The 72,089-nt window shown below is 45.1% G+C and overlaps 2 protein-coding genes across 5 annotated transcripts in view; one reads left to right on the forward strand and one right to left on the reverse strand.

Moving 5' to 3' along the window:
* Positions 1 to 22,764: 22,764 nt before the first annotated feature.
* KMT5C (lysine methyltransferase 5C) lies at positions 22,765 to 38,702 on the reverse strand. 2 transcript variants are annotated; one of them, XM_073656338.1, is made up of 9 exons: positions 38,586 to 38,702; positions 34,951 to 35,094; positions 32,791 to 32,950; positions 32,524 to 32,633; positions 31,662 to 31,825; positions 30,603 to 30,622; positions 29,939 to 30,075; positions 27,261 to 27,424; positions 22,765 to 24,750 (listed from the first exon to the last, which is right to left on the reverse strand). In XM_073656338.1, exons 2-9 carry the CDS (start codon positions 35,058 to 35,060, stop codon positions 23,195 to 23,197), a joined length of 2,421 nt encoding a protein of 806 aa, XP_073512439.1. In that variant the 5' UTR covers positions 35,061 to 35,094; positions 38,586 to 38,702; the 3' UTR covers positions 22,765 to 23,194. The 2 variants fall into 2 exon arrangements, with proteins under 2 accessions (XP_073512439.1, XP_073512440.1); XM_073656339.1 differs by lacking the exon at positions 38,586 to 38,702 and adding an exon at positions 37,381 to 37,528.
* Positions 38,703 to 44,633: 5,931 nt separating this feature from the next.
* Positions 44,634 to 72,089, forward strand: part of TMEM150B (transmembrane protein 150B) — a 139,012-nt gene continuing 111,556 nt past the window's right edge. Inside the window, exon 1 of one of the 3 annotated variants that reach the window (XM_073656342.1) lies at positions 44,634 to 44,700. The gene's annotated coding sequence lies outside the window, so the exon portion shown is untranslated. Of the gene's footprint in view, positions 44,701 to 49,695; positions 49,823 to 72,089 lie in introns of those variants that run through there. The other 2 variants (XM_073656340.1, XM_073656343.1) reach the window with 2 other exon arrangements.

Raw genomic sequence — 72,089 nt, forward strand, 5'->3', positions numbered from 1 at the left:
GTGCTTCTTGCTGTGCCCCTGCCTATAATAGTGGTTCTTGCCGTGCCCCTGCCAATAACAGTGCTTCTCGCCGTGCCCCTGCCAATAATAGTGCTTCTCGCCGTTCCCCTATCTATAATACTGCTTCTCGCCGTGCCCCTGCCTATAATACTGCTTCTCACCATGCCCCTGCCTATAATACTGCTTCTCACTGTGCCCCTGCCTTAATACTGCTTCTCCCCGTGCCCCTGCCTAGAATACTGCTTCTCATCGTGCCCCTGCCTATAATACTGCTTCTCACCATGCCCCTGCCTATAATACTGCTTCTCACTGTGCCCCTGCCTTAATACTGCTTCTCCCCGTGCCCCTGCCTAGAATACTGCTTCTCATCGTGCCCCTGCCTATAATACTGCTTCTCACTGTGCCCCTGCTTATAATAGTGCTTCTCACCGGGCCCCAACCTATAATAGTGCTTCTCACTGTGCCCCTGCCTATAATACTGCTTCTCACAGTGCCCCTGCCTATATTAGTGCTTCTCACATGCCCCTGCCTATATTAGTGCTTCTCACCGTGCCCCTGACTATAATAGTGCTTTTCACCGGGCCCCTGCCTATAATACTGCTTCTCACTGTGCCCCTGCCTATAATAGCGCTTTTTACCGTGCCCTTGCCTATAATACTGCTTCTCACCATGCCCTTGCCTATAATAGTGCTTCTCACTGTGTCCCTGCCTATAATAGTGCTTCTCACCGTCCACCTGCCTATAATATTGCTTCTCACTGTGTCCTGCCTATAATAGTGCTTCTCACTGTGTTACTGAGTATAATAAGGCTTCTCACCGTGCCCCTGCCTATAATACTGCTTCTCACTGTGCCCTGCCTATAATAGTGCTTCTCACCATGCCCCTCCCTATAATAGCGCTTCTCACCGTGCCCCTCCCTATAATAGCGCTTCTCACCGTGCCAGAGTATAATAGTGCTTCTCACCATGCCCCTGCCTATAATACTGCTTCTCACCGTGCCCCTGCCTATATTAGTGCTTCTCATGTGCCCCTGCATATAATACTGCTTCTCACCATGCCCCTGCCTATAATAGTGCTTCTCACCATACCCCTGCCTATAATAGTGCTTCTCACCGTGCACCTACCTATAATAGTGCTTCTCACCGTGCACCTGTCTATAATAGTGCTTCTCATCGTACCCCTGCCTCTAATAGTGATTCTCACCGTGCTCCTGCCTATAATAGTGCTTCTCACCGTGCCCCTGCCTATAATAGTGCTTCTCACTGTGCCCTACCTATAATAGCGCTTCTCACCGTGCCCCTCCCTATAATAGCGCTTCTCACCGTGCCCCTCCCTATAATAGAGCTTCTCACTGTGCCCGAGTATAATTGTGCTTCTCACCGTGCCCCTGCCTATAATACTGCTTCTCACCGTGCTCCTGCCTATAATACTGCTTCTCACCGTGCCCCTGCCTATAATAGTGCTTCTCACCGTGCCCCTGCCTATAACAGCAATTCTCACCGTGCCCCTGCTTATAATAGTGCTTCTCACCGTGCCCCTGCCTATAACAGCAATTCTCACCGTGCCCCTCCCTATAATAGCGCTTCTCACCGTGCCCCTCCCTATAATGGTGCTTCTCACTGTGCCCGAGTATAATTGTGCTTCTCACCGTGCCCCTGCCTATAATAGTGCTTCTCACCGTGCCCCTGCCTATAATAGTGCTTCTCACCGTTCACCTGCCTATAATAGTGCGTCTCACTGTGCCCCTGCCTATAATAGTGCTTCTCACCGTGCCCCTGCCTATAATAGTGCTTCTCACCGTGCCCCTGCCTACAATAGTGCTTCTCACCGTGTCCCTGCCAATAGTGCTTCTCACCGTGCCCCTGCCTATAATACTGCTTCTCACTGTGCCCCTGCCTTAATACTGCTTCTCCCCGTGCCCCTGCCTAGAATACTGCTTCTCATCGTGCCCCTGCCTATAATACTGCTTCTCACTGTGCCCCTGCTTATAGTAGTGCTTCTCACCGGGCCCCAACCTATAATAGTGCTTCTCACTGTGCCCCTGCCTATAATAGTGCTTCTCACCGTGCCCCTGCCTATAATAGTGCTTCTCACCGTGCCCCTGCCTATAATAGTGCTTCTCACTGTGCCCCTGCCTATAATAGTGCTTCTCGCCGTACCCCTGCCTATAATAGTGCTTCTCTCCGTGCCCCTGCCTATAATACTGCTTCTCGCTGTGCCCCTGCCTATAATACTGCTTATCACTGTGCCACTGAGTATAATAGTGCTTCTCACCATGCCCCTGCCTATAATAGTGCTTCTCACTGTGCCCCTGAGTATAATAGTGCTTCTCACCGTGACCCCTGCCTATAATACCACTTCTCACCATGCCCCTGCCTATAACAGTGCTTCTCACCGTGCCCGTCAATAATAGTGCTTCTCTCTGTGCCCCTGCATATAATAGTGCTTCTTGCTGTGCCCCTGCCTATAATAGTGGTTCTTGCCGTGCCCCTGCCAATAACAGTGCTTCTCGCCGTGCCTCTGCCAATAATAGTGCTTCTCGCCGTTCCCCTATCTATAATACTGCTTCTCGCCGTGCCCCTGCCTATAATACTGCTTCTCACCATGCCCCTGCCTATAATACTGCTTCTCACTGTGCCCCTGCCTTAATACTGCTTCTCCCCGTGCCCCTGCCTAGAATACTGCTTCTCATCGTGCCCCTGCCTATAATACTGCTTCTCACCATGCCCCTGCCTATAATACTGCTTCTCACTGTGCCCCTGCCTTAATACTGCTTCTCCCCGTGCCCCTGCCTAGAATACTGCTTCTCATCGTGCCCCTGCCTATAATACTGCTTCTCACTGTGCCCCTGCTTATAATAGTGCTTCTCACCGGGCCCCAACCTATAATAGTGCTTCTCACTGTGCCCCTGCCTATAATACTGCTTCTCACAGTGCCCCTGCCTATATTAGTGCTTCTCACATGCCCCTGCCTATATTAGTGCTTCTCACCGTGCCCCTGACTATAATAGTGCTTTTCACCGGGCCCCTGCCTATAATACTGCTTCTCACTGTGCCCCTGCCTATAATAGCGCTTTTTACCGTGCCCCTGCCTATAATACTGCTTCTCACCATGCCCTTGCCTATAATAGTGCTTCTCACTGTGTCCCTGCCTATAATAGTGCTTCTCACCGTCCACCTGCCTATAATATTGCTTCTCACTGTGCCCTGCCTATAATAGTGCTTCTCACTGTGTTACTGAGTATAATAAGGCTTCTCACCGTGCCCCTGCCTATAATACTGCTTCTCACTGTGCCCTGCCTATAATAGTGCTTCTCACCATGCCCCTCCCTATAATAGCGCTTCTCACCGTGCCCCTCCCTATAATAGCACTTCTCACCGTGCCAGAGTATAATAGTGCTTCTCACCATGCCCCTGCCTATAATACTGCTTCTCACCGTGCCCCTGCCTATATTAGTGCTTCTCATGTGCCCCTGCATATAATACTGCTTCTCACCATGCCCCTGCCTATAATAGTGCTTCTCACCATACCCCTGCCTATAATAGTGCTTCTCACCGTGCACCTACCTATAATAGTGCTTCTCACCGTGCACCTGTCTATAAAAGTGCTTCTCATCGTACCCCTGCCTCTAATAGTGATTCTCACCGTGCTCCTGCCTATAATAGTGCTTCTCACCGTGCCCCTGCCTATAATAGTGCTTCTCACTGTGCCCTACCTATAATAGCGCTTCTCACCGTGCCCCTCCCTATAATAGCGCTTCTCACCGTGCCCCTCCCTATAATAGAGCTTCTCACTGTGCCCGAGTATAATTGTGCTTCTCACCGTGCCCCTGCCTATAATACTGCTTCTCACCGTGCTCCTGCCTATAATACTGCTTCTCACCGTGCCCCTGCCTATAATAGTGCTTCTCACCGTGCCCCTGCCTATAACAGCAATTCTCACCGTGCCCCTGCTTATAATAGTGCTTCTCACCGTGCCCCTGCCTATAACAGCAATTCTCACCGTGCCCCTCCCTATAATAGCGCTTCTCACCGTGCCCCTCCCTATAATGGTGCTTCTCACTGTGCCCGAGTATAATTGTGCTTCTCACCGTGCCCCTGCCTATAATAGTGCTTCTCACCGTTCACCTGCCTATAATAGTGCGTCTCACTGTGCCCCTGCCTATAATAGTGCTTCTCACCGTGCCCCTGCCTATAATAGTGCTTCTCACCGTGCCCCTGCCTACAATAGTGCTTCTCACCGTGTCCCTGCCAATAGTGCTTCTCACCGTGCCCCTGCCTATAATACTGCTTCTCACTGTGCCCCTGCCTTAATACTGCTTCTCCCCGTGCCCCTGCCTAGAATACTGCTTCTCACCGTGCCCCTGCCTATAATACTGCTTCTCACCATGCCCCTGCCTATAATACTGCTTCTCACTGTGCCCCTGCCTTAATACTGCTTCTCCCCGTGCCCCTGCCTAGAATACTGCTTCTCATCGTGCCCCTGCCTATAATACTGCTTCTCACTGTGCCCCTGCTTATAGTAGTGCTTCTCACCGGGCCCCAACCTATAATAGTGCTTCTCACTGTGCCCCTGCCTATAATACTGCTTCTCACTGTGCCCCTGCCTATATTAGTGCTTCTCACATGCCCCTGCCTATATTAGTGCTTCTCACCGTGCCCCTGACTATAATAGTGCTTTTCACCGGGCCCCTGCCTATAATACTGCTTCTCACTGTGCCCCTGCCTATAATAGCGCTTCTCACCGTGCCCCTGCCTATAATACTGCTTCTCACCATGCCCTTGCCTATAATAGTGCTTCTCACTGTGTCCCTGCCTATAATAGTGCTTCTCACCGTCCACCTGCCTATAATATTGCTTCTCACTGTGCCCTGCCTATAATAGTGCTTCTCACTGTGTTACTGAGTATAATAAGGCTTCTCACCGTGCCCCTGCCTATAATACTGCTTCTCACTGTGCCCTGCCTATAATAGTGCTTCTCACCATGCCCCTCCCTATAATAGCGCTTCTCACCGTGCCCCTCCCTATAATAGCGCTTCTCACCGTGCCAGAGTATAATAGTGCTTCTCACCATGCCCCTGCCTATAATACTGCTTCTCACCGTGCCCCTGCCTATATTAGTGCTTCTCATGTGCCCCTGCATATAATACTGCTTCTCGCCATGCCCCTGCCTATAATAGTGCTTCTCACCATACCCCTGCCTATAATAGTGCTTTTCACCGTGCACCTACCTATAATAGTGCTTCTCACCGTGCACCTGTCTATAATAGTGCTTCTCATCGTACCCCTTCCTCTAATAGTGATTCTCACCGTGCTCCTGCCTATAATAGTGCTTCTCACCGTGCCCCTGCCTATAATAGTGCTTCTCACTGTGCCCTACCTATAATAGCGCTTCTCACCGTGCCCCTCCCTATAATAGCGCTTCTCACCGTGCCCCTCCCTATAATAGAGCTTCTCACTGTGCCCGAGTATAATTGTGCTTCTCACCGTGCCCCTGCCTATAATACTGCTTCTCACCGTGCTCCTGCCTATAATACTGCTTCTCACCGTGCCCCTGCCTATAATAGTGCTTCTCACCGTGCCCCTGCCTATAACAGCAATTCTCACCGTGCCCCTGCTTGTAATAGTGCTTCTCACCGTGCCCCTGCCTATAACAGCAATTCTCACCGTGCCCCTCCCTATAATAGTGCTTCTCACCGTGCCCCTCCCTATAATGGTGCTTCTCACTGTGCCCGAGTATAATTGTGCTTCTCACCGTGCCCCTGCCTATAATAGTGCTTCTCACCGTGCCCCTGCCTATAATAGTGCTTCTCACCGTTCACCTGCCTATAATAGTGCGTCTCACTGTGCCCCTGCCTATAATAGTGCTTCTCACCGTTCCCCTGCCTATAATAGTGCTTCTCACCGTGCCCCTGCCTATAATAGTGCTTCTCACCGTGTCCCTGCCAATAGTGCTTCTCACCGTGCCCCTGCCTATAATACTGCTTCTCACCGTGTTCCTGCCTATAATACTGCTTCTCACCGTGCCCCTGCCTATAATAGTGCTTCTCACCGTGCCCCTGCCTATAACAGCAATTCTCACCGTGCCCCTGCCTATAATAGTGCTTCTCACCGTGCCCCTGCCTATAACAGCAATTCTCACCGTGCCCCTCCCTATAATAGCGCTTCTCACCGTGCCCCTCCCTATAATAGTGCTTCTCACTGTGCCCTTGTATAATTGTGCTTCTCACCGTGCCCCTGCCTATAATAGTGCTTCTCACCGTGCCCCTGCCTATAAGAGTGCTTCTCACCGTGCCCCTGCCTATAATAGTGCTTCTCACCGTGCCCCTGCCTATAATAGTGCCTCTCAAAGTGCCCCTGCCTATAATAGTGCTTCTCACCGTGCCACTGCCTATAATACTGCTTCTCACCATGCCCTTGCCTATAATAGTGCTTCTCACTGTGCCCCTGCCTATAATAGTGCTTCTCACCATCCACCTGCCTATAATATTGCTTCTCACTGTGCCCTGCCTATAATAGTGCTTCTCACCGTGCCCCTGCCTATAATAGCGCTTCTCACCGTGCCCCTGCCTATAATACTGCTTCTCACCATGCCCTTGCCTATAATAGTGCTTCTCACCGTGCCCCTGCCTATAATACTGCTTCTCACTGTGCCCTGCCTATAATAGTGCTTCTCACTGTGGTACTGAGTATAAATCTTCTCACCGTGCCCCTGCCTATAATACTGCTTCTCACTGTGCCCCTGCCTATAATAGTGCTTCTCACTGTGCCCCTGCCTATAATAGTGCTTCTCACCGTGTCCCTGCCTATAATAGTGCTCCTCACTGTGCCCCTGCCTCTAATAGTGCTTCTCCCCGTGCCCCTGCCTATAATAGTGCTTCTCACCGTGCCCGAGTATAATAGTGCTTCTCAGTATCCGTGCCTATAATAGTGGTTCTTGCCGTGCCCCTGCCAATAATAGTGCTTCTCGCCGTGCCCCTGCCAATAATAGTGCTTCTCGCCGTTCCCCTATCTATAATACTGCTTCTCGCCTTGCCCCTGCCTATAATACTGCTTCTCACCATGCCCCTGCCTATAATACTGCTTCTCACTGTGCCCCTGCTTTAATACTGCTTCTCCCCGTGCCCCTGCCTAGAATACTGCTTCTCATCGTGCTCCTGCCTATAATACTGCTTCTCACTGTGCCCCTGCTTATAATAGTGCTTCTCACCGGGCCCCTGCCTATAATAGTGCTTCTCACTGTGCCCCTGCCTATAATACTGTTTCTCACTGTGCCCCTGCCTATATTAGTGCTTCTCACATGCCCCTGCCTATAATAGTGCTTTTCACCGGGCCCCTGCCAATAATATTGCTTCTCACTGTGCCCCTGTCTATAATAGCGCTTCTCACCGTGCCCCTGCCTATAATACTGCTTCTCACCATGCCCTTGCCTATAATAGTGCTTCTCACTGTGCCCCTGCCTATAATAGTGCTTCTCACCGTCCACCTGCCTATAATATTGCTTCTCACTGTGCCCTGCCTATAATAGTGCTTCTCACTGTGCTACTGAGTATAATAAGGCTTCTCACCGTGCCCCTGCCTATAATACTGCTTCTCACTGTGCCCTGCCTATAATAGTGCTTCTCACCGTGCCCCTCCCTATAATAGCGCTTCACACCGTGCCCCTCCCTATAATAGCGCTTCTCACCGTGCCAGAGTATAATAGTGCTTCTCACCATGCCCCTGCCTATAATACTGCTTCTCACCGTGCCCCTGCCTATATTAGTGCTTCTCATGTGCCCCTGCATATAATACTGCTTCTCACCATGCCCCTGCCTATAATAGTGCTTCTCACCATACCCCTGCCTATAATAGTGCTTCTCACCGTGCACCTACCTATAATAGTGCTTCTCACCGTGCACCTGTCTATAATAGTGCTTCTCATCGTACCCCTGCCTCTAATAGTGATTCTCACCGTGCTCCTGCCTATAATAGTGCTTCACACCGTGCCCCTGCCTATAATAGTGCTTCTCACTGTGCCCTACCTATAATAGCGCTTCTCACCGTGCCCCTCCCTATAATAGCGCTTCTCACCGTGCCCCTCCCTATAATAGAGCTTCTCACTGTGCCCGAGTATAATTGTGCTTCTCACCGTGCCCCTGCCTATAATACTGCTTCTCACCGTGCTCCTGCCTATAATACTGCTTCTCACCGTGCCCCTGCCTATAACAGCAATTCTCACCGTGCCCCTGCTTATAATAGTGCTTCTCACCGTGCCCCTGCCTATAACAGCAATTCTCACCGTGCCCCTCCCTATAATAGCGCTTCTCACCGTGCCCCTCCCTATAATGGTGCTTCTCACTGTGCCCGAGTATAATTGTGCTTCTCACCGTGCCCCTGCCTATAATAGTGCTTCTCACCGTGCCCCTGCCTATAATAGTGCTTCTCACCGTGCACCTGCCTATAATAGTGCGTCTCACTGTGCCCCTGCCTATAATAGTGCTTCTCACCGTGCCCCTGCCTATAATAGTGCTTCTCACCGTGCCCCTGCCTATAATAGTGCTTCTCACCGTGTCCCTGCCAATAGTGCTTCTCACCGTGCCCCTGCCTATAATACTGCTTCTCACCGTGTTCCTGCCTATAATACTGCTTCTCACCGTGCCCCTGCCTATAATAGTGCTTCTCACCGTGCCCCTGCCTATAACAGCAATTCTCACCGTGCCCCTGCCTATAATAGTGCTTCTCACCGTGCCCCTGCCTATAACAGCAATTCTCACCGTGCCCCTCCCTATAATAGCGCTTCTCACCGTGCCCCTCCCTATAATAGTGCTTCTCACTGTGCCCTTGTATAATTGTGCTTCTCACCGTGCCCCTGCCTATAATAGTGCTTCTCACCGTGCCCCTGTCTATAATAGTCCTTCTCACCGTGCCCCTGCCTATAATAGTGCTTCTCACCGTGCCCCTGCCTATAATAGTGCCTCTCAAAGTGCCACTGCCTATAATAGTGCTTCTCACCGTGCCACTGCCTATAATACTGCTTCTCACCATGCCCTTGCCTATAATAGTGCTTCTCACTGTGCCCCTGCCTATAATAGTGCTTCTCACCGTCCACCTGCCTATATTGCTTCTCACTGTGCCCTGCCTATAATAGTGCTTCTCACTGTGCCCCTGCCTATAATAGCGCTTCTCACCGTGCCCCTGCCTATAATACTGCTTCTCACCATGCCCTTGCCTATAATAGTGCTTCTCACCGTGCCCCTGCCTATAATACTGCTTCTCACTGTGCCCTGCCTATAATAGTGCTTCTCACTGTGGTACTGAGTATAAATCTTCTCACCGTGCCCCTGCCTATAATACTGCTTCTCACTGTGCCCCTGCCTATAATAGTGCTTCTCACCGTGCCCCTGCCTATAATAGTGCTTCTCACCGTGCCCCTGCCTATAATAGTGCTCCTCACTGTGCCCCTGCCTCTAATAGTGCTAATCCCCGTGCCCCTGCCTATAATAGTGCTTCTCACCGTGCCCGAGTATAATAGTGCTTCTCAGTACCCGTGCCTATAATAGTGGTTCTTGCCGTGCCCCTGCCAATAATAGTGCTTCTCGCCGTGCTCCTGCCAATAATAGTGCTTCTCGCCGTTCCCCTATCTATAATACTGCTTCTCGCCGTGCCCCTGCCTATAATACTGCTTCTCACCATGCCCCTGCCTATAATACTGCTTCTCACTGTGCCCCTGCTTTAATACTGCTTCTCCCCGTGCCCCTGCCTAGAATACTGCTTCTCATCGTGCTCCTGCCTATAATACTGCTTCTCACTGTGCCCCTGCTTATAATAGTGCTTCTCACCGGGCCCCTGCCTATAATAGTGCTTCTCACTGTGCCCCTGCCTATAATACTGCTTCTCACTGTGCCCCTGCCTATATTAGTGCTTCTCACATGCCCCTGCCTATAATAGTGCTTTTCACCGGGCCCCTGACTATAATATTGCTTCTCACTGTGCCCCTGTCTATAATAGCGCTTCTCACCGTGCCCCTGCCTATAATACTGCTTCTCACCATGCCCTTGCCTATAATAGTGCTTCTCACTGTGCCCCTGCCTATAATAGTGCTTCTCACCGTCCACCTGCCTATAATATTGCTTCTCACTGTGCCCTGCCTATAATAGTGCTTCTCACTGTGTTACTGAGTATAATAAGGCTTCTCACCGTGCCCCTGCCTATAATACTGCTTCTCACTGTGCCCTGCCTATAATAGTGCTTCTCACCGTGCACCTGCCTATAATAGTGCTTGTCACTATGCCCTGCTTATAATAGTGCTTCTCACTGTGCCCTGCCTATAATAGTGCTTCTCACCGTGCCCCTGCCTATAATACTGCTTCTCACTGTGCCCTGCCTATAATAGTGCTTCTCACTGTGGTACTGACTATAAATCTTCTCACCGTGCCCCTGCCTATAATACTGCTTCTCACTGTGCCCCTGCCTATAATAGTGCTTCTCACCGTGCCCCTGCCTATAATAGTGCTTCTCACCGTGCCCCTGCCTATAGTAGTGCTCCTCACTGTGCCCCTGCCTCTAATAGTGCTACTCCCCGTGCCCCTGCCTATAATAGTGCTTCTCACCGTGCCCGAGTATAATAGTGCTTCTCAGTACCCGTGCCTATAATAGTGGTTCTTGCCGTGCCCCTGCCAATAATAGTGCTTCTCGCCGTGCTCCTGCCAATAATAGTGCTTCTCGCCGTTCCCCTATCTATAATACTGCTTCTCGCCGTGCCCCTGCCTATAATACTGCTTCTCACCATGCCCCTGCCTATAATACTGCTTCTCACTGTGCCCCTGCTTTAATACTGCTTCTCCCCGTGCCCCTGCCTAGAATACTGCTTCTCATCGTGCTCCTGCCTATAATACTGCTTCTCACTGTGCCCCTGCTTATAATAGTGCTTCTCACCGGGCCCCTGCCTATAATAGTGCTTCTCACTGTGCCCCTGCCTATAATACTGCTTCTCACTGTGCCCCTGCCTATATTAGTGCTTCTCACATGCCCCTGCCTATAATAGTGCTTTTCACCGGGCCCCTGCCTATAATATTGCTTCTCACTGTGCCCCTGTCTATAATAGCGCTTCTCACCGTGCCCCTGCCTATAATACTGCTTCTCACCATGCCCTTGCCTATAATAGTGCTTCTCACTGTGCCCCTGCCTATAATAGTGCTTCTCACCGTCCACCTGCCTATAATATTGCTTCTCACTGTGCCCTGCCTATAATAGTGCTTCTCACTGTGTTACTGAGTATAATAAGGCTTCTCACCGTGCCCCTGCCTATAATACTGCTTCTCACTGTGCCCTGCCTATAATAGTGCTTCTCACCGTGCACCTGCCTATAATAGTGCTTGTCACTATGCCCTGCTTATAATAGTGCTTCTCACTGTGCCCTGCCTATAATAGCGCTTCTCACTGTGCTACTGAGTATATATCTTCTCACTGTGCCCCTGCCTATAATAGTGCTTCTCACCGTGCTCCTGCCTATAATAGTGCTTCTCACCGTGCCCCTGCCTATAATAGTGCTTCTCACCGTGCCCCTGCCTATAATATTGCTCCTCACTGTGCCCCTGCCTATAATACTGCTTCTCACCATGCCCCTGCCTATAATACTGCTTCTCACTGTGCCCCTGCTTTAATACTGCTTCTCCCCGTGCCCCTGCCTAGAATACTGCTTCTCATCGTGCTCCTGCCTATAATAGTGCTTCTCACTGTGCCCCTGCTTATAATAGTGCTTCTCACTGGGCCCCTGCCTATAATAGTGCTTCTCACTGTGCCCCTGCCTATAATACTGCTTCTCACTGTGCCCCTGCCTATATTAGTGCTTCTCACATGCCCCTGCCTATAATAGTGCTTTTCACCGGGCCCCTGCCTATAATATTGCTTCTCACTGTGCCCCTGTCTATAATAGCTTCTTCTCACCGTGCCCCTGCCTATAATACTGCTTCTCACCATGCCCTTGCCTATAATAGTGCTTCTCACTGTGCCCCTGCCTATAATAGTGCTTCTCACCGTCCACCTGCCTATAATATTGCTTCTCACTGTGCCCTGCCTATAATAGTGCTTCTCACTGTGTTACTGAGTATAATAAGGCTTCTCACCGTGCCCCTGCCTATAATACTGCTTCTGACTGTGCCCTGCTTATGATAGTGCTTCTCACCGTGCACCTGCCTATAATAGTGCGTCACTATGCCCTGCCTATAATACTGCTTCTCACTGTGCTCCAGCCTATAATATTGCTTCTCACTGTGCCCCTGCCTATAATACTGCTTCTCCCTGTGCCCCTGCCTATAATAGTGCTTCTCACGTGTCCCTGCCTATAATAGTGCTTCTCGCCGTGCCCCTGCCTATAATAGTGCTTCTTGCCGTGCCCCTGCCTATAATACTGCTTCTCACTGTGCCACTGAGTATAATAGTGCTTCTCACCATGCCCCTGCCTATAATAGTGCTTCTCACTGTGCCCCTGAGTATAATAGTGCTTCTCACCGTGCCCCTGCCTATATTACCACTTCTCACCATGCCCCTGCCTATAATACTGCTTCTCACTAGGCCCTTGCCTATAATAGTGCTTCTCACTGTGCCCCTGCCTATAATACTGCTTCTCCCCATGCCCCTGCCTAGAATACTGCTTCTCACCGTGCCCCTGCCTAGAATACTGCTTCTCACTGTGCCCCTGCTTATAATAGTGCTTCTCACCGGGCCCCTGCCTATAATAGTGCTTCTCACCGTGCCCCTGCCTATAATACTGCTTCTCACTGTGCCCCTGCCTATCTTAGTGCTTCTCACGTGCCCTTGCCTATAATACTGCTTCTCACCGTGCCCCTGACTATAATAGTGCTTCTCACCGGGCCCCTGCCTATAATAGTGCTTCTCACTGTGTCCCTGCCTATAATACTGCTTCTCACTGTGCCCCTGCCTATAATAGTGCTTCTCGCCGTGTCCCTGCCTATAATAGTGCTTCTCACTGTGCCCCTGAGTATAATAGTGCTTCTCACCGTGCCCCTGCCTTTAATACTGCTTCTCACCGTGCCGCTGCCCATAATAGTGCTTCTCACCGTGCCCCTGCCTATAATAGTGCTTCTCACCATGCCCCTGCCTATAATAGTGCTTCTCACCATGCCCCTGCCTATAATATTGCTTCTCAGTGCCCCTGCCTATAATAGTGCTTCTCACTGTGCCCCTGCCTATAATAGTGCTTCTCACTGTGCCCCAGCCTATAATAGTGTTCTCACCGTGCCCCTGCCTATAATAGTGCTTCTCACCGTGGCCCTGCCTATAATAGTGCTTCTCACCGTGCCCCTGCCTATAATAGTGCTTCTCACCGTGCCCCTGCCTATATTAGTGCTTCTCACCGTGCCGCTGCCTATAATGGTGCTTCTCACCGTGCCCCTGCCTATAATAGTGCTTCTCACTGTGCCCCTGCCTATAATAGTGCTTCTCACCGTGCCCCTGAGTATAATAGTGCTTCTCACCGTGCCCCTGAGTATAATAGTGCTTCTCCCCGTGCCCCTGCCTAGAATACTGCTTCTCACCGTGCCCCTGAGTATAATAGTGCTTCTCCCCGTGCCCCTGCCTAGAATACTGCTTCTCACCGCGTCCCTGCCTATAATACTTCTTCTCACCGTGCCCCTGCCTATATTAGTGCTTCTCATGTGCCCCTGCATATAATACTGCTTCTCACCATGCCCCTGCCTATAATAGTGCTTCTCACCGTACCCCTGCCTATAATAGTGCTTCTCACCGTGCCCCTCCCTATAATAGCGCTTCTCACCGTGCCCCTCCCTATAATAGCGCTTCTCACCGTGCCAGAGTATAATAGTGCTTCTCACCATGCCCCTGCCTATAATACTGCTTCTCACCGTGCCCCTGCCTATATTAGTGCTTCTCATGTGCCCCTGCATATAATACAGCTTCTCACCATGCCCCTGCCTATAATAGTGCTTCTCACCGTACCCCTGCCTATAATAGTGCTTCTCACCGTGCACCTGCCTATAATAGTGCTTCTCACCGTGCACCTGCCTATAATAGTGCTTCTCACCGTGCCCCTGCCTCTAATAGTGATTCTCACCGTGCTCCTGCCTATAATAGTGCTTCTCACCGTGCCCCTGCCTATAATAGTGCTTCTCACTGTGCCCTACCTATAATAGCGCTTCTCACCGTGCCCCACCCTATAATAGCGCTTCTCACCGTGCCCCTCCCTATAATAGAGCTTCTCACTGTGCCCGAGTATAATTGTGCTTCTCACCGTGCCCCTGCCTATAATACTGCTTCTCACCGTGCTCCTGCCTATAATACTGCTTCTCACCGTGCTCCTGCCTATAATACTGCTTCTCACCGTGCCCCTGCCTATAATAGTGCTTCTCACCGTGCCCCTGCCTATAATAGTGCTTCTCACGGTGCCCGTCAATAATACTGCTTCTCTCCGTGCCCCTGCCTATAATAGTGCTTCTTGCTTTGCCCCTGCCTATAATAGTGCTTTTTGCCGTGCCCCTGCCAATAATAGTGCTTCTCGCCGTGCCCCTACCTATAATACTGCTTCTCGCCATGCCCCTGCCTATAATACTGCTTCTCGCCGTGCCCCTGCCTATAATACTGCTTCTCGCCCTGCCCCTGCCTATAATACTGCTTCTCGCTGTGCCCCTGCCTATAATACTGCTTCTCACTGTGCCCCTGAGTATAATAGTGCTTTTCACCATGCCCCTGCCTATAATACTGCTTCTCACCATGCCCCTGCCTAATACTGCTTCTCACCATGCCCCTGCCTATAATAGTGCTTCTCACTGTGCCCCTGCCTATAATAGTGCTTCTCACCGTGCCCCTGAGTATAATAGTGCTTCTCACCGGGCCCCTGCCTATAATATTGCTTCTCACTGTGCCCCTGCCTATAATACTGCTTCTCACCGTGCCCCTGCCTATAATAGTGCTTCTCACCGTGCCCCTGACTATATTAGTGCTTCTCACTTGCCCCTGCCTATAATACTGCTTCTCACCGTGCCCCTGACTATAATAGTGCTTCTCACCAGGCCCTTGCCTATAATAGTGCTTCTCACTGTGCCCCTGCTTATAATAGTGCTTCTCACCGGGCCCCTGCCTATAATAGTGCTTCTCACTGTGCCCCTGCCTATAATACTGCTTCTCGCTGTGCCCCTGCCTATAATACTGCTTCTCGCTGTGCCCCTGCCTATAATACTGCTTCTCACTGTGCCCCTGCCTATCTTAGTGCTTCTCACGTGCCCCTGCCTATAATACTGCTTCTCACCGTGCCCCTGACTATAATATTGCTTCTCACCGGGCCCCTGCCTATAATAGTGCTTCTCAATGTGTCCCTGCCTATAATACTGCTTCTCACTGTGCCCTTGCCTATAATAGTGCTTCTCGCCGTGCCCCTGCCTATAATAGTGCTTCTCACTGTGCCCCTGAGTATAATAGTGCTTCTCACCGTGCCGCTGCCTATAATACTGCTTCTCACCGTGCCTCTGCCTATAATAGTGCTTCTCACCGTGCCCCTGCCTATAATAGTGCTTCTCACCGTGCCCCTGCCTATAATAGTGCTTCTCACCGTGCCCCTGCCTATAATAGTGCTTCTCACCGTGCCCCTGCCTATAATAGTGCTTCTCACCGTGCCCCTGCCTATATTAGTGCTTCTCACCGTGCCGTTGCCTATAATAGTGCTTCTCACCGTGCCCCTGCCTATAATAGTGCTTCTCACCGTGCCCCTGAGTATAATAGTGCTTCTCAGTGCCCATGCCTATAATAGTGCTTCTCCCCGTGCCCCTGCCTAGAATACTGCTTCTCATCGCGTCCCTGCCTATAATACTGCTTCTCACCGTGCCCCTGCCTATATTAGTGCTACTCATGTGCCCCTGCATATAATACTGCTTCTCACCATGCCCCTGCCTATAATAGTGCTTCTCACCGTTCCCCTGCCTATAATAGTGCTTCTCACCGTGCACCTGCCTATAATAGTGCTTCTCACCGTGCACCTGCCTATAATAGTGCTTCTCACCGTGCCCCTGCCTATAATAGTGCTTCTCACCGTGCCCCTGCCTATAATAGTGCTTCTAACCGTGCCCCTGCCTCTAATAGTGATTCTCACCGTGCTCCTGCCTATAACAGTGCTTCTCACTGTGCCCTACCTATAATAGCGCTTCTCCCCGTGCCCCTCCCTATAATAGCGCTTCTCACCGTGCCAGAGTATTATACTGCTTCTCACCGTGCCCCTGCCTATATTAGTGCTTCTCATGTGCCCCTGCATATAATACTGCTTCTCACCATGCCCCTGCCTATAATAGTGCTTCTCACTGTACCCCTGCCTATAATAGTGCTTCTCACCGTGCACCTGCCTATAATAGTGCTTCTCACCATGCACCTGCCTATAATAGTGTTTCTCACCGTACCCCTGCCTCTAATAGTGATTCTCACCGTGCTCTTGCCTATAATAGTGCTTCTCACCGTGCCCCTGCCTATAATAGTGCTTCTCACCGTGCCCCTGCCTATAATAGTGCTTCTCACCGTGCCCCTGCCTATATTAGTGCTTCTCACCGTGCCGCTGCCTATAATATTGCTTCTCACCGTGCCCCTGCCTATAATAGTGCTTCTCACTGTGCCCCTGCCTATAATAGTGCTTCTCACCGTGCCCGAGTATAATAGTGCTTCTCAGTGCCCATGCCTATAATAGTGCTTCTCCCCGTGCCCCTGCCTAGAATACTGCTTCTCACCGCGTCCCTGCCTATAATACTGCTTCTCACCGTGCCCCTGCCTATATTAGTGCTTCTCATGTGCCCCTGCATATAATACTGCTTCTCACCATGACCCTGCCTATAATAGTGCTTCTCACCGTACCCCTGCCTATAATAGTGCTTCTCACCGTGCCCCTCCCTATAATAGCGCTTCTCACCGTGCCAGAGTATAATAGTGCTTCTCACCATGCCCCTGCCTATAATACTGCTTCTCACCTTGCCCCGGCCTATATTAGTGCTTCTCATGTGCCCCTGCATATAATACTGCTTCTCACCATGCCCCTGCCTATAATAGTGCTTCTCACCGTACCCCTGCCTATAATAGTGCTTCTCACCGTGCACCTGCCTATAATAGTGCTTCTCACCGTGCACCTGCCTATAATAGTGCTTCTCACCGTGCCCCTGCCTCTAATAGTGATTCTCACCGTGCTCCTGCCTATAATAGTGCTTCTCACCGTGCCCCTGCCTATAATAGTGCTTCTCACTGTGCCCTACCTATAATAGCGCTTCTCACCGTGCCCCTCCCTATAATAGCGCTTCTCACCGTGCCCCTCCCTATAATAGAGCTTCTCACTGTGCCCGAGTATAATTGTGCTTCTCACCGTGCCCCTGCCTATAATACTGCTTCTCACCGTGCTCCTGCCTATAATACTGCTTCTCACCGTGCCCCTGCCTATAATAGTGCTTCTCACCGTGCCCCTGCCTATATTACCACTTCTCACCATGCCCCTGCCTATAATAGTGCTTCTCACCGTGCCCGTCAATAGTGCTTCTCTCCGTGCCCCTGCCTATAATAGTGCTTCTTGCTTTGCCCCTGCCTATAATAGTGCTTTTTGCCGTGCCCCTGCCAATAATAGTGCTTCTCGCCGTGCCCCTGCCTATAATACTGCTTCTCGCCGTGCCCCTGCCTATAATACTGCTTCTCGCCGTGCCCCTGCCTATAATACTGCTTCTCGCCATGCCCCTGCCTATAATACTGCTTCTCGCCGTGCCCCTGCCTATAATACTGCTTCTCGCTGTGCCCCTGTCTATAATACTGCTTCTCACTGTGCCCGAGTATAATAGTGCTTTTCACCATGCCCCTGCCTATAATACTGCTTCTCACCATGCCCCTGCCTATAATACTGCTTCTCACTGTGCCCCTGCCTATAATAGTGCTTCTCACCGTGCCCCTGCCTATAATACTGCTCCTCACTGTGCCCCTGCCTATAATAGTGCTTCTCACCAGGCCCTTGCCTATAATAGTGCTTCTCACTGTGCCCCTGCTTATAATAGTGCTTCTCACCGGGCCCCTGCCTATAATAGTGCTTCTCACTGTGCCCCTGCCTATAATACTGCTTCTCACTGTGCCCCTGCCTATCTTAGTGCTTCTCACGTGCCCCTGCCTATAATACTGCTTCTCACCGTGCCCCTGCCTATAATACTGCTTCTCACCGTGCCCCTGCCTATAATACTGCTTCTCACCGTGCCCCTGCCTATAATAGTGCTTCTCACTGTGTCCATGCCTATAATACTGCTTCTCACTGTGCCCCTGCCTATAATAGTGCTTCTCGCCGTGCCCCTGCCTATAATAGTGCTTCTCACTGTGCCCGAGTATAATAGTGCTTCTCACCATGCCCTTGCCTATAATACTGCTTCTCACCGTGCCGCTGCCTATAATAGTGCTTCTCACCGTGCCCCTGCCTATAATAGTGCTTCTCACCGTGCCCCTGCCTATAATAGTGCTTCTAACCGTGCCCCTGCCTCTAATAGTGATTCTCACCGTGCTCCTGCCTATAATAGTGCTTCTCACTGTGCCCTACCTATAATAGCGCTTCTCCCCGTGCCCCTCCCTATAATAGCGCTTCTCACCGTGCGAGAGTATAATACTGCTTCTCACCGTGCCCCTGCCTATATTAGTGCTTCTCATGTGCCCCTGCATATAATACTGCTTCTCACCATGCCCCTGCCTATAATAGTGCTTCTCACCGTACCCCTGCCTATAATAGTGCTTCTCACCGTGCTCCTGCCTATAATAGTGCTTCTCACTGTGCCCTACCTATAATAGCGCTTCTCCCCGTGCCCCTCCCTATAATAGCGCTTCTCACCGTGCGAGAGTATAATACTGCTTCTCACCGTGCCCCTGCCTATATTATTGCTTCTCATGTGCCCCTGCATATAATACTGCTTCTCACCATGCCCCTGCCTATAATAGTGCTTCTCACTGTGCACCTGCCTATAATAGTGCTTCTCACCGTGCACCTGCCTATAATAGTGCTTCTCACCGTACCCCTGCGTCTAATAGTGATTCTCACCGTGCTCCTGCCTATAATAGTGCTTCTCACCGTGCCCCTGCCCATAATAGTGCTTCTCACCGTGCTCTACCTATAATAGCGCTTCTCACCGTGCCCCTCCCTATAATAGCGCTTCTCACCGTGCCCCTCCCTATAATAGAGCTTCTCACTGTGCCCGAGTATAATTGTGCTTCTCACCGTGCCCCTGCCTATAATACTGCTTCTCACCGTGCCCCTGCCTATAATACTGCTTCTCACCGTGCCCCTGCCTATAATAGTGCTTCTCACCGTGCCCCTGCCTATAATAGTGCTTCTCACCGTGCCCCTGCCTATAATAGTGCTTCTCACCGTGCCCCTGCCTATAATGGTGCTTCTCACCCTGCCCCTGCCTATAACAGCAATTCTCACCGTGCCCCTCCCTATAATAGCGCTTCTCACCGTGCCCCTCCCTATAATGGTGCTTCTCACTGTGCCCGAGTATAATTGTGCTTCTCACCGTGCCCCTGCCTATAATAGTGCTTCTCACCGTGCCCCTGCCTATATTAGTGCTTCTCACCGTGCACCTGCCTATAATAGTGCTTCTCACCGTGCCCCTGCCTATAATAGTGCTTCTCACCGTGCCCCTGCCAATAGTGCTTCTCACCGTGCCCCTGCCTATAATACTGCTTCTCACCGTGCCCCTGCCTATAATAGTGCTTCTCACCGTGCCCCTGCCTATAACAGCAATTCTCACCGTGCCCCTGCCTATAATAGTGCTTCTCACCGTGCCCCTGCCTATAACAGCAATTCTCACCGTGCCCCTCCCTATAATAGTGCTTCTCACTGTGCCCTTGTATAATTGTGCTTCTCACCGTGCCCCTGCCTATAATAGTGCTTCTCACCGTGCCCCTGCCTATAATAGTGCCTCTCAAAGTGCCCCTGCCTATAATAGTGCCTCTCAAAGTGCCCCTGCCTATAATAGTGCCTCTCAAAGTGCCCCTGCCTATAATATTGCCTCTCACTGAGCCCTGAATATTCACCCTATATGTATTAAACCTCTTAGATCACCAATCACAATGCTGGGCCTTGGCTGGAGTGGTGTAAAGCCACGATCACTGGACTCCGGAGCAGTAGGGTTGTGTTCTGAACCGCGATGAATCACACTTCTATATCCAGCATCTGATGGACGAGTCTTGGTATGGGGAATGTCAGGAGAACATTATCTGCCTGCCTACGTTGTGCCATATGATAAATTTTGTGGAGGAGGGATAATGTTCTGGGCTTGGTTTAGGACTTTTAGGTTCAGCACATTAGACATTTTGGACAATTGTAGTTTCCTACTTGCTGGGAACAGTTTGGTGAAGGCTCTTTTCTGTTCCAGTATGACTGGCCCCTAGTGCACAAAGCACAGTCCATAAAAGCATGGTTGGGGGAGTTTGGGATGGAAGAACATGTCAACCTGCAAAGCTCAGACCTCAATCTCAACACCTGAAAGTAGATATTCTATAGTTAAACACATATTTATGTAACACAAAGAAATGTATGGTTAATGGGAGGTGTTCTCTAGCTGTCTGGGTCAGAGGTCCTGCTAACCAATATATCTCCTCCCCAAGTGGTGCTTTCCATGCACTTTTAATCTGCTTTCAAAGGAAAAAGTAGGAATGCATTAAGATGGAAAAAACATATATATATATATATATATTTGGTTTGGCTTGTATCCTGAGTCATATGGCAAGGCTCATTTAAGGGTCGATATTGCCTTTTTGGATTGCTACTTCCAATAGGTGACAATTCCTCTCTGAAGAGACAATTTGCATTTTTAAATTTCCCAGAGGAGCATTGCATGGACTATATGTCTCCCCACACTGGCAAACTATTCTTTTTGCAGCAGTGCTGTGAAGTCTGAATAAAATGGACCGATTCCAACCGTATATAATAAATTGGGTACACTAGGTCAATGCAGTATGTACTGAATATTTTTTCTTAAGAGTTGGGGAAAGTTATGAAATGCCCTATAAATATGTGATCTAGGCTTTTAGTGGAGATGAACCTGTACTGCACCTCATACCCTGAAATTGTTAGAGAAGTTGCCCGTGGTGTTACCTCTTTGTCACCAACCCAAGTTACTGTAGAGAGATTGTTCCCTAGCCGTAAAACAATTCGATCAGATTTGGGGTCATCTATGAAGGAGGATTTGATGGAGGCGATACTATTTCTCAGAACAAATTCATAGACTGCACAAATGTTATTCCGTATGTCTTTGTTGGAAACTGTTTATTCCCCCCACTTTCTGCAGTGTATTGCATATTTTCAATTAAAGTTTTTAAAAGTGTTCTAAAGTTGTATTCCAGTAAAAATAAAATAAAATATATCTAAATAGCTTGATTACTGTATCATAATGGTGATGAAAAGACTGATGTTACCATTTTACTACAGTAAATTTATCACTTAAACATGAGTCATGTATGGGAGAGTCAAGAAAATTGAGGAGTTGGAGGTTTGCAGTACGTTCTTGGGTAAAGGGAAAAAAAAAATGACATTCCAAGTCAGGAGACATTGTGAGGTGGATTTTTTTTGATTTTACTGCCTTCTGTCCAGTAAATATGACCTGGCAATATGATTCTCCGAGCCGGTACGCTTTTGGCAACACCAAAATTCAGTTTTTTTTTTAAATATATATTTTAATGGCTATAAAAATTTAGAACTTTGTAGAAACCTGGTTTAAATAAGCCATTTTTTCATGATTGCTCTCTTTAAAGAGAACCTATAATTTACTCTAACTTGTTGCCTGGTGTATACACTGCTGTTCTCCTGCATCTGGTGTTTTTGTTAATGCGCCTCTCCACTCTCAATATAAAAATTGGAGTTGAGAACCACCCCCACACGGGAGGCGTTGAGAACCACCCCCACACGGATAATAAGACTATATTTATATACACAGAAGAGAGGACCATAATTCATGAATGGCGAGGAGCATGAACAAACTAAAAATACCATATTCTGCACTTACACCAGGTAAAACATTTTTTTGAATAGTATTTCTCACCTCCTATTTCAAAATGCTCCTTGCTGCCCTTCAATATAACATGGTCTGGTGAGCAATGACATCTTGTCTGCAGTGAGGTCAATCCTACAGTCTGCCGTTACCTAATATAATGGAATACTACATCGCTTCCCACAGAAAGTGAGAAAGACCCTAGGCTTAAGATTTCAGCCAGGGATATTTTACAAACGGCACGTTTAGTGATATGTTAAGAGTTTGTAAAACTTTATTACTGTAAAATAAAGTCTGGAGCTTAAAAAGACTGGTGGTGGAGGTCTGAGTATGGATAACTGAGGCAGAGCATGAGAGCAACAGCTTTAGGCTACGTTCAGACGAAGCGATGATGTTGCAGCTTTATACCGCACATGAAGCATATGTCCAGTGCACTTTCTATCAACCGAATAATAGAACGTGGATTAATTTTTTACTAAATCTCACTTTTATACTCCAAAAGAAAAATCACCAGCATAAATTGAGTAGTTTTGCAGATCTAAAATCCACAATAGGTAAGTTTTTGCTGCACGTTTTTACCCAAATTTTGACATCTGTGGCAAGTTCGCACTATTCGCTGCAGAGAACTGTCCCATATGGACGTACCCTCGTAGTAGCGATAAACCTTTGTCTCTCCTTGTTGAGGCTATACGATGCACCGGCCAATAAGCTGCATCGGCGTTCTGTGTATTCTGCTCAATGATGCTTTATACAGTACAGAAATGGCTCAGTAATGACTTACAAAATCTTTTAGTGGTATAAAAAAAAAAAAATTTAAATTCAAGAAGAAAAAAAAATACTTTTGCGATAATGACATAGCACCTTAAATATTAATAACACAAGGTAAAACAAATACAGTAACTGATGGGGGGGGGGGGTGCATAATGCATTACTAGTTAAAAGTAACTGGAAGGAGACACTTTCTGTTATCATAAAAACCCTATCTTAGAAGTGGGGTAAAGCCAGATCTCACATAATTGTAGCTTCCCACCTGCTTTGGAGACTAAGGCAAACTGGTGTGTAAATAATCCTAAATAGTAACTACTAGAAAAAAAAAAAAAAAAGGAAGAGGAGCCCGTGGTACCCTAAAACTTCTATTCCACCCTCTACACTATGCTTTGGAATCATTAACATAACAAGGGAATGATGTAGATGGGAGCACGCTCAGTTGGATTCGTCACTAGATGTGGACGCAACATCCAGATCGATAGATCCATTGGTGACCACAAGCCGGAGTCTCTTGGAGGGTGTGAAGGGATTAAAAGCCACTTTTCTCTTCTTGCCCTCTGCAGTCAAAAATTCGGATTCCTGTGAGGTGTATAGGGTATTCACCGCCCCCTCTCGCATGGGTACCAGGCACTCGTGTGCTCCTGTAACAGAATGCCTCTTTTTGAGATCATTATTAAACCCCAGTTCCACATATGGCTTTAAAGACAACTTGGGATCCAAATGCATTTCAGTGAACGGCTTGGGTGGCGCAGAATGACATTTTTGAGCTTGAGCACTTGCAGCTCCTCCTCCGATGGATCTTACGTGACCATTAAAGTGACCCTCTGATGGTTTGGGAGGACTTTCCTTTTGTACCAATGCTTTCATACCCTTGAACGGCACTGATCTTGGTTTTCTTGGGCGCTCCTTACTTGAATATGAGCTAGTATGGGGTTTTGATGTGCCACTTTTACTAGCTTGCTCGATGGGAGCATCTTGTGCAGCAGTAACCAACATGGACGCCTTAGTCTTTAGCTCATCGTGTGCAGCAGTAACCAATGTAGACGCCTTAGTTTTTGGCTCATCGTGTGCTTGTCCAGGACCCATGGCCTGGTGTGGACTTTGAGCGCTTGTGTTGATGGGTAACTCAACTCTAGATTTGCTTAGATTTACAGTGAGATAACGAGTCAGTCCAAGCTTTTTGGGTGAAAAAGGGTCAGACTGGATGATGAAGGTGTTGGCGTCATCAACACTCGCTGTGTTTTCAGGTACAGAAGCAGCTGGCGATTGGTCCTCAGCCTCCTGAATTTGTAACAGTATTGCTGAATGTGATCTACTAGAGTCTACAGGGGACACCGGAGCATTTGGTTGTGGATGATCCATAGAGAGATCAACATCAAGGTTTTGCCAATCAGACTCCACTATGGGACTAGGTTCAAGGGTTTCCACCATTTCAGTGTCCACAGAATTGGTGATCTGACCGCTCAATTGTGGAGCACTGCAGTCCGAGATACTCTCACGCTGTTCCACTAGAAGTTTCTCGTGTGAACTTTCTTCATTACAAGAAGGAAGGTTTATTAAACAGGGATTTTTGGCATTTTCAACCAAAGCCGCCGCTCTAGGTGGCTGAGATGATCCACGTGATGGAGGTTCTGGGTGCTGGGCTGTGTCAAAGCCAAAACCTAGTCTCAGTTGGCCCGGATTGATACTTTGCCTTCGGAGTCTTACCACAACTTCCTTCCCAAGTTTACAACACCAGTTGTGACTTGGTGTCCGGGAAACGGGAAAACCTCGACGACAATTTCTAAAGTTATGCACGACAATACGCACTTCCTTTAGAATGGTCCCAGGGGGCAACGAAGACTTCACCAACTTCATTGTTTTATGAAGTTTTAATTTACTACAACTCGAGCAGGAATATGGAGATGAAAAAGGAGACCTGAGATGTGAGGAAAAAGTGATATTTTTGCCAAATTTCAGGCTATTTTTGAGGCCGTTTGATCTCTTGGACCCTGAAAAATAAAAAAGTTAAATATTTAAAAATGAGCTTAGAAATGTGACACTAAGAGTTCATCCACCCGTCAGTTTTTCACAGATCGGACTCATGCCTGTGACAGTTTATGGACTTGTTCACATGTAAGTGCAAAATCGGACATGTCAGATCAAAATCAGCAATGCAAGTTTAAGTTTTGGGGGAGAACACGGACAGCACTTTTGGTTGTTGACTGAGATTTTTGTTCCTGCCAGAGAAAAACAGATTAAAGATCGGATCAAATTTAGATAAACTCAGAGCAAAAACAGTGGTGAATAGCTGTGATGCGTTCCTGAGCTCTTATACTGAGCAGCAACAAACCAGTATAGAAGTTAAGCTTGACCTGAACGGACCCCAAAGTCAGCTCCTTGTTGTAAACTTCATCCCAATGAGAGCCAAAGTGTAAATTCTTCAATGTCAGGAGCAGGCAGTCAAGTGCTCACAAGTATGCCATTTGCATGCAGCCACATTCCATCTAGACGTGTTTGGACTCCCTAGATTCACATACCGTATTTTTCGGACTATAAGAAGCACTTTTTTCCTCAAATTTTGGAGGAAAGTGGGGGGGGGGGGGTCTTATAGTCCGAATACTACGTTATTGTATGGCCGTGCATGGTGGTAGGTGTGGGGGAGCAGCAGCGGGGCACAGGAGGCAGCAGCCGCCAGCTGCAACCCATGTTGTGCCTGCTACTAAAGAAAATGAATATTCCCTGCTCCCCACGCCCGTGGGCGTGGAAAGCAACAAATATTCATTTTCCTTAATAGCTGGCACACTGTACCGCAGCGCAGCTCCTGCTGCCGCTCTGCAGTCAGTGTAACTGCTATTAAAGCTCCTGAATATTCCCTACAACCCATGGGAGTGGGTTGTAGTGAATATTCATGGTCTTTAATAGCGGGCACATGACCGCAAAACGGCAGCAGGAGCAGCGCTGCGGTACAGTGGGCCGGCTATTGAAAAGACTGAATGTGGGGGAGCAGTGACTATTCCGGCACAGCACTTCACTTTGTGAGGGCGCATGGCAGGGATGCCATACCCGCCCTGCCATGCACGGCTCATAGTTAGTGGTGGTAGCAGAGCGGGACAGCGCTGGAGGAGAGAGGAGGGGAGTATGATTGTTTATTTTTATTTTTTTTTTGGGCAGCGTGATGGGGGAAATCAGAGGGTGCCATGCATACCAGGATGGGGGAAGTCAAAGGGTGTCATGCATACCAGGATGGGATGGAGGCCACATATACCAGAATTGGGGAACATTACCCCAATACCAGTGTCAGCAGCAGACACCCTCCCCCATAACAGGGCATCGTGACCACATTTTTTTGCCCCATTTTCCTCCTCTAAAACCTAGGTGCGTCTTCTAGTCTAAAAATACAGTATATTGAGAGAGTTAGAGCACGTCTAGTTATCCCGTGCTTCATGTATGCCAATCGCATATTTGGGTCACGCAGCTGCCGCTCCTGGCATTGGTACAGGAGAATCCTGGCAGCGAGCAGTGTGAGGATTCACAAGTCAGTAGCCACATAGGAAGAGGTTAAAGGGGTTGTCCGGCCTTAGTCACAGCAGACCTGACATATAACACAGTTACATCATATCTTGGGTCCCTGACTTTGATGTGATCTCACAAGCAGAGCCTGCATCTTTCCAGTCAGATGATGGCCGATTTATTCAGCGATCATCTGTAACAGCCGTGGATACAGTAGAGCTTTGCCTGGGGCTTTTAACCTGTTGAATGCCGCTGTCAAATCTGTATTCTATGTGCCCATTATCACCTCCGTGACATGATCGCAGTGCATTGATGGGTTCTCATGACAGCTGGGAGTCTGCTGGAAATCTCCGCTCTTGTCATGACAATTCTCTTGAGGAAGCCAGCCTGTAGCTGGTATTCATAGGAGACTGAGAATTTCGCTATACATAGCTGTGCTGTGTACAGTACAAGTGATTGGCTGATAACAGCTTCAAGGCACGTAAGGAGACTAACAAATACAGTTAAAAAATAAATAACCACCTTTTGCCCCATTAAAAAGAAAAAAACCCCACAAAAATAACAATGCAGTAATATGAAATGGTTGTGTTAAGTCTGGTCCAAATATAAAAAAAAAAAAATTAATAATCGGATCAGTAAATTGCATAACGTGGAAAATAAATAAATAATTTTTTTTTTTGTTGCCAGAACATTGCAAAAAGAGGTGAACACTGTGTCTACCCCGAAATAGTATCAGTAAAAATGTACACAGAACAAAAAATAAGCCCTCACATTGCTCCATAACTCAAAAACTGAAAAAGTTATGGGTCTCGGAAAATAGCGACAACTTTTTTTTTTGGGGGGGGGGGGACTGGGGGACGACAAAACGGAAATTGGCAGCAGCATGAAAAAGTTAAAGGATATAAAGGATATGGGATTTGCCAAACAAAATAAAACGGTCATGTGAACAAAGCTGTAATAGCAAAGTTTACTATATTACTGTACAAGAAAAAAAAAAAAAAATCCTTACCCGAAATCCGCTTTTTCTTCTTAGGAGAAGCATTCGGCTTTTGTTTGTCACTCTGACGTACCAGCCTTCGCAGACGTCCATCCGTCTCTCTGAGCTGGTATTTTTCTGGTGAGGTAGATTCAGAAGGCTGTTGATTTTGAAACCTGAAAGCTCCATCTCCTTTCCTAAAGAGAAATTGAAGGAAAAACGAAAAATATTGCAGAAAATCTTACGTATATAAAGTGTTTGCAAGCAGACCACCAGTGATCGCTACAGCACACGTGCAAGTTCACACCTGGCCATTATATTGCATAAGCTGCTAAAAGTTGTTCCGTACATATAAATGGGTCCGCAGGTGATATGTCCCTCTATGTTTCAAACCCAATGATCTAATTTCCCTCTTTAATAAAAGAAATTTGAAAAATTCGGCCATGAAAAATTTTTTTTTTTTTTTTACAGTCAACTACTCTAAAACAGAAGCCATGAACATAACTAATTTCTAACTTTGCTTATAAGTGGCAGACAAACAATTAAGTAAACAAGTTTTGGGGAACTTAGATGATCTGTATTGTTAAAATTATATCTCCATCCTTGAACAAACTCTTCAAAATTAATGAATTTTAACATGAAACCCTTGTCCTGGTTTGGTCGTATTAATGTGATCAAAATGGACATTTTGCTAAAACTTCTTTATATATTCCAGGTCCTGTCTCCGTTCTGCAGACCTTTTTCTCCCACCTCAACAAGGCCATTAGCAAGTTTGAATGAGGAACGTCGAGACCTGGGATACGTTTTATAATATTGCGTTGTCCCAAGAATAAAGACACTACTTGTCTGCCCAATCTCATAAGAATCACACACACCGATGGTATACATTTATTTTTAGATCAATGGACTGGTTCAGATCTGTGGAACATAAGCAATGGGTGAAACTGGAAGGGGACCCCTCTCTCCTTGGATCGACAAAACACATGTACAAAGGAAACAAATAATCAAGTCAAACTTTTTGCAAACATGGAAGCAAGTCTTAATCATCACGGAAGTTGGGTCCATTAATGCTCTTGTTTGACAAACCAGGTCCCCCCCCCCCCCACTTTAGGTGCAGACTCATTTCTAATCTGGGACAGATCCACTGGGGTTAGATTGAGACTTGTTCTCATGGGATCAGACCCTTTTCCTTCTTTTATAGAACATGTTGGCTTTTGTCCAGGCTGGAATATTTCCAGCTCTACCTTCTACCAGGGCTTGGGAGAAGAAACTGGGTAGCCAAATTTCAGAGGAGGATTGGCAAAAAGCATTCACACTCTCCCACAAGTTATTACTTGCCGCACTCAGGAGAAAAACTAAGACTTTCTAGATCAGTGGTCTCAAACTCGGTTGGGTATATATATATGGGGCCGCATTCTTTGCATGACAAAGTGACATTTTTAGTGATTTTTTTTTTCCCCACCCATATACACCTTTTGAACTGGTCCCCATCTTGTAGGAACATCCCCATAGTGCACATAACGGGGGGGGGGGGGGGAATTCTCCTCACCTGTCCTCCGTTCACTCAGCGTCCTTTCTGCACATGCAGCCTGCAGGCACCATAGACCCCTTGGCGATCCCGGCTTGGCCCAGGAGCTGCTGGCAGCTGCGCTTTAGTTCAGGGTATTGCCGCGCAGGGATCGGCTCTCTGCACAGCAATACCAATGCCAGCTGCAGGCCTATCAGAGGCCAGCAGCTGACATCAGCACAGGGCAGTGACTGCGTCCTAGTGCAGCGGCCTATGACGTCACTGTGGTGAGCAGATGTCAGCTGCTGGACTGGGCCGCGATCGGGGTCAATGGTGCCTGGGGGTCGCATGAAGCAGCCAGAGGGGCCGCATACGGCCCGCGTGTTTGCGATCCCTGATCTAGATGGTACCATTGTTCCACTATGCTACATAGGATCTTCTCCTCTGTCGGACTTGTGCAGACAGGTCAATGTTACATATGTGGTGGAATGCCCATTGGTTTGTGGAATTCAATATTCTCATCATACAATAGTCTCTCTGGTAGCAGAGTCACACCCTCCCCACAAACAGACCTCCCCATTACTCCAGATTCAAACTCAAGAAGCAAGGAAAAGAAAGAGGTCCTCAGGCAGTTTCCAACAGCTGTTAAGTCAATTATTCCACATCACTGGAAATCTACAAAAACTCCCACTTTAGATGAATGAGTGGAAGAAAGTAACAATATTATGAAAATAGAAAACAAGATAATCGCCTCAAAGCTTTTCATCACCAATGGACATGGTGGATATTATTCAGTGAAGGGAATGACCTGGCAATCTGTCCAAAAAGAATACTTAAAGTAGAATGTTGTGGTAGATGTGGTCTCCTCTGAAGTGCTGGTATAAATAAGTAGTGTTTTTTTGTCCCCTCCTCTCTTTCCACATTACTGTAGAACACACATAATTATTTGGTTCATGTTTGGTGGGAGTCACATTTGCTTGACTAACTTCCATAAAAACGAGCACCAATGATTTTCCTCCAGAATATAGTGGCCAGTAGCCGAAGGTCAGGCAAAGGGTCCCCCTGTTGTTCAAAGGCGAGGGTCCACTTTATGGCAAGTTCGGCAGATTTAGCATAAAGGTGCAAGATCGGAATAACCCTTTTAAAATAAACCCAATCCCCATGTCCCTTTTCATCTGTCAAAAAATGAAAAATAAAAACTCACCTCTCACAAGTGCAGCACTCACACATCTCATTTTGTTCCCCAAAAAAGCTGTCTCCATAGAAGCACGTGATTTCTTCTCCTGGTTTGATGTCCCTGAGAACTTTTACACAAGCAGCGTTTCCTTCCGTTGGAACAAACTGTGGGCATATTACAGAGGTTATAATAAAAATTAGAGATATTACAACGTTTTCTTCATCTATTCCTTGCAGCTGAATATTGGTCCATAGCCTTTTAAAGCTCTGTTCACGACCAGTTTATATCCCCCATCAGATGTAGAGGATCTCCCTAGATCTCACATTATAAACTGTGCATATTAGACAGATCTCCTTGACCTGATACTTTTCACATCAATATAACAACCAATGGCAGAAATCCCTTGTGAAAGTTTCCATGCTGAATACTAAAATGAGCATTTTATGAGTGCAGCTAAGATTATTTCAATTTGAGGAATATACAGTAATTCTGACATGATTACCAGAGGGAGTACACCCGTCTCAACAGGTCTAAGATCTAATTTATAATGTATTAAGTTTGTATTGTAAAATCTGGTGACAGATCAGCTTTAAAGCCACTTCTAACATTTTACTTTGGCTTTAGGTTACTCAATAGGAAGAGCTAAAAAATGATAACCACAATATAGCAATGTAGATGCCAGCACACATACCTTGCAGTTAGGTCGGCAGTCTTGTGCACATGTAAGAAAGAAAGAATAAGGATAAGATTTACAAGAGGAAAAAAAAAAAGTTTTGTACAGGAGTGTAACAATGGTTTATCCTTAGGATAGGTCATCAATGTCTGATTGGTGGAGGAGCGACACCCGGCACCACCGCCGATTAGCCGTTCTTAGTGCAGTGGTGGGTGGAACTGTAGAGCACAGCGCCGTCAACGAAGTAGTGGCCATGGCTGGGTACTGCATATCCAACCCGGATTGATTTGACTATGGGGGGGGGGGGGGGGGGGGGGGATGTGCAGTACCCATCCGCGGCCACTATACAAATAAAGGAGCTGTGCAGCTCCTCAACTTTGCACATCTAGCCACCGCCAGCATCAGGAATAGCTGACCAGGTGTCGTACCCTCACAGGTGAGTCATTGATAACCTATTCTAAGGCAATAAATGTGAACAACGCCTTTAAATTAGTTAATCTTATGTTCATTGATGTACATTCTGGATGTCTGTTATTTCTATGGAATAGACACTATTGGCCGGGGAATCGTGCTCTCTATTGAGCTTCATGGCCGATGTGGAAGCCAGAATTGATAAAGGAAGAGTCTACCAACACCTTCTAGCCGTTTATGGCATATTCTGAACAGGTGGCATACTCTAGTGATGTGAACCAAATATGCAGTTGTGCTCCCCCCATTCTCTTATTCATCTTTGACATCTGATTTCTTCTTCCAGTCCAATGAATAGGAGGCCATGACATCTGGAGAAAGCAGGGTTCTTTCTGCGTTCAGTGGAGGTCTAGCAAGGGATTCCCCACCCCAAAGGTAGCGTCTGTGACCCCATAACAGTGATAGCAAATGACTTCATATAGGCTACAGCTTTCAGCTCTGAAATTACCCGTAGTAAAGATGGATCCATTTGCCATCACTTATAGGACTCCATTAATATACACGAGCGTATAGGAGCTTACTACAGACTGATGTAGTTCGGCATACAGCTTGCAGTGACTTCATAAGTTATACATGTCTCCAGAAATAAAGTAAAATATGAGCACATACCATGATTAATAAATGCTGCAGGACCGAGCCAGAGCTGAGCACATCTCTTTCTGGTAGAGTACATAACACTAAAGTCATTTTCACCAAAGCGAAGAAGGCTCTCATCAGCTTTAGTAAGCTCAGCGATGCAGCCTAGAAGCAAAGCAACCGTCTCATTCTTTTCCCTGGAAGAGGGGAAAAAAAAAAAAAAAAAAAAAAAAGTGTGTTAGCCCATTATCAGTGCATTACACTACCGATCCAAGAGATATTGGCCCCGTTCCTGACTGGCAAGATTTTGTTTTTAGTTCTCCTATTTTTTTCAATTCCCTTCTTCCAAGAACCAAACTTTGTAAAGGTTATTTTTCAGTTAATGAAGCCAAGTGTAGGCCTCTTTTCTTGTGCACTGATCTGGAGTTTCACACCATTTTAAGCTAGTATTTTTTTTTATTTTTTTGGGACGGGGTGGGGAGTGTACAAAACAAAAGATGGCAATTCTAGCATATAATGTATGGGTCACAGAAGACAACCCGTTGGCTCACGATGCAGGAAGGAGCGTGGGCTGTGACACAATGGACACTGGAAATATTGTGTCATGGAAAAGTTGAATTTCAATATTGAGCTAGCTCTGGTTGCTGCTGGCAGCACAGGGGCTGACTACTACACAGCTTGCACTTGCCAAGTATGGAACAGTTTCAGCTCCTGAGCCCGCTCCCAACATATGTCACTACTACATCCAACGGTGGGAAAGAATAAATGGCGTTTGGTCATTCAGTCACTGTTATATCCGTTTGCTAGGAGGGTTGAAGGTGACCATACAAAGATTTTTATGTACTGCAAACCCATCTCTTGACAAATGTGAATATTAAATTAAGAAATTACATACCAAGCTCTTGTTGCAACAACTTTTGCTCCATTTCTTTCCAAGGAGTACCGATTGCAAGGCAGGATCATGAAGCCACTCTCCGGTAGGAACATTTGCAAATATTGGAATATCTAGAAGAAACATCCAAAAATGGTAATAAATACAGGTTTACCCTGCACCAAACTAAGTGCACTAATGCTCCATAGAGGTCTGACGGTAGAAAATGGATCCTACAGGCAAACTACAGGGCAACCTTATGAGGCTTCAGACTATGGGCACAGCACTTACGTGTGTCTTCAGCATGGCTTCCTGCTGCGGACTCTGGTACTTGAGGTAATGGTTAGCCCCGGTTACAAGCGATTGGAAAGCGGCCTGCAGGTCTCTGTTCTTCAGGAATGTATGCAGCGCCCCCCGCAAGTGATGCTGTCGCCTTATAGAAGGCAAAGGACTGCAAAACAGAGGGAAACCACTGAAGTATGTCATGCTGTAAGTAACCTCATGTTTATAGTCAGTGGCTGCTAACCCTTATATATCCTGGCCCTGCTCTTAGGGAAGGTGGCTATAATTGTACTCCTGCTAGACAACGGCCTGTGAGCTAAATACACCGGCGGCTGCTGCACAAATCTCTGCTGATAGTTTGCTTCAGGGTAGTTGCATGAAGAAGGAGAAAAAACATGACAGCACTAGGACCAATGTTACTCAATTAGTCTGTTCAGATGAGTTTATGAGAATGGAGAGAGGGGGGGGGGGGGAATAATTTCAGCATCCACTAGTTTCTCTCATGTGTTGGGTAAGACTCGCCCATTCACGTCCATAAGGGGGCAAGAAAAAAAGATCCCATATAGCATACTGTACGTGTTCATTCTACGGATACATTGCAATTTTTTTTTACATAGTAGAAAACTGTAAATTGTCTCAAATTATAAGTCACTGCTGCAAACAAATAAAAAGTATGTTTTTTCTAGGTGAAATGCTGATTTGATTTTTTGGGATTTATTTTTAATATGTTTGTGTGAACCTGGTCCAGCTCACATAGGAATCTGTTAAGGTAGAGTTTGTTATAAAAAAAAAAAAAAGTTCCCCTTTAGTCAAAAAATTTCTCTTACGGGTCCAAATGACTTGTATAAAAAGATTAAGTAATTATTATTATTATTTTTTTAATTATTCAAACCATATAGTGTAGCATTTAACCCCTTAGTGACCAATAGACCTCTTTTTACCGACCTGTGATACAAGAGACTAGCGTTGCCCTACAAGTGACAATCCTGTAGCTGTCACCTGGACACTATGGCTGACAACTTGCTGCATCAGCCACGATCAGTGTTGGCACCGACCACGGATGTTTAACCCCTTAGATTCTGCTGTCAATAGCGAGTACAGAATCTAAACAGTTAACAGAGTGTGGGGGCTTCCTCTTTAACCTCATCAGCACCCTGAGCTCTTGATTATGTGGTCCTGATGTTTGCCATGACAAGTAACGGCCTTAGAGTCAGTCAGCTATAGCGGCCTGTTCAGAAGTGATCAAAATTTAGGTGGTAAAAAATAAACTTTCATTCTTGTCATGCCACTTTCCATTACTTCCTGAAAATAACCTGAAGGGTAAGCAATTTTAAATACATTGAGGGGTGCAGTTTTTAAAATGGTGTGACTTGTGTGGTTTCCAATATATAGGACCCCAAAAGTCAATTCAAGACTGAACAGGTCCCTATAAAAATAAGTTTGGTAAATTTTCTTGAAAAAAAAAAAAATTAAAAATTACTGCCACATTTTTAAACCTTCTAAAATGCTAACAAAATAAATAACGCTTTTCAAATGGTGCTGATGTAAAGCAGACATGAAGGAAAAAAGATTTTTTTTTATAAATGTATGTGGTATGACTATTGGATTAAAGGGATAGTCATTCAAAGTTTGAAAATTGCAATTTTTTAAAGCATTTGTCAAATTTCTGATATTTTTATAAATAAATGCAAAACATATCAACCTAAACTTCCCATTATTATAAAGTATCATGGGTCACAAAAAAAAAAAAAAAAAAGCTCAAAATCAATGGGATATGTCAATGCATTAAAGGGTTATTACTACATAAAGTGACACTGGTCAGATTTAAAAAATAAATAAATAAATTGGTCCGGGCACTAAAAGGTTAAAGGGGTTGCCCAGGACAAGAGAGAGAAATCTAGATATACACACGCACTATGGGCCTAAAAACTAACCTATGTGCCTGTCCTACTTGGCACTGACTCAGAGGTCACCGACCGCTCCTGCCAGCAGAGCAGCTTTTCTTCAGAGCATGACTGCAGACGTCATTCTGATTGACAGCTGGCAGTCATGACCCATCAATCAGAGCAGATAACCCGCAGTCCTGGATAACCGCTTTAAGCAAAGGCACAGTATATCTGCGAGCACAGGCATGGGTAAAAATAAAGCCCTGCAGAGCGGGTAACCCACCTTATGTTCATCTTGTGCGTTCTGAAGCCTAAGTATGGATCAAGCACCAAGCTGGTGGCCAAGTCGTCATTCTCACACAGCTCCCTTGCAGTCAATCTGTTAGAACCCATGATATTATTGAGCTTTGGATCATGCTGTAAAAATCTATGAGAAATGAAAGAAACAAGTCATTATCAGGCAGAAATACAAAAGCAGCATTCTTCAAACTTCTAAACAAACATTGAAAAAGAAAGTAAATCTTAGAATATTCCTATTCCACTAAGACACTGCCCTAAGTGTGTGGTTTCTACTAAGGCCTAAGGCTTATCCACGCAGTACATGGCTTTACAGCTACGTGTTAAAGAAACAAAAAGTGATAGCGTTAAACTCTGGGGTTTTCATTACAACGAGCACTTACTGCGGCTCATTAAAACGGCTCCACAATGGGTTAAATAAACCCGATTACATCTGCTGCAGAGAGTAATCCCTGTACAATACGCAAGCGTGGATGAGCGGTCACAAAAGAGACAGGCTTTCCAATGGTTTGCTGGGTGAAATTATCACAAAAGATGGATGTTCTCGGCAGCACACTTTCTTGTGTAAACAGGACACGTGCTGCGGAGAACAATGGATGGCATCGTGCGATCTCTTACAGATCGGCCTGTAAATTGGTGGTGTAACGCTGCACGATGACAATGTTTTATCAAGGTCTAGATACAATTCTGCACACAAATCAGGTCGCACCATAAGCAGAGCGAGCCGGTGTTACACTAGGATTGGCCCCAGTACAGGGAAGGAAAGCGTTCCCCAAAGGAATTCTTTATTCTCCCTTCCCCTAGGATCCATGTGTGTCTGCTGCAAAAATAAAAATAATTATCCATCCCAATTCTCACATGCATCCATGTAGACACACCTGATCATTAACACTTCAACAGAAGAAAAAAAAATAAAAAGCTGACGAGCCGCCCACCAGTACTTGCCGGAGCTGATACACAGTGCAGGAGAAAGTTAGCCATATCCATTGCACAAAGCTTTAATTCTTGCCCAGCAGCAGCTACATTTGCCACAACAAACTACTATTTCCACCTTTTCTCCTCTCAGTTCTCAGAGAAGCAGAAATCTCTCGAGGACCTTTAATCTCCCCCCTAGAGCGGTAGAGCGGTGCCAAGTCCTGCCAGGATCCAGGAGATATAATTACCGCTTCAGTCAGATTAGAGCAGCAGACATCAGATTTGAAGTCTGGGCGCCTCTCAATAAATACCGCTATAATTAAAGGGCCAGTATCAATGGACAGAGCCTACACTATGGGGGGCATCTGATCAAAACCACTTCCAATTTCCACTCTAATAAGGGTAGGTGCACACAAGTTTCACCCAGAAAAGTGGAACAAGTTCTCACTTATAGTCTGTGTGCCCTCTTTATAGCAGCTATTGATCATTTACAGTTTCCTCTGGTAAAGAATTGCAATGTATCTGTAAAATCAGATGATTTTTTTATAAAAAAAAAATGTATTTATTTATTTATTTTTTTAAACACACCCATAAACGTGAATGGGCGATTCTCATCTGATCTAAGGAAGAAACTAGTGCAGATCTGTCAGGAAAATAAATGAAGATTGCTCATCTGCACTTCCCAATTGAATAACATTGATCGGAGACCTATTTTTTGCAGGACTGAAAATACAAACCCTAGAACGTATATAAGACACCCAAGCTCCAACATATTAATGTTGGCCTTTCCCCACCCACCCCCTCCTCCTATAGGGTTTCTCTGCACAACGTGGGACCCAGACTATGCGCCCCATGCTTCACTGGACAGATCCCTTTAAAGTCTACAGCAGGTCAATGTTGTTGCTGGATTTACCCTGTCAATGTAACTCACATCTGCTGCACACATCATTGTGACTGTGGACTTGCAAAGCATTTTACCATCCCATGTGGACATATCCTCAGGGAATGTGCACCTGTTGCAGATTTTTTTTCTGAAAAGGGGCTTAAAAAAAAATAAAGTAATAAAATATATATTTATTCTGTGCCCATGGGTGGCATGGTTTGGCCCCCCAGCTCTCCATACATAAAGTACAGAAGAGCAGGGCAACGTCAGATTGGCTACACTGGGGCATCTAACGTCACACCCATAATGAAATTGTATGCCAATGTCACTGTATATCCAGCTTGCTAGGATTTCCAGTGACTTGCAGATTGCAAAGTGGCCCCCAAAAATATTTTTATGGGACACAGCAGCACCTCGCAGCCCCCAATGTTGCATTATAGTCCCAGCCTTAAAAGAAATCTGCCACTAGGTTTTGAAGCAGCCCCAAATCTAGAGACAGGATCTTTTAGGCCCAGAAACATGTCGTACAACGCTGAGATTGTGGAGTCACACTACACCGCTGCAATCGAAGTCACCAATGTGTTTAGTTTTCTTCTGCTGGATGCACCAGCCTCTCACCATAGACTTCAATGCACGCCACAGACAAGCCGCGCAGGCGGCTTTGGACACGACTTGTCTTGAGAATTGCTGTTGCCATGTGCTCACAGCCTTAAAGGGGTTGTCCTGTGAAATAGGGATAAATGACCTAGTTGATCGATCGGTGGGGGGGGTCCTAGTTGATCGATCGGTGGGGGGGGTCCTAGTTGATCGATCGGTGGGGGGGGGGTCCTAGTTGATCGATCGGTGGGGGGGGTCCTAGTTGATCGATCGGTGGGGGGGGGGTCCTAGTTGATCGATCGGTGGGGGGGGGTCCTAGTTGATCGATCGGTGGGGGGGGGTCCTAGTTGATCGATCGGTGGGGGGGGGTCCTAGTTGATCGGTCGGTGGGGGGGGGTCCTAGTTGATCGATCGGTGGGGGGGGGGTCCTAGTTGATCGGTCGGTGGGGGGGGGGGGGGTCCTAGTTGATCGGTCGGTGGGGGGGGTCCTAGTTGATCGGTCGGTGGGGGGGGGTCCTAGTTGATCGATCGGTGGGGGGGGTCCTAGTTGATCGATCGGTGGGGGGGGGTCCTAGTTGATCGATCGGTGGGGGGGGGGTCCTAGTTGATCGGTCGGTGGGGGGGGGGTCCTAGTTGATCGATCGGTGGGGGGGGGGTCCTAGTTGATCGGTGGGGGGGTCCATCTGCTGGGTGACGATCAGACTGCAGCTTTATAGTATGGGGCTGCTGCGCACTCTCTGCTTTATCCAGCAGCCCCATAGAGAATGAATGGAGCGGCGTTCAGACCCCACCGGTCAGTAATAATCACCCATACTGCAGAAGGTGATAATTATACAACCCTTTTAAGCAGCTACATGACGAGATGTCTCACAGATCTGGGGCCATGTGTGCTAACAATGATAAAGGGGGCAGGATTCATGAGGCAGCAGGGAGCAATAGAGTGCACTGTACTCAGTGAGCCCCGCTGATGGCTGTTGCGGAACTACAAGTCCCAGCAGGCCGGGCCACCATGTGCAGCGCGGCCCGGGACCAGCCGCTTCCCACGCACTGGCAGATCCCTGCAAGCAGGAAACCCCCGTCGCGGCCGTGCCCGGCAGCTCATGTTTCCGCTCCCAGAATCCTTTGCAAGGCGGGCTTTTATCCTGCCCTGACCCAGCGGCGTGCACAGAGCATCCCGCCGCTCGGCAGCGTACAGCTCGGCCTCCCGCACCATTACACCGCCTTACCGAGCCCGTGTGTCCGCTTCAGCGTGTTCCCACCGTAATTCCCTCTCCCGCTTCCGCCCTTCTGTATAGCCTCCGCCTTTTCTCTTTTCTTACTATAAGCCCTGCCTACCTTGTATAAGCAGCGCTTTTCATTGGAGAGCAGCGTCTGATCTCTAGTCTCTAATAGGCTGTATTCGGCGTCAGTCAAACTCTTTTTCAAGTTCCATTGGTCTAAATTTATGTCAGTCATCGGCTGAGGCAGACGGCTCCTCCCCCTTACGGCATGACGTACAGCGCGTGGTGCGGCGTTTCCTTGGGAACAGTCCATTCTTATCCGCTCCTTGGTTTGTATGGGTGTAATATGGAGGTTAGATATAGTAACTAGTAATTAGCAATTCCCTGAGCAGACACCTCACCCATTAATAAATGTTGCTTTACAAACAGCACTAAGAAAATGCATTTCTTTTATAGTGTCCTAAAATATGAAAAAAACACTTAGGTTCTGAGTATCACAAAAAAGAGGGATAAAATATATATAAGTATCTAAGGCTGTGTTCACACGATGCGTATTTCATGCGTTTCCGCGGCGTTTTTGCAGTTGCGTAAACGCCGCGGAAACGCATGAAAAACGCATGGTAGAAGGGCAGCAATGTTCCCCAATGGAAATCCGCATGTGCTGTGCCCATGATGCGGATTTTTCCGCAGCGTTAACGCTGCGGTCAAAAATCCGCAGCATGTCAATTAATTTTGCGGAAACGCGGCGATTTCGCCGCCATTGACTTGCATTAGAACGCGCCAATTCCGCAAGACAGCATTTGTACTTGCGTAATTGGTGCGTTCTAATGTGCGGATGGTACCCGGGTGTAGAGGAGAGGAGAGTCTCATCCACACCCAGGTACCATTAAAAAAGCTGTAAAAAGAAGAATAAAATAAAAAATAAATGTATTCTTACCTTCTGTCGGCCCGCGCAGCGCTCCCGCTTGGTTCCCGGCACTTGCAGTGAGTTGTAGGACCTGCGGTGACGTCAGAGTCATGTGACGGGTCACGTGACGCTGACGTCGGCAGGTCTTTCAATTCAAAGTTGCCGGCAGCCGGGAGAACGGAGTGAGCAGGACAGCGCGGGCCATCGGAGGTAAGTATATACACTCTCTCGGTTCACACTGTATAAATCCATGCTGTTTGCATGGATTTATATAGTGTGACCTAGTTATCAAGCACTTTCCAGGTGATGCTAACATCGCCTGGAAAGCGCTTGTCAATCTGCATGCGGAAACGCATGTGAATCTGCATGTGGATCCGCATGTATTCTGCAGGAAAAACGCATGCACAATCTGCATGCGTTTTTTCTGCCAGGGAGATGCAGAAATGATGCAGAAATTTTCTGCTTCATTTCTGCATCGTGTGCACATACCCTAAATGAGAAAAAGTTTGGAGCTCTTAAAATCGCATGGACGAAACTGGCCCAGTAGAAACCTACCGGGGTGCATTTCTGACAGGCACACGGCCTCGGACACCCCTAAAAGGGGTTGTCCATGCTTGGGGTTCACTCTATGTGACTGCAGAGTAGTGAATCCTCACAGCAACCTGTCAGGAGTCTCCGTCGCCAGGTCATGTGACCCCAAGTATGCAATTTGCATAATTCCCGTCACATTCTAACTAGACGTGTCTGGCCTTGCTAATTTCACTTGCATTGAGTGAGGCTGCACACGTCTAGTCGACATGTGACCCCTTGTATGCAAATCGCATTCTTTTGGCAGCTCCCAGCACCGGACAATCCTGACAGCACGCACTGCGCTCACCGTGAGGATTCACAAGTCTGCAGTCACATAGAGGGACTGCAGACTTAAACGCCCCAAGCCTGGACAACACCTTTAAAGGACTGATCATGTGCACAGCAGTGTCGTTTTTACTTTGCTGTGCATTATGTCTGTCTATTTTTGATGTGCCTTTTCACAAAGCCTTAAAGTGGATTTCCAGTTTTGTATAACCACACCCAGCTGCAGTTTAATTAAACAAAACAAACTGTGCCTTACTCACCCCGCCCAGGTGCAGCGCTGATCCAATTTCTGTTATTTTCTGCAGCTCTGCAACAAATCAGCGAGCGCAGCCTGTGTTAACGGTAGGAGCCGTTATTGGTTGCAGTGCAGTTGACGTGGCGTCAGTTACTCGCCCCCAGGGCCGTGGGGTACTCTGCAGCCGGGCCTCTGGTTTCCGGGGGATATCACGGAGGCTGGCCCGGTCCGTGACCCAGGGCGGTCAGTGAGTCAGTGAAAAGGGGAAACTTCTATATGGGGTTTTTGGGATTTTTCGTGACGCCACCTGTGGTGTCTGGTGAGGATCACCAGCGCTGCGACAGTCCTCTGAAGCAGATGGTAGGGCAGCTTGTGATGGAATGGCTCCCCACAGGTGGAGCAGGCCTCAGGGCAGCGTGGATGAATTGAGGGGCGCTGGGCGTTGTAGTGCAGGGAGGGAAATGGCACCGGCGAAATAAAGGAGCGGAGGCAGCTCAGTGCAGTCATCAAAGATTTACTCACAGTTCTTAGACAGTTCACAGGTGCACTGTACTGGTGCAAGCCTCCCGCGTTGCACTGCATTCACCGGGCAGGGGTTCAGTCCTTCCTCAGGCAGCTCGGGTGTACCTGCAGAACCCCACTTTCATATGTACCTTCCTAGACCGACTTCACGCTGGGTCTTTACTCCCTCCTGCCCTGCGCTTCCCACTGTGAATCCTGTTCGGGTGCTGCGAGGTCCCCCCTGTCCGTCGGAGTTACACAGACCTGCTTGTTCTTACTTGGATTTAAGTGAGAGGTTGACTTCAGCTATAGAAGTCAGAAGCCTCTGGTTTTTCCAGCCGAGGCTTGAAGCTGCACGACTGGGCCAGGGGCCGGTCCCCTTCTTGCGGCCTAGATCCTCCTGACACTTGGCAGGTTCGGGGTGTACGGGTGCCGCCTGCACTCGCCGTACCCCCTAGGATCCCTTCTTCAGAACGGAGCTTCCTCCCTGCTCCCCTCCTGGGCCTATGAGGCTAGGCCCTGCTTGGGGAGCAGAGCTCTGACTGAGACTCTGCTTCCTGACTGTCTTCACTCTCTCCTCTCACTGACTGGACTGCACTATTCTAAGATGGCTTCTTTTTATATCTTTACTGTATGAGTGCTTCCCTAAACTACTTCCTCCATCCACCCCCACTACTGGTTCCCCCTACCTTTGGGTTCCCCCCACTCCAGCCAGGGACAGGGCTCAGCAGCTGCGCTCTGCATGTCGCCCCTCCTGCTGGCCTGGAGCAGTGTAGTGTTGGATGCAGGTGTCTGGGGTTCCGTGCAGCACTCCCTCCTTACCTGAGAGAAGGGAGACACCACACCTCTGAGTGAGGTGCAGTACCTCTGTGGCGACTGAACCCTCAGGGGCGCCACATCAGCTCTGCAGACAATAACAGACACCAGGCAGGAGCAGCCACATTGGCTCAGTGCAGGACCCGGGGAAGGTGGGGAAGGCACATTCTTGAAAAAAATAATACAAAAAGCAGCCGGGGTCTGAAACCATAAATCCTCTTTAATAAATGTTGTACACAGAATGTGGGCCTTGCACAGTTTTTTTTTAGTAAATCTCCACCCAAATTTATTATAGACACCTCAGTTTTGAAAAGTTGTGAAATTTATTTAAAGGAGCGCTCTGGTGAGTTTTTAAATTTCCCCCTGTGTGATCAGGCCAGTCACAAACAAAGTCACACGGTGCCAGAGCGCTTCTGAAAACGCCAGGAGACGGCAAACGGCGAGTCCAGCACCGCACTCATTACACATACAGACTTGATTGCTAAAAAGGGAGAAAATAAATGGATCGTCGGATTGCTGGTACCTGGCCTTAAACAAAAAGATTTGCAGGACCCTGGTCCGGTGGCCACGTCAGACCACCAACGTGGCCTCTACAGTTGGCAGCAGAGAATCCTGACAGCTCGCACTGGATTGCACTTCTCATCTGTCCTGAGTGATGCTAAGAAAGCTGTTAGGGAGCCAAAGTGGCACTGCACACTGCAGAAAATAATGTAATGATTACTGGGGGTCACAGCACATATACCCACCACCCCACCCCGCCCCCCGAATAATAATTCCTGACTTGTCCCTATGATTCATGAGAAGTTCGTTATTACATATATTAACCACGCCAACCGCAGGCAGTTTTATGTGTACTTTACATTCAATCACAAAATATGGAAACAGTACGGTCTCGATTTATCAAGCAGATGTCGTGGAACTGTTTGAAATGTTTCATAATTGCGCAAAAAATTTAGGTTTTTGTGGCTTATTTTCGTTTTTACACTTTTTGAGCATTGGGTGAAACGTGGCCATACTTGGCTATATACCCCCTCTCAGCTAACAAATTTATCATAATTTACTTATAAAAGGTGGCAAAAATTACAACAGAAATATACCCTAGTCCCCGACAAGAGTACAGTTTTGCGATGGGACATGGCACCTGGAAGATTCTCCAAATCTGTTAAGATGTGAGCGTCCCTTAATGAATTAGGCACTTCTTACTCCACTGCACATGTCATCAAGACCAGCGTGAAAAATGGCGTTCTGGATGAATTGACGCCTATGAATTTTGGAAAGTTTACAACAGATCTTCTTAAGGCCTCCCAAACACATTAGACTAAAGGCCAATCCCTGTCAATATCGACAGATTCAGCCAACAGTCTGATGTGTATGGGGGGCCCCCGACAGATGATTGTTGGGCATAAAGGAACCAGCATGTCTGATTTTGGACTGCTGATCCCTTTGTTGTCTAGAGATAAGCCATCCCCAGAGATGTCTGGTGACATGTCTCTCATAAAGAACACAGGAGCGCTCAGCAGAACGATCACTTCTAAGAAGGAGTCGGGTGAGAGAACTGCCAGCCAAACAATGTGCCATATCATCATTCGGCCGACTACCATCTAATATGTAGGTTTTCAGACTTACGGTGGCCATAAATTAGTTGTTGGGCAACTAAACTATTCTTCCAAAGAACAAGGCTTGCATATGTTATCAGTAAGAAGAGGGCAGTAAGCCGGTGGTGGAGGCTCATCTCCCATGAGAACAAAAAGTTGAAATCAAACATGTGCCACCTTTTATCCTCTTCAAGTTGGACTCACAAATGAGGTTGGCCATATACATTAGATGGCTGAACGATGCTTTGGCCGACATACATCTCAGCCGACTCTCCCATACACAGGAGCGCTTGCTTGCCCAAGCTCTCCTGTGCTCTCTATGAGAAAGCCGGTGACTGACACATCGTCCGGTGGCTTATCTCAGGGACAGCAATGTAATCGGCAGTCCGAAATCAGATGTACAATCGACTTCTCTCCTGACCATCGGTCGTCCGATATCTTCATACACATTAGACCGTTGGTCGAACCAGTCGATATCGGCAGATTCAACCAATATTAATCTAATGTGTATGCGGGCCTTTAGTTTGCACAGTGAATGCTGAAGAACAATACCCAAAAGAACAAAAGCAAAAATTACCGGATCATTTCATCCCAAAAAGAACTTACATGGTGTTCTTAAATATACAACTCATCTGCAAAAACAAGGCCTTATGATGACTTTGTTGATGGAAAATTAAAAAGGTATATGTTTTTTTGGAAACATCAAAAAGGGATACAGCCAAAGTGGGAACATATATAATATAGGAATGCATAATACTTATCCCAGCATATAATAAAGGTCTAACCGTTGGAGCAAACAATGGTGACCATCACATCCTGTACAACACTACTGTCCTCTTATGAGGCAGATGGGCATTGGTGTCCTCATAGGCACCACCACCTGGCAGTGACCACAGTAGCACTTCAATTTGGGTAAATTTAATGTTACGTTTCCAAACACATTTTTGTATGATTGCTGGAAATGTTTTTCATTATTTAGAAACATTTGTGACCTTCTGTTATCTTCTCTTTTGATTATGGTTACCAGGCTCCGTGGCATACTGAACTCTGTTGTGTACATACACATGGTTCTGCAAACATGCCTTCCACGGATCAGATTTCACAAGCCACATAAAACCAGCTTTTTTACTGCTGCTAGTAAGAGGGAAGACAACAGGAACTGCTTGCCTTGAGCCTAAAGAAAAGGACCAAGACTGGTCCTGTGCATGGAAGGTACGTCACATTTGTTCCTAAAAAGAAAACAAGATCTCATTCATTTTCAGATGTATGATAAAGTATAATGAACTTGTAGCTGACCACTGTATTATACAGTCAGGTATGATTTCTTTTTAAATTTCATTTTCCTTTCATATTGTAGTGATCAGACGAATTCTGGCCATACATCCAGTATTAGAAGGCTGTCGGCAAAACGATGCTTTGGGCGATTGGTTGACAGCCATCTAAGCCAACTCTCTCATACATGTGAGCACTTGTTTGGCTGAGCTTCTGTGTTCTCCATGCGAAAGCCACCGACTGTCAGCCGTCGGCTTATCTCCGAGAGAACAATGTGATCAGCAATCGAAAATTAGAAATGTCCGATCGACATCTCTCCCGATGATCAGTCAGACCGACTGTCCCATACATATTAGACCATCGGCAGAACCTGTTTATATTGGCGGATTCGGCAGACATCAGTCTAATGTTCATGAGGTCCTTAAATCTTGACATGCAAACGAATACTTAGGTCTCAAGCAGATGAATATATTTCTGATCTGTGTTGGTTGGATCCAAGATATGGCCTTCTAGAAATCTGTGGACCATTGCTGGATTTCTGATTTTAAACACAGAGGTAATTTCTCTAAGGGGTTGTACCACATCTTAAACAGTGAACACAGGATGGTAAGATCCATTACTGAGTTAGACACACTTCACAAGTCAGTGTGTCTGGTATATGTGGATCAACTTTCACACTTACTGGAGACACTTACACACGTAGACCCATTAAAACCTATGGGGCTGCAAAGATGTCTATGTGTTCACATGGACTGTGTATCCCACACGTGGACATGTCCATGATTTTACTGCAGCACGGCTGTCAATACGTCCCACACACGTACACACGGATGACATTAAATGTGACATCCGTGTGCCCGTCTGTGTGACACATACCAGAATAGAATACAGAATAGAAATGACAGGTGTTTAGGTGTTAGATGTGCAAAGATCGAGATAAATGTTCTTGAGATATATAATTAGAGCCGTGCATGTATATTTTACTGTACTTGTATTGCGCTAATAAATAATTGAAAAAAAAAATTATGTGGGGCCCACCCTAATTTTGATAACCAGCACAGGTAAAGCAGGCACCTGGGGGCTGATATTATCAGGCCGGGAAGGTCCATGGATATTGGTCCCTTCACAGCCTAATAAGACCAGCCCTCAGCTTCCCCAGAATTGGCGCATCACATTAGATGTGGCGTATCACATTTCTTTATTATAATTTTGAGAAGTGAATGGGACTAAGCTGCAATATTAGATCCCATCCCTGCTCATGCGCCAGTCTATCTAGTGACTGAAAACTCGACAAGATCTTCAGACCATGTGACATTCCCACGTATGAGTGCTATCCATTATTATTATGGATTGATCACTGAGTCATTACAATCCATGTGCCTTTTCCCATGTTTGTTTGTTTTTTTTTTTAAAGTGGACCGATTGTCCACAACAAAAAATCTCTCTCTTAGCTCATAGAGGGCGCTGCTGCACCCTTCGGTCTGAATATAACAGTCACAGCAGCTTGCAGCTCTTCACATTTGCTTCATTCTTAGGAGGTGCTAGTTTTGAGTTTCTTTTGTGTTTTTGCCATCCATATGCTGTCTGTATTTTACTGTTTAATAGATAGGAAAAGCTAATTTTTAGGCAATTTTTACTGTTGTTTTCTGGATGTATTTTTGCGGCATCAAAAACGCACGATCTCACAGTTCCAGCAAAGAGGCCGTGATTTATAGAAATCTCCTGCCCATTGTGCTTCTTTTTTTACTTAGTGTGATCTGACCTGCAGTGCGTTTTTCAAATCCACAACACATCACTTTCTCTTGTGGGTACACTGAGTTTTATGTGCAGATTTTTCCCATAGACTTGCATTAGATGCAGAAAATCCACAGGTAAAAAATGCACATGTGTTTTTTGGGCATTTCCAAGACAGAAACACATCAGAAACTCATGTAATCCACCCATGACTGTCTGTATCAATAAAGTTTTGTCAAAGCCAAATACCAGGAAGTATCAAAAACAAAGCAGCTTTATTTAAAACATGACGTAGCAACAAGCGACAAAAAACATCAATAAAAACACATGTAAAATAACGGACTCAAAAGCACCAGTAAAAAACCCAAGTAATCTAATTTATGTAATAGGTGCAAAAGCTCATCGTGGAAACATAGTCTTAAATTTAACTTTTAAAGGGTTCTTCCCATTGAGTAAATAAATGTCCCAGGAAGCAGGTTATTATAAAGCAGTTAATCATGCTGTACTCACCTTCCCCTGGTCCACCACCAAGTCTTGCCGCTGCTCATGGTTACTTTGATTCACGAAAACTAAGAGTTCATGTCTGGCTAAGATTCACAATTTTTAATTTTTTTCTTCTGCTCAGATTGACTTTCCATTCTTTCTGCTTCCAAGATGGTCACCTCATTAGGGTGAGTGCAGTGGTAACTGTAAACCACACCTGTGCTATAGGATAGGAAAGGCAGGGGAGACGTGGTTTAGACTAAGCACTGCTCTCCCAATGCCACTGCTGTGGACATATTAGAAGCTGGAGAAATGGCAATCTGAGTGGAGGAGGCAAATGAAGGGTACCAAACAGGTTGACTATGCTTGATCAATATATAGTCCCTTTTCACTGCCAGGATAGAGGGTGGCTTTAAGAGTCTCAAGATTTAAACCCTTCAACATTTAAATTTTGCCATTGCTGACATGCACGCACACACTGGCTCCCATTGGTGCCAAGCAACACGATCATGGGGTACCATTGGGCTGCCATTTCTTTTTATGGCATTAATCATATGGGTTAATCAATTTTAGACAAGCCTTTTACAGATGCGTCAATACCAAATATGTTGTATTTTTATTTCTTTTTTTTTTAATGTAAAAGGTGGGTGATTCAAATATTTATATTTTTTATATTATTGAAAACTTTTTTTTGTCCCATTAGGGGACTTGAAACATGTGATCGTTTGAATACTTATACTGGAATATGGAATTCCACTTCCATACCCTATGTGACTAAGCTGATTGGATGCAGGGAGTGTCTGTACTTATTATGCAGCTATGTATTCTGCTATTTGTTACTATTTTAGAAAAGCCTACATTTATACATGGAATGTATGTATTCACTGAGCATATATAATGAAGGTTCCCACCCACTCTTAGTTGGAGACCTCTGGAAATCACATGCCTGTGATCATTATTGATAAAAGCCTGGGATGGGCTGAAATGTCTAATTGGATTTCTATGCATTGAATAAAAAGCAATTATTCAACACGAGAGTGCCGGAACCTTTTTCTCTATTTGCATTCTCCTATTTGCATTCTCCCTCCACGAGCTCCAAAACTTAGAACACGGAGTGCCGACCTACTGCCTTTTATTCTATCGGTCAGATGTATGGGCCCTTGTAGCGTTCCGGATCCTATAAAGACATGCATGTTTTTGCCCCATGCACTAATGTCCACCATCCTGTGCCCCTTCTGGGTATATTGTCCCCATTCTGGGCTATTTGGTTATTCTCCAGCACATTTGAAAGACAAACAAACGATTCTACTCACCTTCCCCCACTCCCACGCTGTGCGACATCCTTTTCTGTAGCCGGCAGCTGACTTTGGCATGCCTGTATGGGCAGCGCATTATGTCACTGCCATATGCTGCATGTCACTGGCAAGCATTGGTCGATCATACGCACTCTTGCTCCATTCATTGTAATGCGAGTGCAGAAGACCAGTGGAGCGCAGCGCTCGGCAATATCTGCCACTCCCATTAATGGGGTGATCCATGACTTGGACAACCCCTTCTTGCTCCCTATGTTTCCCCCTTTGTAAAATAGTACCACGTATACTTGTCTCTGGTGCTGGCGCATTCCAGTGGTGTCGGCACTGGCTCTCCTCAGGATTCCGTGACATTGTTACGTCATGTGATCCCTGCAGCCAATCAGTGCTGGCTTCACTCTCCCTGCCTTCAGACAAATCACATACATCCGGAAGAAGCGAGAGTGAAAGTGTCATGCAATCCCCGGGAGAGCCAGTGCCGACACCGCTAGAGTATAGGTGTTATTAATTTACAAGAGGGAAACAGTAATTGAGAAGGGGCTGTCCGAGTAGTGGGTAACCCCTTTATGATTGTATGGAGCTACAGTGCGCATGATCGACCACTGCTCCATTCAGCTGAGGCTCTTCAGATCCCCAGTTTTCGGGATTGCTGGTTGCCACGGAATTCGGACCCCAGCGATCAGAACTTTCAAACACCTTTAACCCATACGGTAAATGCAATAAAGAGAAAAAAATATCGAAGTGCCAGTATTGTGCTTTTTCACTCAATACACCTGAAGAAACAAGATTGGCATCATGGTAACCGCACTAACCTAAAGAATCATGCTGCCGGGTCATTTTTCCTGCATAATGAATAGCGTAAAAGCAAAACCCCAAAAAAACTGTGGCTAAATTGCATTTTCTTTTTTTTTCTTCATTTCAACTTGGATTTTTTCACTACTTTATATGGTAAAATGAAAATTGTCATTCAAAACTACAACTCGTCCCTCAAAAAATACATGTCCTTGTACTGCTATGTCCATGGAAAAATAAAAAAGTTATAGCTCTTAGAAGAAGGGGAGGAAAAATGAAAACTTACTCTTGTGATCAGATTACCATTTATTCGTTACTTTTTTAAAAAAAAGTTTATAAATGACAATGCAAGTGTGAGAAAGTCCAGTATCGCCTTACAGTAAGTCAGGTAACATGACTTGTCACTCCTGTATGTTGACGCTTGTTGGGTTTTGCAATGCTATAGATCTCCCTGCAGGAAAGCGTCACACCTCATATCGCTGATATATATACTGTACAGGAATCTGCTACTTTGTGCACATAGATAATTATTATAACAGTCCTGAACTTAGTAATGACCCTGACTCACCTATCATTACAACAAGGAACTAAGTTGTGTGACTTACTGTACAGTTCATGGACTTTTCTCCTTTACCTATGTCATCTGGTGGGTGTGCCTTGTACTAATAAGTCACACCAACCAAACTGGCTCTAATGGAAGCTGAGTGATTTACTGAAGGAAATCCCAGAGAGAACAGCACAAGGTATGTGTGAACCGTAGCAAATCCGTCTATATATACAACTATCTGTCTACAGGCTTGTACTGGCCCACAGGAGAATCCTCCGGTGGGCCACCACCCTCTTATATCAGCAGTACTTGGCACTATATACTTGAATCACTATGTACAGATAAAGCCGGCATCTTATTCATGTAACAATCTACCTGGTTCATTGTTATATAAATGTGTGATTGAGGATAATGTCACATTTGTATGTAGCTGATAAGTGGGGTCCTGGAGTTGGTTACTGGTGGGCTATTAGCATTCCAGTCCGATACTGTCTATCTATATATTAGTGTGTATGCAATTAGTGGTCGGCTGGCTCTACTGTATTCATATGCAGGGTCAGCCCTGAGTAAGGAATCACTCAGACATCCGTGCAAATAGGTCCGATCACAGAACGCAATACACGGGCTGACCACGGCTCTCCCAACCCGAGCGTGACAGCCTCATATGAAATCTATGAAGCCACCATGCTCTGGTTGGGAGACCAGCGGCCAGTCCGTGCATTGCATTCCGTGATCGGACCGAGATCCCCGGACGTCTGGACAAGCCCTAAGGATCACTTTCGATCCAAAACCACATCAAAGATTTATTTCAGCCTTTACAGGACGCATTTCTCTCTCATGTTGATTTTCAATTGCACTAAGGACTATATTTCTATTCTTTTGAGGATTTTCTTTATAAACTCTGAGACAGAACTAATTGGTTTCCATAAAAAAACAAGTTTTTATATCCATTTTTCTTTATGGGGAGCTTATTTGGTGCATTATATTTAATTCAATTTTTTGGTATTTTTACTATACATACATACACACGTATATATACAGTGCCTACAAGTAGTATTCAACCCCCTGCAGATTTAGCTGGTTGACACATGCGGAATTAACTTGGCATTGTGACATTTGTACTGTAGATCAGCCTGGAAGTGGGAAATGCACTGCAGCAAATATTGTTGTTTTTTTTTTTTTAAACGTTAAAAGTTAATTCAGAGTGTCATTTATTATTCAACCCCTCAAACCACAAGAATTCTGTTTGGTCCCCCTAAAGTATTAAGAAGTAGTTCAGGCACCAAGAATAATGAGCTTCACATGTGTGGATTAAAGATCTCTTTTGCCAGCCTTTTCTGACTATTTAAGACCCTCCCCAAACTTGTGAACAGCACTCAGACATGGTCAACATGGGAAAGACAAAGGAGCATTCCAAGGCCATCATAGACAAGATCGTGGAGGGTCACAAGGCTGGTAAGGGGTACAAAACCCTTTCCAAGGAGTTGGGCCTACCTGTCTCCACTGTTGGGAGCATCATCCGTAAGTGGAAGGCTTATGGAACTACTGTTAGCCTTCCACGGCCTGGACAGCCTTTGAAAGTGTCCTCCCGTGCCGAGGCCAGGCTTGTCCGAAGAGTCAAGGCTAACCCAAGGACAACAAGGAAGGAGCTCCGGGAAGATCTCATGGCAGTGGGGACATTGGTTTCAGTCAATACCATAAGTAACGTACTCCACCGCAATGGTCTCCGTTCCAGACGAGCCCGTAAGGTACCTTTACTTTCAAAGCGTCATGTCAAGGCTCGTCTACAGTTTGCTTATGATCACTTGGAGGACTCTGAGACAGACTGGTTCAAGGTTCTATGGTCTGATGAGACCAAGATCGAGATCTTTGGTGCCAACCACACACGTGACGTTTGGAGACTGGATGGCACTGCATACGACCCCAAGAATACCATCCCTACAGTCAAGCATGGTGGTGGCAGCATCATGCTGTGGGGCTGTTTCTCAGCCAAAGGGCCTGGCCATCTGGTCCGCATCCATGGGAAGATGGATAGCACGGCCTACCTGGAGATTTTGGCCAAGAACCTCCGCTCCTCCATCAAGGATCTTAAGATGGGTCGTAATTTCATCTTCCAACAAGACAACGACCCAAAGCACACAGCCAAGAAAACCAAGGCCTGGTTCAAGAGGGAAAAAGTCAAGGTGTTGGAGTGGCCTAGTCAGTCTCCTGACCTTAACCCAATTGAAAACTTGTGGAAGGAGCTCAAGAATAAAGTCCACATGAGACACCCAAAGAACCTATATAACTTGGAGAAGATCTGCATGGAGGAGTGGGCCAAGATAACTCCACAGACCTGTGCCGGCCTGATCAGGTCTTATAAAAGACGATTATTAGCTGTAATTGCAAACAAGGGTTATTCCACAATATATTAAACATAGGGGTTGTATAATAATTGACCCACACTTTTATGTTTAAAATTTAATAAAATTCAACTGAGCAACATAACTTTTTGGTTTGTAAGATTTATGCTTCTGTTCATAAAACCTACTCTCGTTTGCAGTTTGAAGGCTCTAACTTATTTGCATCTTATCAAACCAGCTAAATCTGCAGGGGGTTGAATACTACTTGTAGGCACTGTATATATATATATATATATATATATATATATATATATATACAGTATATATATGAATATATATATATATATATATATATATTTATATTAAAAATACCCAAAGAAAGAAATAACAAAAAAAAAAAAAATATATATATATATATATATATATATATATATATATATGTATATATATATATATATATATATATATATATATATATATATATAATAATAATAATTATTATTTTTTTTTTTTGCATGTAGAATATGTCTAGATAGGTGATTTGGCTGAAAGTGTTTCAGGCATAATGGATGCTTTTAGCAATATTCAGCCTGCTTTTGGCCACATTCACACGTTCAGTATTTGGTCAGTATTTATAAGCCAAAACCAGGAGTGGGTGATAAATACAGAAGTGGTGACTTGTTTCTATTATACTTTTCCTCTGATTGTTCCACTCCTGGTTTTGGCTTACAAATACTGATGTAAAATACTGAGCAAATACTGAATGACCTCAGGCTAGGGCTACACATGTGACACATGATGGCAATTCTCAGACAGAAACATCTGTGCAACTTATCTGTGACTTGCTGACTATTTTAGAGCTGTGATTTTGGTGTAAAAAAAATTCCAAGAGTGTACATGAGATTTCTGAAATCTAGTAGCTTATACGGATACTGTAAAAAGCAGTTTTTAATTTGTATAATAAAGCTAGGGTAAAAAAAAAAAGCGCTGCAAAAACGCAACTTGTGAACTTATGCTCCAGAGCTGCATTCACAATTCTTCTGGCTTTAGAAAGGAAATCTCTCATTCCTGCCTTTAATGTAGGAAAATAAAAGTGCACCATTGCATTGGAGCTCAGTAAAGATAGTTGTCAAACAATCTTCTCAACTGTTTTCAATGACAACATTGTGACTGCAGCGCCAGGATATAATACAGGATGTATTCAGGACATGGAGTCATGTATGTACAAAGCTGTAGTGCTCAACTTTACCCATAGATTACATTTATATATCAAACTTCAATAATAGTTAATAGGCTATAGAGATGTTATTGAAAAAATGTATAAATGTTAATGTTTTTTCTTTTATTATGTATACCCCTTTCACATGTAAAGCGCCATGGAATAAATGGCGCTATAATAATAATAATGGGTATATTGGAATGCTGCTCAGTGTGTGGTCTTATATGCAAGGATAGACTGAGACAAACACATCCATATCTTTTTTTCCCGTGTGTGTTTTGCTTAATTTTTATGCATTTTTTTTCTCACTTATTTTTGTAAAAAAAAGGAAGTAAACTGTACGAACTTTTTTCCCTTGTCATTTAGTAATAGATCAGTTAAAAAATAATGGAAAGCAGATGCCTTCAGTTTAGTGTCTGATTCTGCAAACACAGATGAGAATAGGACTTACATGAGTGGATACCAGGATCCATTAATAAACTCTATGGGTGCTGATTAGTGATGAGCGAGTATGTTCTGTTAACCCGTTTGGCGAGCATGCTCGAGTGCTTGCCAAGTATCTTCAGCGTGCTTGAGTGTTATGTTTTAGTCATTCCGTGCTAATGATTTGCGACTGTTTGACAGCTTTAATACATGTGAGGAATGCCTAAGAAACAAGTATTCCTCACATGTATTAAAGCTGTCAAACAGTCGCAAATCATGAACACGGAGTGACTAAAACATAACACCAGAGCACGCTGAAGATACTCGGAAAACACCCAAGCATGCTCATAAATCTTGAGTAACGAGCATGCTCGCTCATCACTAGTGCTAATGTGTTGAAGCACCACTCCAGCGTTTTTTTTATTTTAGAGCTGGCGTGGCGTCACTAATCTAAGTTCCCTACTCCTAGTAAGACACTTTTATTGGTGCACCTCCGTCCGGTCTTCAGCAGTTCATGACCTGTCAGATCGCTCCAGTGTTTGCTGGGTGATATAGAAGTCACAACTCAATGTAAGTCTTTGAGAGCCAGAACAATGCCAGAACGAAGATCTCATAGACTTACATTGAGAGATGGCGGTGCAGTATCAGAGTGGCACTGGGAAGAGCTGAAGACAGCGACTGACAAGTATAATATTAGGGTCAGGGATCTTGGACTTGTAGTACCACTCCAGTGCTGTAATAAAAATAAACGCTTTAAGGGGGTTTTCAACTTTTATAAAAGTGACTCCAAAACTGTTGCTGTCACGTAAAATAACAGATACAATTGTTACTCATCATCCCTAGGTCCAGCAAAAGCTCCCCACCACTGTTCGAAGCTTGGTGTTTTTGGTGTAGCCAGTCACTGAGCTCAGCAGCTCTGCCGATGTAGACAGCAAAAGCCGCCAAGCTTAGTGACTGGCTGCAGCATGGATGCCTGCTATAGTTGTGACATCACGGTCTCAGCCAAACAGCATCAGGGAGACATCGCTGGATCCGGGGACAACGAGTACTATCTCTTTTTGTTATTTTACAAGTCAGCAAACATTTGGGGACCACTTTTCTCAATCATAACTGACGTCTGCGGCAAAGCAATATTTTATGATAAGCTGCTACACTGTTAAAGTGAAGGAATATTGATGAATTGGCCCATTTTATTTCCATTTGTTTAATTTAAATTAATGGGTGATGAGGGTAGAATATCCCAAAGGATAATCTTCTAATTTCACTTCAGTTTTGTAAAAGCAAAGAAACAATGAATAATGAATATCAGGAGCACTTCTGTATGTACTTTTTTTTTCCAAAGTGGAATACACACATAACTTTCTATTGGACGCCGTGTAAAGAACTGCGCTGTTTGTTTGGGATGATAAAGATTTTTAAACTATTAGAAGAATTTAAAGGATCTACCATCCAACTGCCCACTCCCCCATGCTTATATTAGTTAAAAGGAACCTGTCGTAAAAACATTTACTTGCAGCCATAGTGTTAATCAGTAAGTAATCAGCAGCTGCATGGTGAATATAATGATCGTTTCTCCCTGCAACTGCATTTCCAGTTAGTCTCCCTTCAAATGTACATGTCTCTGGTACGTGTGGCATCCGTTTTCACACGTACCGGAGACACTTATCCACATGTACCCATTTTAACCTATGGGACTGCTCACATGTCCGTGTTTCACCACACGTAGACATGTCCGTTTTTTGCCAGCTGCACGGATGACAAGGGCCAATAAAAGTTTACATGGATGACATTTGCCTGCCCATCCATGTGACACGAACAAGAATAAAATGCATTCAAGAAATTCAGTTTTTTTATGTGTTAAAGTTGTGCAAAGATAATATACAGATACATTGATAGATAATTGATAGATAGATAGATAAATATATATCCATCAGATATATAATTTGTGCCTAGCATGTGTAGCTTATTCTACTGTAATGTATTAACCTAATAAATAAATGAAAAAAATGGCGTGGAGTCCTCCCCATTTTTTTGTAATGTAGCCAGCAAAGGTAAAGCAGACAGCTGTGAACTGATATTATTAGGCTGGGAAAGTCTATGATTATTGGGCTCTTCCCAGCCTAAAGTGGAGCATCACATGAGATGCTCCAATTCTGGCGCTTTGCCTTGGTTTTTCCGATACCCTGATGATTTGTCAATCAGGGTAATGGGTCTAGGGGTTGATGTCAGCTGTGAAATGTCAAAAAACACAGCTGATATCAAGACCTGATTTTAGTAATGGAGAAGTATCAGACACCCCTATTACTAACCCAGGAAAAAAAAGAAAACATACACATTCTCTCTAACTATATTTAGATAGATATTAATACTGCATTATTTGATGTTAGGGGTTGAGATGTGTACACAAATCCACTGTCATTTACGTGAAAACATGACTATGTTATTACCCTAGTAAATGTGAAAACAAAGATATGAAGAAAGTGATAATTTACGTTGAGAATACGATTTATTATCACATGTTAGGCTGTGTGCCCACAATGAGTTTTTGGTGAGTTTTGGGTACTGCGTACTTTTTCTACGTCAAAAACGCAACATCTTACGGTTCCAGCATGGGGGTTTGTAGACATCTTGTGCCCACTGTGCTTCTTTGTTATGTAACGTGTCACGGGCGGTAGCCATGGGTGAAGTACTCGCCTCTTACGCCCCGGCACGTTACATGAAGGTGGGGGTCCTGGCTGGGTTTGTGGACTTGTGCTATGGTTTCGCTACACCCTTGCAGGCCACTTGATGCCGGTGACTTCGCCTGGCCAGGACCAGATGTTGTAAAGTTCAACGAGGGAGACCACCAATCAACAATACACAGTCTTTTAATGAACAGCAACTTGGTGGGAACTATGTACAGTAGATACCGGATGCATAACTTCACGAACGTTTCCTTTAACACATGGAGCATCTTCAACATCTTCACATACATTCTTCCTGTTATTCTCAGAATGACTCGGTTCTGGCTCACTCTTTCCTATATCTTCAACACCACCCAGCACAGTACTACACTCCAGTTAGCGAGAGTGCTATTCTCAATTGGCGGTTCCGCGTCCTCTTCCCTCTTAAGGGAACTAGTTTGCCAATATGGCCAGCACTCAGCTTTACTGCTTCTGACGCCTTGGAACTCTCTTCGTCTCATGTTCTCTGTCCCGTCCTGGTCCGTTACCTCTCTGAGTTATAAACTCGGGGCTGCACTGTTAGCCATTCTGTCCCAGGACCCGTCTCCAGTGCATCACTTTGTCCTTCGGTCACTTCTCTCTTTTCCTCTCTCTCTTTACTCATCATCATGCCATCCACTGCCTCAGTCTCCACTCACGTCAGGAACACCCACATCATGCGGCTCTGCTCACTAGTCAGACCATAGGTTCGCTTTTACTGCACACAAGGCCCTATCTAACTTCCTGACAGTATACTGCCTCTGTCCCTTCACTTTAGTCCCTCCCACTCTGGGCTCTCCCAAAGATTAACCCTAACTCCCACTAATGTTGGGCAGAACACAGCATATCACCAATAACAGATGTCACTATACACATTACACATTAAAATACAATGCAACAATACATACTGTATGTCTTCAAGGGGGAACTTCGGCAGTATGTCCATCTCAGCGTAAACTGACCTGGGGTGCGTGTTTGAAATCCGCAGCATGTCACTTTCTCTTTCCAGTACGCTGACTTTTATGTGCAGATTTCCCCATAAACTTGCCATAGATGCAGGTAAAAAACACATTCATTTTTAGTGCAGTGCTGCATCAGAAACACATCAAAAACGTATGTGATCCACACATGACTATCAATAAATTTTTGTAAAAACCAAATACCAAGAAGCATAAAAAACAAAGCAGGTTTATTTAAATTATGACACACCAACAAGAGACAAAAACCGCAGTGATAAAAACGGACATAAACATATCAGATATATCTCTAGTAGGAAAACCCCATTAATAAACAAAGTAATGAAACCCATACGGTTCAGTAGATTGATGGGCAGAATAGCTTAATCTATTAACACAGTAAAATACCCAAGAAAAAAAAAGAACGCAGTAGTCTTTCTGCAAGTACAATAAAAGCAGCTATCACTTCCAAAAAAACAACACAATGTATATTAAAAAGGAGAAACTGTGGTCCCTAATGCATGAAACAGTTTTCTCCAGCATTCTGGCAAAAAATCTTTAATTTGTTGTGCTTTTGTGGTTTTGTTTTGTCCCAGCTAGCTCTGCTAACTTTTTGAAAAGTGGTATAACTAGAGTCCAATGGGCCTCGGTGCAAAATTTGGACATGAGCCCCCACCTGCATGTTGATCAGATGTATGGGCCCTTGTAACATTCTAGATCCTATAAAGACATACGTATTCTCCCCCCATGTGATAATGTCCCCTGTCCTGGTTCCTTCTTGTAATAATATCTCCCATTCTGGGCCCTTCCAGTAATAATGCCCCTCATCCTGTACCCATGCTATAACATTTTCCCCCATCCTGGACCTCTTCCCGGTATAGTGTCCCCCATCCTGGTATATTGTCCACTATTCTGGTATAATGCCCCCATTTTGGGCCCCTTCCTAATATAATGTCCCCCATCCTGAGCCCCTTACTGGTACAATGTTCCTCATCCTTCATCCTTGGCCCCTTCCCGATATAATGTCCCCCATCCTGGGCTCCTTCCTTTCTTCTTCAGCACATTTTAAAAAGAAGAAAACTACCTACTCACCTTCCTCTGCTCCAATGCCACACAGCGTACTCTTCTGCAGCCAGCACAGGAGCCGGCAGCTGATATTGGCTTGCCGGCATGGGCAGTACATAACCGTCACTGCCATGCGCCACTCCTCACTGGCAAGCTGACATCAGCCGCCGGCCTCTGATTGGCCAGCGACATGTATTGCAGCGCAGGGGCCTGGTGGGTCTCTGCGCCGCAATACATTTCACCTGAATGTGCCTCCAAGGATGCACATTCAGGTGAAAATTACGTTGGCGGGCCCCCCTTTAACATGGGTGCAGAGGGTGCAACCACGATTGTTACACCCCTGAGGTTAGCTAAGAAGGGTTGTAGCCATCACAGACGACAAATTCATCATGATTTATGTCACAAAAATATACTTGTCACCAACTGGAATACATTTCTTGTGGCGATGCACTGCATCTTAACTGGTTATTGACTTATGATGGACATTTTCGCTTTAGGTTATTAAGTAACATATGAAGCTGTCTTTATACAAAAGGAAAGCAAAAAATAATGGGGGAGCAGTGTTCTGCCTCCAGCCTGTTCCCGGCACCACCTACGTCTAGGCAATCCTCTGCACCTTTCTTGTGTATTTTGCCCAAAAGACTATTATTTTTTGACAAGTTACAAAACCACACAAGCAACAGCACTGCAGAATACAGAGGACTGTTATCCAAAAAAAGAAAAAAACGTTGCAACTTTTGGCAGTTTACCATGTCTCCTCGACCAGCTCGATTTATCAAAATATAAAATTATTTGACATGTACATTAAACACTGAAAACAAAACGCTTGGATTTCAGATTTGTCTTTTTTTGGTCGCCTCACTTACAGTGGGGAAAATAAGTATTTGATACTTTGCCGATTTTGCAAGTTTTCCCACCTACAAAGAGTGGAGAGATCTGTAATTTTTATCATAGGTACACTTCACCTGTGAGAGACAGAATCTAAAAATAAAAAAAAAAACAGAAAATCACATTGTATGATTTTTACATAATTTATTTGCATTTTATTGCATGAAATAAATATTTGATACAATAGAAAAACAGAACTTAATGTTTGGTACAGAAACCTTTGCTTGCAATTACAGAGGTCAGACGTTTCCTATAGTTCTTGACCAAGTTTGCACACACTGCAGCAGGGATTTTGGCCCCCTCCTCCATACAGATCTTCTCCAGATCTTTCAGGTTTCGGGGCAACATTGAGTTTCAGCTCCCTCCAAAGATTTGCTATTGGGTTCAGGTCTGGAGACTGGCTGGGCCACTCCAGGACCTTGAAATGCTTCTTACAGAGCTACTACTTAGTTGCCCTGGCTGTGTGTTTCAGGTCATTGTCATGCTGGAAGACCCAGCCATGACCCATCTTCAATGCTCTTACTGAGGGAAGGAGGTTGTTGGCCAAAATCGATACATGACCCCATCTATGCTCCCTTCAATATGGTACAGTTGTCCTGTCCCCTTTGCAGAAAAGCACCCTCAAAGTATGATGTTTCCCCCACCATGCTTCATGGTTGGGACAGTGTTCTCGGGGTTGTACTCGTCCTTCTGCTTCTTCCAAACACGGCAAGTGGAGTTGATACCAAAAAGTTCTATTTTGTCTCATCTGACCCCATGACCCTTTCCCATGCCTCCTCTGGATCATCCAGGTGGTCATTAGTGAACTTCGAATGGGCCTGGACATGTGCTGGGGTGAGCAGAGAGACCTTGCGTGCCCTGCAGGATTTTAATCCATGTCGGCGTAGTGTGTTACTAACGGTAATGTTTGAGTCTGTGGTTCCTGCTCTCTTCAGGTCGTTGACCAGGTCCACCCGTGTAGGTCTGGGCTGATTCCTGATCTTTCTCAGAATCATCCTTACCCACGAGGTGAGATCTTGAATGGAGCTCCAGACAGAGGAAGATTGACAGCTTTCTTGTGCTTCTTCCATTTTCTAATAATTATGCCAACAGTTGTTGCCTTCTCACCAAGCTGTTGTATATTGTCCTGTAGCCCATCCCAACCTTTTGCTGGGATGGGCTACATAAAAATAAAAAAGTTACGGGTCTCAGAAATTGATGACACAAATAAAATTGAAAAAAAAGTCACATTTCTTTTTCATCACAAAAATAATAAAACTGGACAAGTTAGATATTGCCGTAATCATACTGACCTGGAGAATAATGCAGCTGAGTCAATTTTAATGTAGAATTAACTCTGTAAAAGACAACTGTTCCCCAAACAGTAGCGAAATTGCCATTTGTTTCACAATTTCGTCACACCTGGAATTTTTTTCCCATTTTCCAGTACATTTTACCTTATAATGAATGGCGTTGTTCAAAACTACAACAATAAAATGAATTACACACATAATAAACATTTATATTATAAAATTTAAGTGTGTATATGTATGTATAATGTATAAACTTTTTTATGGTCACTTTTAATAGTATATCAATTGACTTGAGTATTTGTGCTTATATATACATAGTGCGTGAATAGTATATACTAATGTGTTGTGCTTTATTATGAGGCATCAGTCATGCAGTAAACATGACAATTCTCTCTCATGTTCTTAAGGTTGCCAATTACGAGATAATATAATTACGGGTGGAGACTAATGTCGATAAGTACTTATTAACAGCTAGAATGTTGTTACCCAATTACCACTTGTGACTAAAGCCATAGAAATCCTAATTTGTATCTGTAACAGCTTTGATGAGTATATATGCAAACCCGAGACTGAACCCTCAAAATTAACAATAAGCATTCAGCACGTCTGCCGTCTATTAATAAAGGGCCTTCCATCATGATCAGACAGCCACAGCTGCAACACTGGAGGGTGCATTGATATTTCAGTAAAATAGCATGGGATCTAAGGGATAACGTTTCTCCTTGTGGTGAGTGACAAGCCAAGCCTGGCATGTCAGAGTGAGGAGACTTATAAGCCATGCAATGCTCCTCTGGGAAATTAAATATGCAAATTGCCTCTTCAGAGAGGAAGAGGACTTGAACTTTAGTGCCACCAATTGGAAGTAGCGATTCTAAAAGTCAATATCGACCCTTTAACGAGCCTTGAAATATGACTTAGGATAAAAGCCAAATCAGAATGTGAGTTTACAGACTTGGTGTTTTGGGGTGTTGCCCCTCCTCAGTGCAAAGTATGAGATCTGATTTGGCTAGGTGAGGGGTTTAATACTGGGATCCAAGGGGTAACGTTTCTCTTTTTGGAGAGTGACAAGCCAAGCCTGGCATGTCAGAGTGAGGAGACTTACAGGTCATGAATGCTTCTCTGGGAAATTAAATATGCAAATTGCCTCTTCAGAGAGGAAGAGGACTAGAACGCTAGAGCCACCTAGTGGAAGCAGCAATCCTACAAGACACTATGGAGGTGGCAGTAAAATATCATGGATTCAGTAACATAGGGGTCCCACTATTGTTGGACTTTGAATGGAAAAAAAATCAATTAATAATTTTATAACTAAGCCCTTATTTACTCTGAAATAAGTAAGACATATTCCAGATAGATCCCTAAATACCATCTCTTTATTACATTGAGGTTAAGGCCCTACGATGAATTTTTGACTCTGCGTATTTTTTCTGTAAAAAATCATGCTGCATAAACCATGTGCATAACTCCTTCACCCAGAGGCAACTTTCCATTTTTTCTTTTCCTCCCCTTCTTCCAAGAGCCATAATGTTTTTTATATTTCCATCTTATGAGGGCTTCTTTTTTTGCGGGACGAGTTGTACCTCTGAATGACACATAGAATTTTACCATATAGTGTACTGGAAAACGGGAAAAAAAATCCAAGTGCAGTGAAATTACAAAAAGAGTGCAATTTCACAATAGTTTTTTGGGTTTTTTATTTACCATGTGCACTATATAGTAAAACTGACCTGACAATATGATTCTCCAGGTCAGTATGAGTATTCAGATACCAATCATGTATAGTTTATTTTTTATTTAAAGGGGTTTTCCCACGAACAAAAGTATATTTTAATCAACAGATCTTGGAATAATAATAACTTGCACAATTGGATGTGTTTAAATAAAATGTTCCTGTGCTGAGATATTCTTATAAATGCGCCCCTGCTGTGTACAGTGTAATGGCTGTGTCTGACCGTACAGGAACATAGTCTGATCATACCACATCTCCTGGGCAGGGGAGGAAGCAAAAGAGTATACAGACATTACAGCAGGGGATCACAGCTGCTGAACAAAGGACGACGCAAAAGAATTACAGCACGGGATCACAGCTGCTCGGCAGGGGAGGAAGCAAAGGAGAGTATACAGACAGGACAGCAGGGGATCACAGATGATTCTCTCTTTGATGTAAAACATTGTTTAAAAACAGGCAGGGAAATGTTTTACCGCACAAAAAGAGTCAGCTGTGTTCCTGTGCTGTAATGTCTGTATACTCTTTTGCTTCCTCCCCTGCCCAGCAGCTGTGATCCCCTGCTGTAATGTCTGTATACTCTTTTGCGTCCTCCCCTGCCCAGGAGATGTGATATGATCAGAACATGTTCCTGCACGGGTGACTTGAACATTTGTATTTTTTTTATATCATATTATATTTTTTTATATCATATTTTTAAAAACTTTTTTTTTATGTTTTACCTTATTTTAATAGTCCCCTTAGCAGACTTGAAGCTATGATCGCCTGTGCTATACATAGCAGTGCATGAGCACTGCTATGTATAGCAGAAATCACGATCTCCTATGAACACTAGCTCACAGGAGTATAGTAATGCGAGGCACGGGGGTCTTCTGCAGACCCTCGGCTGTCATGACAAGTCATCGGCGCCCCCAATCACATGACAGGGGCGTCAGTGGACGGGATAAAGGACACGCTTCCTGTCAGCGCTTGTTAAATCCCGCTGTCAGAGATTGTTAAAGGCACGGTGGTGATGCAGTTCAGCGTTAGAACCCGCATCAAAGTCAGGGACACGACATATGGCGTATATTTATATCAGCTGTCGTGAAGGGGTTAAAATCGGCAACATGTCAATTTCTCTAGTGGGTACACTAAGTTTTGTATGCAGATTTTTCCATTGAATTGTATTACTTGCAGAAAATTTGCAGGTAAAAAAAACGCACATGTGTCTTTAGTGCGCATTTTTCACTCCAGTCTAACTGGAGTAAAATATGCCAAATTCGCTAAGAGGTGTGGGTCTCTTAATAAATTTGCTGCATCTTTCATCTGTCGTGCTCCACCATGAGATTTGTGCATCGGTCAAGGACTGGAGTATATGTCTGTTGTAATCTTCAACACATATTTTAGCTTATAGTATGGCTCACCTACTTTTCAAAAATTCAGCAGAGCTGGTAGAAAGACATTAAACTGACAAAAGTTGCAAAATTTCTGTTTTTGAGGGGGGATAACAGGCCTCTGTATCCCACAGTGCTGTTGCCTATGTAGTGTTGTGACTTACCCAAAAATTATAGTCTTTTTGGCAACATGCATAAGAAAGGTGCAGAGGATTGCCTAGATCGAAGAGGCATCGGGTGTGGCTAGAGACGGAGTACTGCTCTATCATTTTTTTTTTCCTTTTCTTTTTTATTAGATATAACAGACTAAATCCTGAGAACTTTTCTCTTGGATCACACGTAGGATTCTACTGACTATCCATCTAGTGTTGTCGGGAATTATCTCTGCTCTCTAGTTAAGTAGTGCCAGCTCTGGGATGTGATGAATACATTGATATCATATTTTAGTTATTATAGCAGAGATATTTGCCCATAATTGTTTAATGGTTGCACAATTCCACCAGTTGTGTAATGAACTTCCCATTTTTCCACAACCTTTCCAGCAAAGCGTTGGGTAATTTGGCATCGCTAGACCTGCGGAGCAGTTATATCATCATAATCCAATCTTCTTGGTAATTTTTATGGTTCATACAGTACTCATCTTGTACTGTATTGCTGCCTGCCATTCCCTTCTGTTTTTAAAGGGGTGCTATGTCTGAATTCTGATTGTTCTTCTGTGGAGTGGTGTGCAAAATTCAGTTTTGTGGCTCTTATGGTGGTAAACCCAAGGTCAAGAGTCTTCATGGGGCCTGTGGATTTCTGAGTGTGTCACCTGCCAGAAAGTGAGATTTGGAGAGGGAAGCAGTACAGCTGCTCTCACAAGCGGGTCCTGGAGCTTGTCTTACAGAGCAGACAGTGAGACTGCAGAGTGGCTGCCAATGGTCTGGATATGGAAGAGGTGGCACACACATGATCTACTGGATGTGGGCTCCTGTTGAAGTGCATTCTCGGTCTCACTGTCAAGCAGGGTGAGGGAAAGACTAAGTGCAACATGAAGGGAAGAGGGAAAGGAAGCCCAAACACTAGGGAAAGGGGGAGTGGAGACCCCTAGGCAAATCTAATATCACCCTGCCTACCCTATCATTCCTATATAGCTTCCATACCTATCGCCGAGCAGGAACCTAAGCCCTGAATGTCCCTAGAGCTTGGCCCTAGATAGCGAGGGGACAGGGTGAGCACTATACAAGCCCCACTACAAACTAAAGACAACAAGGTAGACAAACAAAGGGGAAACACTTAGCTTGAGCAGGCACCATAGAGATAACGCCAACTGTCCTCCAAAGGCACCAGAGAAGAAACTAGCCAACTGCTAGTGCTCCAAGCCAACACATAGGTACATAGAACTATCACTGGCGCCTCTCTGGAGAAAATGAGAGTTTTTAACTACCAAGCAAGGGTGTGCCAATCAGCAGCAGAAAGTGGAGGTAACTGCTGGGTCCTAAAGGAAGAAAGATATAACCATACTAAAAAGATAAGAGGATCAAGAAGGTGTCTGCAATGCCAAGCGCAGTGACCTTCTGCAGCCAGCTCCAGAGTGACTGTCATACCTGACACACCCGTGACACTCACTGATGTGCTCTGGAGATTTTTCTGGGGCTGTGGGAAGTCAGTCTGGTTAGGAGTCAAGTGGTAGGTTACATGGTGTTCTCAATCCTGTTAGGGAATCAGAAAATAGCTGTAGTGAGTTCTCGCTTCCCCGAAGTCCTAGGATGTGATCTGGTGGTACAGTCTTGGACTAGACTGGTCTGGGCAGAGTGGATGCCCTTAAGTAAGGGGAGTGTTAGAAAGTTAATGTGAGTGTGGAGTGGGCCAAAAATGTTGTCTAATTGTCCTGTTGTAAGATTGCCTACTAGACATATATTGAGCCTCTTAAAGTGAGAGCAACAAAAAAAAGCTTTGTGTAACACAATATCTGCACTTGTTGATCTGAACAATCAAAGTTTCTCAACAGGTGCATATTAAATAATAATTAAAGCTCCATAGCTAGCACCTAATGACATTTACTGTAGACAAATCGCCAATCATAGATATACAGTGAAGGGAAAGATACGATCAAAGCTACACAGCAGGTGATTTAATCATAAAATATAGCTTTTATTAAATATATAATTAAGAAAAAAGTACACCACATAATATGGCAAAAGCAGTGCGACACATACATATCTAAAATACCATCATGCTCAATGGACATAAAGGTCCACATATAAGACACCCACAAGGACTATAATCATAGACCCTAATGCACCTAATCAACAGATCTCTAATATATATAACCAGTTAGTGTGTATCTAGTGATCAACTCGTTCAGCCTAACTGTATGGCAGTATAACAATGTAGTTGACCACTTATTACAATAATAAAATCTACCTGGACTGAGGGCTAACTGAGGGGATGCTCACATGTGGACCACGCGTCCACCCCGACGCGCGTTTCGGCGTTACCTTCTTCAGGGGGCGTGGTTTCAAACTGGGGGTGTGTCCTTATAAGCCTATCAACGGCCAATAGGAAGATGTGGGCGGACATCTAATGACAGCGTCATGCGGAGGATCCCCCAACAGTCACGTGGGCCCACGTGACCCACAGGTCCTAGCATGAAGACGCCGGACAGCGCGGGTCGCCCTCAGCAACCGAGAACGCCTGCACGTACCTGTCCAAATACCGCACAAATATAATTGGACTTAAGCAAAGTATTCTTTGACCCTAATAAGGGTCCGTCTTAAGACTGCCCACAGCCGCCTCAGGAAATGTAACTACGAATATATGTGGTAAGGTGTCCATTTTTTTAGTATATAGCTACCCACAGCCATCTGGTGGCGGGGCATAGTACAAAAAGTGTCCCTAGGGGGATAGAAATGCAAATATACGTAACAATATATATCGGTGTAAAGACAATTTCACATATACAGCGGAACTCGTCATATGTGTGAAACTATACCTGACATCAGTTTGTTATCATAGCACTAAAATACTTATTAAAGATACATGATCATAGTAGTCATAATAATATTATATAATAATTAAAAATACATACTCACAATAGTATTATATGGATAAATTACATTTCAACTATAATATTGTCCAATAGCCAGGATTAGTGACCACATATACATATAAGAACACAAAGAACACGACCCCTGTACCATAAATATAGGAATCAAAAAAATATATATGTGATGCCTTACTGAGGTAAGAGGTTACCACAACAGTGGAAATCCCAACCACATACCTCATGATATACAGTCACCTGAAAGATAGAAGTAATACATAATACAATACTTCATTTAAACAAAGTTCACAATGTGAGCAAAGAGACTTGTAGGCTTGGCAACTGCTGTGCGAAAATATCACGAATTCTTCTTCTCCTCCACATGCACTCATCCATACGGACCGGATATAGTACGGACACAACCCTCCAGAGAGAAAGTTCACAGACCAATAATGATGGATAAAACTGTAAATAACATATAATAAAATAAGAATTTTAAAAACACAGCAATGATATGTAATAGGTAGAGTGGAAATCAAAGGAAAGGAGCAAAGCTGAGACTCTCATTCAGTCCATGTGGGTGTACAGTACCCAATTTCCAGATCCATCTGGACTCTAGCTGAGCCAAACGTTGGCTGAGTTTACCTCCACGAATACCAATTTTCAAAGCGTCAATCCCTCTGACCCTCAATAGTGAACTGTCACAATTATGGCAAAGTTTGAAGTGTCGTGGTATCGTCCTGAGTGTGGAAGGGTCCATACAGTCGACTGCCGCCAAAATCCCCAACACATGCTCCCTAACTCTCACTTTAAGTTGCCGTGTGGTTAGGCCAACATAAATTAATCCACATGGACATGTGGCATAGTAGACAATGAAGCGTGAGGTACATGTAATACGACTTCTAATGACATACGTCACCGTACCAGCGGCATTAGAAAAGGTATCAGTACGCTCTATATTCGGACATGGAGTTAAAAAACTCCATGACACTTAAGCGACAAAAATGGCAAGGGATCAGCGTGACTTTGCAACTAATACAGTATATCATTGGAGGAAGGCTACTATCCAACCTCATATGGCACAACGCTCTTCGTCTATTACATCACTCTCATCCCTCAGTGACTCATCTAGTATGACGTCCTCATCTATCACTACGAGGTCAGGACTGAATCTTAAGAGGATACGCGATGCAAACTTCCATCCGTACAGACGCCGACCGTATAAACAGCCGCTTGTGGACAGTGGGGATAATAAGGTAATTAACCTTTGTAAGTATGTACTCACTGATACTGACTTGTCTCTACTAAGCAGGGGTCTCTGCTTCTCACCTAAGAGTAGCTTTGATGTTTTCTCGGCTGTGAAAGACCTCCATTTGTTTGCGAGAACTCTGTTGTTTAAGAAGTATTATTTTAATGAGGCACAATTTAATCTTTTTCCAACAGAGGAGGAACAAATAGCCTTACGAACATTGGAGGAACTTTCTAGTGAACATAATATGGAGGAGGGAGGTAAGATCCCTGCATCTATTAGGGTCAAGTCTAAGAAATTTCCCCCACTGTCCACAAGCGCCAACATAGATCTGTTTGTTCAGGTGGTTACGAAGGAGTTTTAGCGGTTCCCACGTTATGTACCGAGGGATAATCTCACTAGACATGAGCGTGAGCGCCTCCGGGTCCTTCGGGACCTTCCAGATGTAGTGCTGAAGCCAGCAGACAAGGGGGGCAACATTGTGTTGTGGCCCAAGGACATGTATGAGAAGGAGGCATTTAGTCAACTTAATAATAAGACCTGCTATAAACGTTTGACATTTAATCCTTTGGCCTCTTTCTCTCTCCAACTGTCTAAGATCATCAATCAAGCCACGACCAATGGGGTCATTACTGAGGAGCTGGCTTCAGCACTACTTGTCAGCGAACCTGTAGTTTCCACATTTTATTTGTTGCCTAAAGTGCACAAAGATTTGTCCATACCACCTGGGCGTCCTATTATTTCTGGGACTGGGAACTTCCTAGAGAGCGTCAATCGGTGGATTGACAGTAAGCTTCAACCTCTAGTAGAGTGTCTCCCATCATTCCTTCTGGATACAGGTGAGCTCCTTAAGAGAGTTGACGGGCTATGTCTGGATTCAGACATGATACTGGTGACAGGTGATGTCGAGTCACTGTACACCAGTATTAAACATTCTGATGGCCTGAGAGCATGTGCCTTCTTCCTGGAAACATCTAATTTGCAAAATGTCATGATTCAATTGGTGATGGATTTGCTGGAATTTTCCCTAACCCATAATTTTTTTACATTTAAGGGATCCTTCTACCTGCAGCTCCAGGGTACAGCAATGGGCGCGGCGTTCGCGCCTTCCTATGCTAATCTTTTCCTGGGGCTGTGGGAGAGGGATCTCTCCCTGCCGGATCGGCGGTCATCTATGGACCGCGTCCCTTTTTGGACGCGCTACATAGATGACATCCTGCTGATCTGGCAGGGTTCCATAGAAGACTTGAAGACATTCATGCAATCCCTCAATGACAATGATAGGAATATTCGTATCACCTATACATGGGACAGGGATGTGGTGAACTTTCTGGATGTGGCTCTCACTAGAGATCAAGACAATTTTATAAAAACAAACATCTATCGTAAAAATACCTCCACGAATATGTTACTTCATGCGTCATCCTCTCACCCTCCTTGGGTGATTCAATCTGTTCCCATCGGACAGTTTCTGCGTTTATGCAGACTCTGTTCGGATGATGTGGATTTTGCCAGACAGTCCGAAGATTTGAAAAAGAGATTTTATGAGAGAGGTTACAGTAGACGTATGGTAAAAAGGGCATACCATCGTGCCAAATATTCCAATAGACATGATTTGCTCTATAAGAAAAAAATCTCTAAACTAGAGGATAAACCAAGATTTATAACTAATTATCATGGTCAGTTTGGACGGATGAGGGAATGTTTGGTTAAGGCTTGGCCCATCCTTTTGGTTGATCCTGTATTGTCTAAAATCCTCCCAGATCGCCCATCTATTGCTGTACGCCGCTCTAAAAACCTTCGTGACTGTCTGGCACATAGCCATTATCAATTTCAATCTGGAACTGCTACAATTTTTGGTGCCTCTAGTCCTGAGTGTGGAAGTTTTCCATGCGGCCGTTGTGTTGCCTGTCCGAATATAGAGCGTACTGATACCTTTTCTAATGCCGCTGGTACGGTGACATATGTCATTAGAAGTCGTATTACATGTACCTCACGCTTCATTATCTACTATGCCACATGTCCATGTGGATTAATTTATGTTGGCCTAACCACACGGCAACTTAAAGTGAGAGTTAGGGAGCATGTGTTGGGGATTTTGGCGGCAGTCGACTGTATGGACCCTTCCACACTCAGGACGATACCACGACACTTCAAACTTTGCCATAATTGTGACAGTTCACTATTGAGGGTCAGAGGGATTGACGCTTTGAAAATTGGTATTCGTGGAGGTAAACTCAGCCAACGTTTGGCTCAGCTAGAGTCCAGATGGATCTGGAAATTGGGTACTGTACACCCACATGGACTGAATGAGAGTCTCAGCTTTGCTCCTTTCCTTTGATTTCCACTCTACCTATTACATATCATTGCTGTGTTTTTAAAATTCTTATTTCATTATATGTTATTTACAGTTTTATCCATCATTATTGGTCTGTGAACTTTCTCTCTGGAGGGTTGTGTCCGTACTATATCCGGTCCGTATGGATGAGTGCATGTGGAGGAGAAGAAGAATTCGTGATATTTTCGCACAGCAGTTGCCAAGCCTACAAGCCTCTTTGCTCACATTGTGAACTTTGTTTAAATGAAGTATTGTATTATGTATTACTTCTATCTTTCAGGTGACTGTATATCATGAGGTATGTGGTTGGGATTTCCACTGTTGTGGTAACCTCTTACCTCAGTAAGGCATCACATATATATTTTTTTGATTCCTATATTTATGGTACAGGGGTCGTGTTCTTTGTGTCCTTATATGTATATGTGATCACTAATCCTGGCTATTGGACAATATTATAGTTGAAATGTAATTTATCCATATAATACTATTGTGAGTATGTATTTTTAATTATTATATAATATTATTATGACTACTATGATCATGTATCTTTAATAAGTATTTTAGTGCTATGATAACATACTGATGTCAGGTATAGTTTTACACATATGACGAGTTCCGCTGTATATGTGAAATTGTCTTTACACCGATATATATTGTTATGTATATTTGCATTTCTATCCCCCTAGGGAGACTTTTTGTACTATGCCCCGCCACTAGATGGCTGTGGGTAGCTATATACTAAAAAAATGGACACCTTGCCACATATATTCGTAGTTACATTTCCTGAGGCGGCTGTGGGCAGTCTTAAGACGGACCCTTATTAGGGTCAAAGAATACTTTGCTTAAGTCCAATTATATTTGTGCAGTATTTGGACAGGTACGTGCAGGCGTTCTCGGTTGCTGAGGGCGACCCGCGCTGTCCGGCGTCTTCATGCTAGGACCTGTGGGTCACGTGGGCCCACGTGACTGTTGGGGGATCCTCCGCATGACGCCGGCATCGCGGGTTACCGAGGCGACGTTGACGCTGTGCGCGTCATTAGATGTCCGCCCACATCTTCCTATTGGCTATTGATAGGCTTATAAGGACACACCCCCAGTTTGAAACCACGCCCCCTGAAGAAGGTAACGCTGAAACGCGCGTCGGGGTGGACGCGTGGTCCACATGTGAGCATCCCCTCAGTTAGCCCTCAGTCCAGGTAGATTTTATTATTGTAATAAGTGGTCAACTACATTGTTATACTGCCATACAGTTAGGCTGAACGAGTTGATCACTAGATACACAATAACTGGTTATATATATTAGAGATCTGTTGATTAGGTGCATTAGGGTCTATGATTATAGTCCTTGTGGGTGTCTTATATGTGGACCTCTATGTCCATTGAGCAAGATGGTATTTTAGATATGTATGTCTCGCACTGTTTTTGCCATATTATGTGGTGTACTTTTTTCTTAATTATATATTTAATAAAAGCTATATTTTATGATTAAATCACCTGCTGTGTAGCTTTGATCGTATCTTTCCCTTCGCTGTATATACTTGTTGATCTGAAGTATATTGGTCTGTGACTGACTTCTTATTAAACCCTTCTTGACATGCTCCATACATGCACAGCACATAGCGGGAGTATGGAGCAGGCTCAAGAACTGAGCCTGGACCTTACCTGCCAGATGCCGGTTGTGTAATAGAGCCAGCATCTGAGTTTTGTCAAGTTATGTTAAAGCGCCGGCTGAGCTCTGATCGGTACTGTTCACTCTTTAAATGTCCCACTATTCCTTGTCTCCATCGGTTTACTAAAGGACGCCGTGCTTGCCATGTCAGTACTCCTGTGAAGCCCAGCCACAACTTTTTATTCTCTGACTTTGC

This window comes from Phyllobates terribilis, unplaced genomic scaffold, assembly GCF_046119375.1.
Source record: "Phyllobates terribilis strain yellow unplaced genomic scaffold, ASM4611937v1 Scaffold_12__6_contigs__length_324123572, whole genome shotgun sequence".
Lineage (NCBI taxonomy): Eukaryota > Metazoa > Chordata > Amphibia > Anura > Dendrobatidae > Phyllobates > Phyllobates terribilis.

Bases quoted from the DNA above. Each gene is read 5' to 3' on its own strand.
- KMT5C (XM_073656338.1), bottom strand. From the start codon at position 35,060: ATGGGTTCTAACAGATTGACTGCAAGGGAGCTGTGTGAGAATGACGAC. The intron at 32,951-34,950 runs GTGGGTTACCCG...TCTGTTTTGCAG, and splicing joins ACGCACAAGATGAACATAAG to TCCTTTGCCTTCTATAAGGC. The intron at 31,826-32,523 runs GTATGTAATTTC...CCCCTCTTCCAG, and splicing joins GTTGTTGCAACAAGAGCTTG to GGAAAAGAATGAGACGGTTG.